General features: G+C 38.9%; 4 protein-coding genes across 4 annotated transcripts; all 4 read right to left on the bottom strand.

Annotated features, from left to right (window-relative positions):
* Positions 1 to 28,405: 28,405 nt before the first annotated feature.
* LOC126815343 (mannan endo-1,4-beta-mannosidase) lies at positions 28,406 to 29,547 on the bottom strand. The gene has a single exon (XM_050540936.2). The coding sequence runs from the start codon at positions 29,543 to 29,545 to the stop codon at positions 28,406 to 28,408; it is 1,140 nt and encodes a 379-aa protein (XP_050396893.1). The 5' UTR covers positions 29,546 to 29,547.
* Positions 29,548 to 29,847: 300 nt separating this feature from the next.
* On the bottom strand, positions 29,848 to 32,273 carry LOC126812665 (mannan endo-1,4-beta-mannosidase-like). The gene is made up of 2 exons (XM_050539093.2): positions 31,345 to 32,273; positions 29,848 to 29,859 (listed from the first exon to the last, which is right to left on the bottom strand). Exons 1-2 carry the CDS (start codon positions 32,257 to 32,259, stop codon positions 29,848 to 29,850), a joined length of 927 nt encoding a protein of 308 aa, XP_050395050.1. The 5' UTR covers positions 32,260 to 32,273.
* Positions 32,274 to 33,844: 1,571 nt separating this feature from the next.
* LOC126815508 (mannan endo-1,4-beta-mannosidase-like) lies at positions 33,845 to 34,954 on the bottom strand. Its single transcript, XM_050541194.1, has one exon. It carries the CDS (start codon positions 34,952 to 34,954, stop codon positions 33,845 to 33,847), a length of 1,110 nt encoding a protein of 369 aa, XP_050397151.1.
* A 1,639-nt stretch (positions 34,955 to 36,593) lies between these two features.
* LOC126815337 (mannan endo-1,4-beta-mannosidase) lies at positions 36,594 to 38,855 on the bottom strand. Its single transcript, XM_050540924.1, has 2 exons — positions 38,824 to 38,855; positions 36,594 to 37,802 (listed from the first exon to the last, which is right to left on the bottom strand). The coding sequence occupies exon 2, from the start codon at positions 37,791 to 37,793 to the stop codon at positions 36,654 to 36,656; it is 1,140 nt and encodes a 379-aa protein (XP_050396881.1). The 5' UTR covers positions 37,794 to 37,802; positions 38,824 to 38,855; the 3' UTR covers positions 36,594 to 36,653.
* Positions 38,856 to 72,089: the final 33,234 nt, after the last annotated feature.

The following is a 72,089-nucleotide window of genomic DNA, read 5'->3' as shown; positions in this document are numbered from 1 at the left end:
CGGGTCCTCCCACTGCTAAGGACCCATACGTTCAATAACATTAAACCATATGTTAGTCCCGAAATGACTTAATATGTGTCGAGAGGACGTTACCCCCCCCCCCTCCTGTTCATTCCACAAAACGTGCTAGTTGATTAAAGTGTTGGGCTTCTGTGGAAATGAAATGAAATGGGGTTTAACGTCCTACTGTTCTGGTAGGGTCGCCTGTCCAACCTCGTGGGTTTTCTCCGGGTCCCCCAGTTTCCTCCCACTGCTAAAGACCCCTAAGCGCAAGCGAATAATTGAATTAAAAAATTAAACCATATGTTAGTCCCGAAATCACCTAGTTTGTGTCGAGTGGACGTTAAACCCATTTCTCTCTCCCTCCCTCTCTCTCTCTCTCTCTCTCTCTCTCTCTCTCTCTCTCCCCCTCTCCTACAGGCGAAACCTTTGTCAACTATCCCTGAAGGTTCTCCTCCACTACTCCAACCCAGATTATTCTGGTTGTGAGGCCAGTGTCCTAATCACATAATCACTATGGCCCCCGAACAAAAATAGCAAACGCATCTGTATTAATTTAGTTGTAAGATTATTCCTTAGAAAAAGGCCGATTTTACGTATAATCCCTGCAAGGTACGTGACCGAAATAGAACGTCGCTAGGGGTTATATTCGCCTACATGATTAAGATAGTCTTCATGGAATTATTACCACAAGCATTTTATTTGATACCGCGGGTTTTTTCCGTCACGTGTATGAATAAAAGACAAAATAAAGTAAAAATCAAAACAAATTTGTTGGGAAAGTCAAAGATCTGGGTGAAATTATACTGAAATGAAATGAAATGAAATGAAATGGGTTTTAACGTCCTACTGTCCTACCCCGACTGTGTTAATGAAGACCGGCATACACCATATGAGGGAAATTTTGTCCGAACAGCGGCGCTATAGCCTACTCTCATATTGAATTCGAACTGCCAATGGATCTTTTACGTGCACGTCAATGTGTACACGAGACCTCCGTTTTTTATATTTATCCTGCACCACTGACAAGGGGGGGGGGGGGACCACCCCAGCAGAAATTATACTAATGTTTTATTTTTCTCTTTAAATTCTCTGACATTTTCGAGATTTTGAATACCCTTCAAATACAATACCGAGAAGGACTATTAGTGTAAAATATATCACTTACGTTCAGTGTCTACAATAAATATATTTAAAGATACATTATGGGAGATTCGATAACGAGTTGGCAGTTCTCACTATAATAATTAAAAACTTGATAACGTAAAGGAAATTTGCTGAAAATTTCATTCAAATTGATCCACTATGAACCGAGAAAAAAGCGAATAAAATTTCTGCCTAGCCTCGGTCATCATTACTAAAGTCAGTACGATAAACAACATAGTCTCGATTATCCATTTAATCGTTTAATCGAGAAGGAAACTAATGCAGTAAATCGGCTCACAATCCACTGAAGATCGCAGGCTAGCGATGCCATCTATAGTTGATTATGGTTTGGATAAGTTAATTAATGTCTAATTAATAATTTACATAACATTTCAGGCCTAAAGAAAGACCTGCAATAGACAGATTTAGCTCTTACATAATGTATGTTTAATGAATCAGGGCGTTTGTTAGAGATATCTGAAGCACTGGTGGATAAGGGGGGTCCGGGGAAAGTTGTCTCTATTGGGTCGCGAGAAAAATCTCCCTCACAGGAATTTGGCACTGTGAACGCCCTGTGCTTAATGTTACAAGTGTAATTGTTTAAACAAGTATAAAGAGAGAGAAATGGGGTATAACGTCCACTCGACACAAACTAGGTAATTTCAGGACTGACACATGGTTCAATTTTATTTCAATCATTCGCTTGTGCGTAGGGGTCTTTAGCAGTGGGAGGAAACCGGAGGACCCGAGAAAACCCACGAGGTTGGACAGGCGACCCTACTCCTTGTCACGTACAACCAGGGAATGGAAACCCCGCCAGTTGATTCAATGACAGACCGTACGATACAGCGCGCGCGTGCTAACCATTCGGCCATCCACCCCCCACCTCCACCCCACGACAAGTATAGAAGAAAAGAACGAACGATTTTCTCTTGACATCGTCGGTATATTTTTTTACAAAGCGGTGGGACAAATTATTCAGCAATAGTCGACGTGGTTTCCCCTTGTCAGTGGTGCAGAACGGATGGCCTGACAAGGACAGCTGTCTAGTCCTTCGGATGGGACGAAAAACCGAGGTCCCGTGTATACATTGGAATGCACGTAAAAGATCCCTTGGCAGTTGGACTTCGATATACGAGTAGGCGATAGTGCCGCTGCCCGGAAAAAATATCCCTCATACCACACTGTATGGCGTATGCCCGTCTTCATTAGCCCAGTATAGGAGCAGAACAGTAGGACGTTAAACCCCATTTCATTTCATTTCATTTTCATTTATTACATGTTCTTGAAGCAACGACCGCGACTGGTCTGCAATTCCCGGACTTATAGATATGTTATCTCCCTTTATTGCAGACACGTGAACAATAGCGTCCAATCAGAGGTTGTGACACACGCACACACTCAAATCAAACATGGCTGTCTCCATGGAAACCTTGACATTGAACGAACTTTGAACTTTGCAACTCGATTATCAGTCTGGTAGACATTTTAACTGAAAAGCGATGATCGACGAATCTGATAGGCCACCAGCTGGGTCGGGAACCAATCGAAATCAGTGCCGGAATATGCAGGGTATTACGTCAAGGGCTTAAAACGAGATCATGCCTTCTGCTGAAGATGACAAACCTGGGGAATGGTGATTAGTCCACGGGTTAGGGTTATCGTAGTGGTTAAACCGTTTATTGACAAAACCGCTAAAACCTTCAGTAGATTATTTTAATACCTCCTATTAGGCCCAAGAAGATCGGGATGCAGCAGGTACGCCGCACCGAGCCCATATGCAATTTAAAGTTAGAAACCCTATTTTTTGGCAGATATAGTTGGACAATATGTTTTATCAGGCTATCACCTCCTACATTACATCGTAAATTTTAATGACCGTGTACAGGTGTGGAGGGGTGGAGGGATAAGGACTCGTGTGTGTGTGGGGGGGGGGCATTTATCTTGTTTCACCACATACGAGCCCGTAATTAATAAAGTATGCTGTGAACCCCTTGCGACAAAATTGCGAAGATGGCGTCCATTATTTAGCTCTCGGTGTCTCTATGCCTATTCTGGCCATCATCAGGTTATTTTATACGATCAAAATGAAATGGAGGTTTAGCAACATATTTTTATGCACCATCAGAACTGATATAAGGGTTTCAAGTGAACACACGTCATAAATAATGGGAGACAGCGATGTGAGGGTGTTTCGAGTTACTTCCCTTTAAATCACATTGCAAACACGTTGTAAACACAGTACCCATGGTGATTGATTGCCACGTGCGCCGTTTGGCATACTGAAATAATCTGTTAGCTCGATCGGAATGGATAAATGTATTTCAAAGCTATTGAACATACGACAAAGGGAAGACAACACCTTTCTCTAAAGGAATTGTTTCCTCTTTTCTTTGGTTAGTGCTAAATGATAAGGCCAGCTCAACTTTTCGTCATAGGTCACGAGATGTGAACAGGGCTAGTGCTAAACCTAACCCTAACCCTGGACCTAGCCCCAATGCTTACAATAACTCTAACGTACAATCTCTCCAACAATCACGAGCCTGAACCTTATTTACATCTATGCGACCTTGACAAAATTTGAGCTGGCCTTAACAAATAAATTTTGCCCTTTTCAACCTAGTAAATTACCTGAGAAATGCACACATTATACGTTTACTAATACTTAAAACACGCGTACGAAAATATTGGAGCGATCCGCTACTGCTCCAAGAGAAAACGACGGAATGATATCCAAGCTATTTAACTCATATTTAACGAAACGGGATAAAGCTGGGGTGATGACGTTGAAAAGGTATCATCTGGCTGGACATGTTTGGGTGAACTGACAAGAATGCCATCCGAAATAATATGCGTTAACCACTTTGTCATGGGCACTGTAAATATGCGCAGATTCGGAAACAACTCTCCAATCACCCGGTCCATAACTTTGTATTGTTTTTGAATGTATTGGTATACACAGGGCCGAAACTAGCTATGAGCAACGAGGGGTGGGGGGCCGGTAAGTGTTCTCAGGGGTGTTGTAATATTGACGGACAATGTATATCTATTTTTTTAATGGTCGAAAAATTGTTCCAGGGGTGGGGGTGGGGGTCTAAACTTTTTGCAGGGGTATACATGGGCATTGTTAAGAGTTGGCACTTTTAGGAGTATTTGCGGGTTATTTGTTTTTTGCTTTGTTTTCCCTTTTTTCGTTTTCACAATGGTGTATGTGGAAATGGTGAAATAACAGGAAATATATAAAAAAATAGTACTCACTCTGGATATGACTTGATTTCCTTGAGGCGTGTCTGTAGGAGAGCACATTGCCGTAAATCTGAATTATCCACCACCCTCCTCCTCGCCACCCGCACTTGCGGCTCCTCCTCGGGCATACCTGGGAGGGCCGTAAAGTGGGACGGAATGGCGGCGTTGGAGGCGATAGAAGCACGGCGTCGAGCGGCATGACGGCTACCTGCTGCCCCGATCATGCCTGGAGACCTTGATCGGTGCCGGTTATTGCCTGAAAAGATGAATTTTTATACCAATAAAACGTGTTGTCAAAACAACAACTAAATCACATGACTAAAGAAAAACAGAGTTGATACATATAAATATACAAATAAATGTATACAGTTGACCATTGACGTTTCGTCCAGGAGTTCAGGATTGTTTGCACACGCCCTAGAGTATGTTATTCGTGAATTATCTCCCCTTAGTGCGATTCATAAAACATGTTTTTAATATAAGCTTTTGTTATTATTAATAACATGTAAAGTTGTCATTTGATCAATATGTAATATGTCAACGTATATCCCAAACCTCGTTAAATATTCATTTAATATGTGTATATGTGTGTTTTTTTCTTTACCCGATTCAGTTGTATACCGTCTTGGGAAATATGTATTTACGCTGTGTACGTTTGTGAGAGAAATGAGGTTTAACGTCCACTCGACACAAACTAGTTCATTTCGGGACTAACATATGGTTTTAATTTTATTTCAATAATTCACTTGCGCATAGGGGTCTTTAGCAGTGGGAGGAAACCGGAGGACCCGGAGAAAACCCACGAGGTTGGACAGGCGACCCTACTCCTTGCCACGTACAACCGGGGATTCGAAACCACGCCAGTCGACTCAATAAAACCACGCCAGTCGACTCAATGACAGACTTTATGATACAGCGCGCGCACGCTAACCATTCAGCCATCCAACCCCCCGTGTACGTTTGTAATTTTGTTGTTGCGTTGTTCTTGGTACATTGGATAGTGTACAATAATAATAATGTCCATTCCACAAAACGTGCTCGTTGATTAAAGTGTTGGGCTTCTGTTCTGCTCCGACTGGGATAATGAAAATCGGGGGTTGGATGGCTGAATGGTTAGCACGTGCGCGCTGTATCAAATGAAATGAATGAATGAAATGGAGTTTAACGTCCTACTGTTCTGCTCCTAACCTGGGCTAATGAAGACGGGCATACGCCATACAGTGTGCTATGAGGGAAATTTTGCCCGGACAGCGGCACTACGGCCTACTCTTATATCGAATTCCAACTGCCAAGGGATCTTTTACGTGCATGCCAATGTGTACACGGGGCCTCGGTTTTTCGTCCCATCCGAACGACTAGACAGCTTTCCTTGTCAGCCCCTCCGTCCTGCATCACTGTCAAGGGAGAACCACGCCGGAAAATCTGGATGAACTTTCTCGGCTAATGCAGGGATCGAACACCCGACCTCCAGGCTAGCGAGCTAGCGTCTTACCCACTTAGCCACGTGATCCCCGCGCGTTGTATAATAAAGTCTGTCATTGAGTGAACTGGCGTGGTTTCGATTCTCCGGTTGTACGTGACAAGGAGTAGGGTCACCTGTCCAACCTCGTGGGTTTTCACCAGGTCCTCCGATTTCCTCACACTGCTAAAGACCCCTACGCGCAAGCGAATTATTGAAATATAATTTAAAAAACATATGTTAGTCCCGAAATGACCTAGTTTGTGTGGAGTGGATGCTGAACCCCATTGCTCTCTCTCTCTCTCTCTCCCTCTTTCTCTCTCTATCCCCCTATCTCTCTCTTTCTCTGAACGGTAGCTTGATACAAGTTGTTGATGCAGCGATGTGATATTTTTGATAAATGGAAAGCGTGGGCGTCAATGTAATAATATCATGACCATGACTAATTATTGTTTACAGGTTGATAGACAAGCAAAACAACGAAAATCTTTGATATTTATGATACATGAATCGAACTATAGGTTAATAAACACATTTGTCATAATCAATATTGGTATGCAAGGTATGGGGTATGTCTATTCCATATTTGGAATTAAGGACTGTGATCAGTCTATGACGTAAACTAATTAGGGGTGTAAGCTCTATAAAAGATTGTGGGGGGGGGGGGTAGCATTCGGCAGAGCTCACACAGGCTGTCATATCAACCATATACTTATTTGAGAACGAGGAAGATTTGTGACTAAAACATGAATGTAGTTAATTCAATAAAAATATAAAAAGGAACCTGAACTGTAGATTTAATCACGGAAGAGAATACAACGTGAACATTAAAGATCCAGTAGAGCTATATTAAAGACAATTTTAAACAATTATAGAACGAGCTCTAAATGTTGCCTGCTAGGCGCAAATCACCGACTAATTCATTACACATGTATTTCATTTATTTAATACAGCTCGTATAGGCAACCACGGAACTCATCATTCTAGATTAGATGGCCACAGATCACTTATTATTTCCCCATTGACTTTAATGTTAATTCTCGTCTCTTAGACCGGCTCTAACTTTTCCCAAAATTTCGTTGGGTAGAACGCTTTCTGCCACAGATGGAGCAACACGTGGCAAACTCTTGCCCAAAAGCATGTATGAGGTTCACCATGAAAAACTTGAGATACACAAGCTGGAAGTAGAGACAAGTAAACATGCAATTTCCGGCCCTACATTTCAACGTAACCAACCTCACAACTCTTGTATCCACCCGCCTCAAAATCATGAATATTCACCAAAACCTGGCAGAAAATGTATTTTCAAACCCTTTTTTTCGATTCTACACAAAAAAATCAACAAAAATCGCCATGCAAAAGGGGGGTGGGGGAAGGGAGAGAGAGACTAAAAATAACTTTGGCCCTTGTTTCGGGTGACGGCGTAGAAATATTTGGTGATCTGTGTCCAGATAGACCATGGACAACCCCTAATCACAGTGTACGTCACTTTTATGGCGTAAGCTGTCTCCTGACCCCAGTTTCTAGCATACTGCTGCAGATAAATTAAACCTGATTCCAGTCTATGGAATTCGAATCATCCAATTATATTAATTTGATCGGTCATTGTCTTTATTTCATAAACTGAACAATGACCGGCATCTCAAACACACCATGCTAGTGAAAGCGACTATGTTCCTTAGCATCAACTTGCCATATAACGGAGGCTTGCTGTCCGTCAGTAGAACAGAATCAACCAATAGCAGTCCTTCGATCAGATCTGCACGGTACAGCTTTTACCATGGTATAAACAAGTGTACTTCTAAATGGATCGGAAATCAAAAACGAAACAATACGACCTACAAACAATTATACCGTGTATAGAGTTTGCCAGCAATTCCTTTAAATATTTGACCATCGGGCAGACCTGAAAGACCTGATAAACGACAATACAGCAAAATTAATATTATATTAATGTCAGTAATATCACCCGTCTCAGTATTCTAAATGTGAATAAAGACCCCCAAAATATCATCCGTCTCAGTATTCTAAATGTGAATAAAGACCCCCAAAATATATTCCGTCTTAGTATTCTAAATGTATAAAAGCCGCCAAAATATTATCCGTCTCAGTATTCTAATTGTGAATAAAGACCCCAAAAATATCATCCGTCTCACTATTCTAAATATGAATTAAAAAAACCCAAAATATCATCCGTCTCAGCATTCTAAATGTGAATAAAGGCCCCAAAAATATCACCCGTCTCAGTATTCTAAATGTGAATAAAGCCCCCCAAAATATCACCCGTCTCAGTATTCTAAATGTGAATATAGACCCCAAAAATATCACCCGTCTCAGTATTCTAAATGTGAATATAGACCCCAAAAATATCATCCGTCTCAGTATTCTAAATGTGAATAAAGACACCAGAAATCTCATCCGTCTCAATATTCAAACAGATATCACTAATTATAACTCCTCTGTAAATTGCGTTAATTTTTTTTAAATAAGTAACCTTATTTTGTATATTACTTCTCAGAATCCTAACTGATATACATATTACACCATGGATTACCACCAAAACATTGTTTAACATAACACTTTCCTTTTGAAAAACAGGTGGTTGGTGAAACAGACTCAAAATACCCACACAGAAATTCAAATTAAATTTGCGCGTGTTTATTAGTGAATTGTCTCCCCTTTACTGATTGAACAGTTCTTTGGAATTCACATCTGGGTCCTGTTTCTTCACGAAATTTTAACTAAGATAAAATCCAAATTTTAGTAATTTGATTGGATAATATTAGATTGATTTTAGTGCTTAAACAATCAAAATTGAAGTATTTACTAAAATTTTGATTTTATCTTTAGTTTAGATTTCGAGAAACAGGGGCCTGGTCTACACAGAAATATTTTGTTTGGTTGTAGTTCGTTAATAACAGATGGAATAAATCAGTGCAAGAAAGAAAAGGGATGTAAAAGTATTTATTGTTTAAGAGACAAATCTATCTCTATTTAAAATAATATATAGATACTTGATTTATGTAATATTAAACTACAAGTAAACGAGTATTGACTGTCGACAATATGTGGATAAACTATAAGAATACAATCTGATTAAAATAAAGCTCTATATTTCGTTTCGTTTTTTTATACTTTCGATGGGCCGGTTGTACTGGAAGGTCGGGTCAGGGGTCGTATGAGTGACTTTTGTCCCCATGACGTCAGATACTGACAAATCAATCAGCGTTGATGTATCAAGTGGTTTACCCACAGTTCCGTGCATCGCACGCCAAGAACTCGCCGTAACAGACCCTTTCATTTGATTGTAGTTTGATGTGTGGGTTGATCATCTATCTTTGTTAAGATTTTTACTCTTTGTAGATAAAGCCAATGTAGAATATCAACCGAACATTTGTACGTTAATCCACAAAGTAAGTCACACATGAACTAAACTAGGTAAGCAGACCAACTTTTGGTCGATCTCCCGAAACGACATGGACACCAATGCATCGCCAGATCATCTCCAACCATCAACACTTTATCTTCTATATAGATAAAGCCACTGTAGAAATTCAACCGAATGTTTGTACGTTAATCCGCATAGTAAATAACACTAAACTAGGTAAGCAGACCATCTTCTGGTCGATCTCCCGAAACGACATGGACACTAATGCATCACCAGATCATCCCCAACCAACAACACTTTACGTTCTGTAGATAAAGCTACTGTAGAAATTCAAACAACGAATGTTTGTATGTTAGTCCACACATGTAGAGTAAGTAAAACATGAAATAAATTAGGTAAGCAGACCAACTTCTGGTCGACCTCCCGAAACGACATGGAAACAGATGCATCACCAGATCATCTCCAACCAACAACACTTTATTTTCTTTATAGACAATAGCCCCCCCTCCCCCCCACACGCACCTTTTTAATCCTTGTAAGAGTTTCTGTTGTAAAGGTTTAGTTGTAAATGGCCCCCTAATCAAAGGTGTTAAGTTTTAATTGTATTTGATTGTTATCATTGTTGCATATTCTGTATATATTTGCCTACTTTTCACATACCTGTATCATTTGCTTGATAACAACGAGAGTATCCTCGTCGAAACGTAGCTTAGTATTAAACTCAGTAATTATGTATCCATAAAATTGTACCCTGTGTTAACAACGCTTTACTCTTGATTCCATCACATACCCTGAACATGCTCCACTTTTTCTATGTACATATAGAGAGGATTTTCACCCCATCTGAATCTGTCATACTTTATCAATCTCAACTACTTTAGTTCGATAGATAAAAACTTTTATTCGATTCATCAGTATTTTGTATATATGGTATTTGTAATAAAAATATTTCTTTTAATAAACCATATCAATTTAGTTATATTAATCAGAAAATACCCTTCACCTGCAATACAGTATAACGGTATTCTTTATATCAAATTGTATACTTATAAAGGTCATCGATTTTATTTATGAAAAGTTTAAAGCGTGGATAATCGTATTATGAGAACACATTGAAAATAATGTGTTTAAAGTCAGCAGTTTTAAAACACTTTGTTGATACTTGGGTCCTTCAGGAGATAAATTTGGATTAATATCTGATTTGTCTGCATCATCTTGGCTAATGAAGACTAGTATACGTCATGTTGTTTATTATGAAGGAATTTTTAGCGGGCTACTCTTTAAAGGACAATATTGGTGTCAGTCATTATCAAATATGTGATAGAACTGGTTTAACACGTTCCAAATATAATTTTAACACAGAGATCATTGCTACGATAGATGCGTAATCAAGGTTACAACAAACGGAAGTGACGAACGTCTATATAACTGACTAAAGTGACGAGTGATAACAGATACACGGGTGAATTTCTATGTTAAAATTATATTTTGAACATTTATAACGAGTTCTATCACTTATGTGATAATGACTGACAACAATATTGTCCTTTAATTTGGCTTTTCAACTGTCGGGGTATCTTTAACATACTGCATGTGGTATACCGCCAGGGTCCTCCGCGAATCTGAACCACGGTATATCTTGGACACTGGTTCAACAGTATGGTAATGAAATAATGCGTACCAGAATCTGCCAAAAGCGTTGGAAACTTGACTGAAACGATGTGATTTTATCAATTTGAGAGGGGGCGTAAAAACTCTAAACCCATGACGTGTCCTTGTTAGAAATGTAGAAATGAATTATTTTAATAGACCTAGTCTGACAAAGATGGGGTGCCCCCCCCCTCACATCCCGTGCCTCCTATTCCCATCCCCCTTAATAATATAAATAGGTGTGCCCCTCCCCCCCAAGGAACCCTACCCTGGTATTCCAATGATTTTAAGTTCTCATAAATTCAAAAATAAAATATTTAGGCTACGATGACAGAGACGATTACTTCAGCCATTTTAAGGTCTGTCATTGAGACAACTGCCGTAGTTTCGATTCCGTGGTTGTACGTGACAAGGAGTAGGGTCGCCTGTCCAAACTCGTGTGTTTTCGCCGTGTCCCCCGGTTTTCCCCCACTGCTAAAGAAGACCCCTATGCACAAGCGAATTATTGAAATAAAATTAAACCATATGTTAGTCCAGAAATGACCTAGTTTGTGTCGAGTGGACGTTAAAACCCCATTTCTCCCTCTCCCTCTCAGCCATTTTATATATACATACTAGTAGAGAAAAGTGCTAGTTTTCAACACTTCTGTTTTAACCGTGAATATTAATAGTTTTTATTGTCGAGTCGTAATAAGTTTATATAAGAGCTTTTATTATTAAACAAGTTTAGTACATGATATTTAGATTTGAATAAAGCATTGTTACGGTTTATTAATATCGGTATTGATTTTAGAGACAACACCTGCTCGGGTTGTTTATTGGCACATATAACTAGTTTTAAGCGGCCAGTAACTAGTACACTATAACATGAGGGAGAGAGAGAGAAAGAGAGAGAGAGAGACTAACATATGGTTCAATCATAAGGTCTGTCATTAAGTCAACTGGCGTGGTTTCGATTCCCCGGTTGTATGTGGCAAGGAGTAGGGTCGCCTGTCCAGCCAGCCTCTTTGGTTTTCTCCCGCCCTCCGGTTTCCTTCCTCTGCTAAAGATCCCTACGCGCAAGCGAATTATTGAAAAAAAAATGAACCATGTATTAATGCCGAAATGACCTAGTTTGTGTCGAGTGGACGTTAAACCCCATCTCTCTCTCTCTCCACGATATACGTTCAGTCATGGATTTCACAGCTCGAAAAATCCGAGCACCACGCCAGTTGACTATATGACAGACCTTATGATACAGCGCGCACGTGCTGCCCATTCGGCCATCTAACCTCCCGATATCGTGTAGAAGATATCTATTATGTATTTAAATATGACAGGGAACCTTTAATAATAAGAAACAGGTTTTGAAACACGCCCACAAGTCATGATTCATCAATTAAATGACATACTACTATATATTATTAAAATAATATAGCCACAGAAACAGCTATACCATTCATTAAAATAGACACCTATCATTGTCTGGGCAGGCCCGTAGCTAGCGGGAGGGGGGGGAGCCCATCTAATTTCACTCGGCTTTTTGGGCACCCATACTGATATGGACACGTTGGTCGTTGACTTCATATTGTGTCCGATGGAAAGGGCGCGGTTCGGCTCCTGGGGTGGGGGAAACTGTCCCCGTTGCCTCCCCGCTAGTTACGGGCCTGCTGGGATTCCATAGCAGTGCTAACCTATTTATTGGAATAAAATGAAATAGGAATTTACGTTCTACCTTTCTGCACCAATGAAGACAAATGAAATTAAATGAAATGGGGTTTCATATGCTACTGTTTTACTCCGGCTGGGCTAATGAAGACGGACAATATGCCATACAGTGTGCCGAGCCAGCAGCACTATGGAATACTCTTATATCGAATTCCAACTGCCAAGGGATCTTTTACGTGCACATGACCCCGGTTTTTCGTACCATCCCAACGACTAGACAGCTGTCTTTGCCAGGCCCTGCACCACTGACAAGGGAAAACACGTCGGAAAACCCCGATGAACTCTCTCGGATAATGCAGGGGTCAAACACGCGGTTAATGAAGACGTGAATACACTTTGCATAGTGCTATGGTTGAATCTTTGCCCAGACAACGTTTTGGCCTACTCTTCTTATTCCAGCTAATGTGTACATGGGACTCGGGTTTTATTTCGTCCCACAGAACAACTAGATACTGTTCCTTGCCAGGCCTTCCGTCAACCATAGAAACTAGAGACTCCTGAGTAACTCTCTCGGCCAGCAAATGGATCGTTCCCGGTACCTCCTGGCTGGTAATCTATCGCCTTACACACTGAGCCCCCCGCCCGCAAAAATTTTGCCCCCCCCCCCTTGTGGAAAAAATATCGATCTTAAAAGAAACCTAGATATACATTGTCCGTCAATTTTACAGCACCCCTGTAGAACACTTCCCACCTCCCTCGTTGCTTTAAACTAGTTACGGTCCTGCCACCACCACGTCATTTTTTGGAATAAATGGTATCGTTTTTCAGTTAAGAATGTCGTAAGTTAAAATGATAAACGAATTTCCCTATAACCCCACCATTTGCTTTTGTTATCCCATTAGTTTTGTAATCATGTGAGTATCAATGAAGTCTAGGTCACCAAGACATCCGGCTTTCTCTCTGAACTCCATGATTGATGTTTTATTGGAATCAGTTGGGACTAGTTAAGATCACCATCACTAAAAGAACGTGCTGTCCAGCGTGAAGCTACGCCCGACCGATTATATCCAAAACTTAATAAGTCAAAATGTCGGTCAGGAATTTGCTAGTGACGTATCTTATTTTTGCAGATAAACGAGGGAAATTAGCTCTCCTATACCGGAATTAAACTTATCCCGGACCGTCTGATTCTATATACAGCTAGAAATCCTCTTCATTTCCGGTCTGTAGTTAGGTCTATAGTGTTAAGCGGGATCATCACTAAATATAGATCCATCATCGTTACATGAACAGTTATATCACGTTAAGCCAGCATTGGATAGACCATGTAGGCAAAATGGTGCCTACATCGCGGGATATACCAGTGAGTGTGGGAGTGGTCCTCCCCAAGCAGCAAAATATCATCATGGATATGAAGCACAATCAACAGAAATAATTGCATCTTATGGCATCAATCAGAAAAGAGGAAATTGGCTCGTGGGGGCTTGGGTATTGCTAAGCTTTGAATGGAAAGTACATGTATTAATTTCGAATCCCCCGGTTGTACGTGACATGGAGTAGGGCTGCCTGTCCAACCTCGTGGGTTTTCTTCAGGTCCTCCGGTTTCCTCCCACTGCTAAAGACCCCTACGCGCAAGCGAATTATTGAAATAAAATTGAACCATGTTAGTCCCGAAATGACCTAGTCAGTGTCGAGTGGACGTTAAACCCCATCTCGACTAAAGATACACCATTCAGTATAGTGTGTTGTAAGGATGTTGAACACACAATATACTTATGTTTAATTAACAAACAAGACTTTGGCTATCAATGATTACCATGAATCAAACGCACTGTTATTTTGTAACTAAACTATTGTTCTTAGTGAAATAAAATGAAATGAAATAGGGTTTAACGTCCCCTTTTCTGCTCCGAGGGAATTTTTGCGAGGTGCGGGGCGCTTCGGCATACCTTTGTTTCCGTTTCTGGAAAATCCGATGAGCTTTCTCGGCCAGTACCGGGATCGACCACGGGACTTTCAAGATAGCCACCGCAACTACCCCTATTGTCCTTAAACGGCATACTTTTATCTCCAATTCTGGAAAATCGCGATGAACATTCTCGGCCAGCACCGGGATCCCGCTATTGTCCTTAATGCTACGAATCCTTTAATTGTTTGGGCACTGGGATGTTTGTATCTTGTGTATCATAGTTCGCTGCACAATATGTTGTTTTTCTGTAAAATTAAAATTGATCAATAAAATCGACCTATGTCAATTGGATTTAGACCAAGAAACAAACATAAGTAAACCTTCACTTAAAGGATAATGTTATGTACTTGGGACAGGACGAGATCGTCAAGATGCCGGGGGCGCTATTAAACAAGTTATTTTATTATATTTTGTCAGTAAATACTACTTTTGATATCATTACAGGCCGCGAACCAAACACTCGTATCATTACACCAATCAATAGAAAAAGTCACCTTGATCGATCCCCTTTCACCATAGAAGAGAAATATTTGTTTAAGTGTGTGTACACGAACAACTACCAGCATGTCAGAGAACCGACATTCATTCAACATGCCTTATTAAACATGTCGTAATAACAAGGTTATTTTTGCGGAACCAATGCGTTCGATATTTTAATGAGGGTTTTGTACATGTCACTGTGGAGGTATTGCATTCATGTACGATCTTTGAAAACACTCGATCAAACGACAGCGATTATGTCTACTTTTAAGACATGGGCTCTGTTATAACTGATACTGTTAAAGCTACTGATAGCCATTTGTATTTTTAGGCTAATATCTACGTTATCACGCCTTCGCAGACAATAAACTGTTATTTAACATGTCATTGAAAAAAAATCAAAATAACAACGATAGGTAATCTCCGGGCTTGGATTCCACCGGATTAAAAACAGACACTTCACAAGATTTCAGCGATGGCGCTGGCTGATTTTGACCATATTCTATGATATATCGTCTGTAATTGACAAATATTTTTGGAACCATTGTAGGATGAAATTACTTTCAGAGATCCACTTCTAGGGAATTTATACCAAGAGGTTAAACTAGCTGTTACCCACATATTTTGTGTCTTGATGTCTAATTTTTGTGTGTAGTAATTCGATATTTATGTAATGTATGTATGATAATTAGATATTTATGTAATTTATGTAATGTATGTATGTATGTATAATGTATATTTAATGTATGTATGATAATTAGATATTTTTATAATGTATGTATGGTAATTAGGTATTTTTATAATGTATGTATGGTAATAAGGTATTTTTATAATGTATGTATGGTAATTAGGTATTTTTATAATGTATGTATGATAACTAGATGATATTTATGTAATGTATGTATGGTAATTAGATATTTGTGTAATGTATGTATATGTATGATAATTAGATATTTTTGTAATGTATGTACGGTAATTAGAGATTTATGTAATGTATGAATGATAATTAGATATTTATGTAAACTATGTATGGCAATTAGGTATTTATATAATGTATGCATGGTAATTAGGTATTTTTGTCTATGTATGTATTGCAAACTGTTGCGATGAAATGAATGGCATCATTTATCATTCTAGCTAATGAACCAAATGGAAGGAGGAGGGGGTATTGACTGTTGTCACAAGATATTTATGATCCGATTTGTTTTTAGTTCTTAATGGATGTGATTAAATGTGAATAATGCCGATACACTAGAAGCTTTCTCGTGTCTGGGATTAAACACGACTTTCTTTCTGCTCATAAAAGGTGATTTAATATAACTCATTCCTAGGGCAATTTTTTTGTGAATGTAAAATAATTGATCTAGATGCAATGATGCTGATCTGAATTCAGACTGTTTTGAGCACCAATATGTTATCTTCGCTTGTTCTGCAGACAACAGGAGCGTCATTCTTAAAGTTAATTTTCTTGCCTGGTGATGATAATCAGGATTATCAGTGCCCAAAATTTGATATATTTTCGGCATTTTCATAAAGCTATGATGATTCAGCTATGTCAACTATACATACCGAAGATCATGCATATATAACTGGACACAATGGACATGAAAATAAAAAGTGCCCCTTAAATTTTATTCAAATATTATAAAACAAAGATAGATATACTGACTGTATACAGTCTAGCTATTTAAATACAAAAGAAACTAAACATGGCCTGGCAAACTCACATATAAATATCGAAAGTTATTTGTTCTATCTCTGTCAGTATTTATCAAATATTGATGATACTGGACAGATTTTATTGCTTTAATCCGTGTCCATCAACATTAGTATCAGTATGTAGTTGAATACCAAAACTGAAAATGGAACGAACTCACATGAGTTTAAAGGACAATATTGGTGCCAGTCATTATCACATATGTTCTATTGATTTAATCCGTGTCCATCAACATTAGTATCAGTATGTAGTTGAATACCAAAACTGGAAATGGAACGAACTCACATGAGTTAAAAGGACAATATTGGTGTCAGTCATTATCGCATCTGTGATAGAACATATGTGATAATGACTGACGCCAATATTGTCCTTTAATGTCCCATGTAGGTTTCGTCTCAAGAGGCGGACAATAGACTATCATAAGCAGTACCCAGATGCCAAAGACTGACAATCAATTCGGACTCTTCGCGTGTTTCGCCGAAAATAACTGATTGGAAATTAGAGTAAAAACAGGAACGATTGAATGTAAATCAGTTTATATACATTCATATTAAATTATAAGGTCATATGCGTTGCGATCCATTTGTGTCTGTTTCTAGGTGCCAAAGAATAGCGATTTAGCTTCTTTAAAGGGACAATAACACTCTTGCTGGCTTGACAGCTCCAGAGAATAAAAAATAGCCTTATTGTAAGTACTAGATGTGTTAGTGTCTTACCTGTTGTGTAAATTATCCATTAAATCCTATTTTACTTGTCCAGAGGGTTCAAAAATATTTTTAAATCCAAGTCACATTTGAAAAGCTTTACGTCAGGCTTTTCAAATCATTTAGTTCAATTTTTCCAATTTTTTTAAATTAGGTGTGTTGAGATGAAATTTGTATCATCAATTAATTGGAATATTGTAAAATAGTACAATTTGTTGACCAGAATAAAGATTGGGACATATTATTCAGTTACATCAAGAGTGGTATTGAGCCTTTAATAAAATGCGTGAATTGAAATGAAATTGAGTTTCAACGTCTTGCTTTACTTCACCAAGCCAAATTAATGAAGACGGTTATACGCCAAGCAATTATTTGACCAGGGTCCTGTTTCTCGCAATCTAACTAAAGATAAAATCCAATTTTAGTAGATACTTCAATTTTGATTGGATAAGCACTAAAATCAATCTAATAATATCCAATCAAATTACTAAAATTTGGATTTTATATTAGTTAAAATTTGTGAAACAGGCCCCAGACAGTCGCGTTTCAGACTCCACGTTATCGAAATGGTTCTTTACTAAGAAAGTCAAAACATAATTATTTCTATTTCTTTTGCCCAATAGGTTGTCAACTCACTATTATACGATCATGGGTTATCTTTCTCACACTTAAAAATCTTCACACCGGAAATAATATCACAATAACCTCCCAATTGCCCCCCTTGTATTCCTATTCCCCACCATGGAAAGCTATCTTCAAACGTTTGAATTTGAAGTTGAAAATGATATTTTTGCCAATTTCTCAACTGGCAATAGTGAATTATAGGATTAATAGGATTATTCTTTAACAAGGTAGGACTGTTTATAGATACCACCTATTTTAAGGCTTTATTTTAATAAATTTTAAAAATATAACTTAAAAATATGAAATTATCGCTTTAACGTGCTCGTCACCCAGTTGGACATTGTTTCTCGTCCCACCCGAACATCTAGATGAGAAGTGTTTTATAACTTGGTACTTTGGTCGGCCAACACCGGGATCGAACCCGAAAACGCCTTGTCGGTCAACAACGGGATCGAACCGGTAGTATCCTTTATCGTCCTTATTGGTATTGGTAAGAAAATGAAATGAAATGGAGTTTTAACGTCCTACAACGGCGTTTACGTCCCATCCGAACGACTAAACGCTGTTCCTTACCGTGTCCGCCGCCCTACACCCTTGTCAATGGCGAAATCACGCTAAAAAATTCAGAAGAACTTTCTCAGCTAAAATCGGAATCTAACCCCTGGCTCCCTACTGGTAAGAAAGAAACCGAATGAGTTATTATTACATATGGGGTGTGAAAAGACTGGATGGAACTGACCTGTAATCAGAAGTGATTTTGTCTATAAAAAATGACATTTTTGATACAAGTAGATTAAACAATTCTTTTTCCAAAGGCGTATTTGTCGGCTTCTTTGATACACGTAATGGCTATATTATACAGACAATTCCTTTAAATATAACTTGAATGTGTCTGCAGATTGGGATTTCGAATGTCAATTCGCCTTTTTAATAACAATGTCAAATCGACATCTGAATAATATTCAAGCAACAAGACAGCTTATAAATGACATATTGTATACAGGATAGATGTTGACTGTATGTGGGTTTTTTTAAACCTATAATATTTTAAAATGTTTATTAATCCTGGCAGGTTGTCAACATATTGTATATAGGAATGATGTTTACTGCGTGTGTGGATGTGTGTGTGTGTGTGTGTGTTTAAACCTATAATATTTTAAAACGTTTATTAATCCTGACAAGTTGTCAACATGTTTTGTTCTGTTGATTGATATGTAGTTATTAGTGTTGTTGGATGTTGCGTAATTGCTGTGAAATTGTCATTTTTATACAGGACAATTTATGCGTCTTACTTTTACTTGCTATTATATATTTTCCAAGACATTCATTTTCTTAAGACAGGGAAACTAACAGTTTAGGCAAGGGTGTGATTTTACTAAAAGGAGAGGCAAGCGTGTGATTTTACTAAAAGGAGAGAGAGAGAGAGAGAGAGAGAGAGAAGGGGAGAGGCACACACAAACAGAGGCACACACACACACACACACACACAAAACTTGGTCATTTCGTGACTAATAATCACTCGCTTGCGCTTATGGGCCCTTTAGCAGTGTGAAGTAACCGTGGGCCCGGGGGACAGAAACCCCACATGGTTGGACAGGTGACCTACTCCTTGTCACGTACAAGCGGGAAATCGAAGCCACGCGATTTGACTCAGTGGCGGACCTTATGATAAAACGCGCACGCGTTAAACCACCTAAACCGTCCAAATCTCCAAAAGTCAGCAGACGCACACGACGGAAAACCACATTCAATTTCACATAATTTAACTGTTTAGCGGGATTATTAATAAATGTCCACACTATCTGGGTTGTTTTTTTTTGTGTGTGTGTGTGTGTGTGTGTGGGGGGGGGGGGGTGTATAAATCTAATAGTTCATCACAGCGTGTGATTTGAATGGCAACCAGTAGGAAAAGCATACTTAACAAGTATGACCTAGTTACTACCAGCAACCTCGGGATTTGTGACGTATTTGCTGCCATCTTGGAACTGCAACGTCATAGCAAAAATCCGCTTAGCGATTCGACCTTGTCCAACAAATATCATACTCTTATTGGAGGAGTCCCAAAGACTTTCTTTCAGTTGTTCGCTCCAAAAGGAACAACGCGAGGATTACAAAGAGTATCTAATAATTTCCTGTTTAAATACAGATCTGTACTTTAATCCGATTGCTTTAAATATAAAATAATTTTGTACACTCATTACAATTTAGTGAAGGTTGAATAAGTTTTCTTGAAAATTCAATCTTTTGAATAAAAACACATTTAATTCCATTACGCGTCTAATTTCACTAAGACAACCCCGAAAAAATGCGCAAGATTTAAACCATAAATCATCCGATGTCTAACTAAGGTCTATCAATGTTGTTTACTACATTTCACAACAATGCTGATATCAAATGAAATTCATTTTTTAATTCAGTTTTTTTAGACGTAGAGTTTAATTAGAATGATGTAAATTGGTAGGAAGAGTTTGACAGTTCTCTTGTTCTGGCACGCAACTGGTGCATTGTTAAAGCCCAAGCACGCCATATTATTTTATGGACAAGTGTACTCGTATTGGTTATTTTTAATGGATGGTCTAAAAATGAAGTAATCCTGCGACGCTGGAAGCGAGGGAAACAGGCAAATTTGTGAAATTTTTGTCTCCTGGTTCCGAGTGAAATAAACGATTGGTGATTATCTGACGAAAACTTATCATCCAATCAGTCTGTAGTCCTTTCCTTTACGTATGCGTTAATATCGGCTCTCGAAGTCAACCCGTGTCTTCCAACAACGCATATTATTATACAAAATGTGGTTGAGAAGGGGTTAAAAGTTATTGAACCTAAAATACCAACAATCGGAATACAATAGCATTACTAAAGATGTAGACGCCATGTTGGCTGTCCAATTTAACTAATAAATTCATATAACAACTACCAACCACTCAGATTTCAGTATAGTTTTATCAAATATGCGAAGATATGTATAACTCATGCTGAACATGAAAGCCGAATTGACAGAAATGGAATGAAATGAAGTTTAACGTCCTACTGTTCTGCTCCGAACTGGGTTAATGAAGACAGGCGTACGCCATACAGTGTGCTGAGGGAAACTTTGCCCGGACAGCGGCACTACGGCCTACTCTTATATCGGATTCCAACTGTCAAGGGATCTTTTACGTGCACGCCAATGTGTACACGGGACCTCGGTTTTTCGTCCCATCGGACAAGACAGCTCTCTCACTGATAAGGGGAAACCACGCCGGAAAATCTGGATGAACCTTCTCGATCAATGCAGGGATCGAACAGCCGACCTCCAGGCGCTAGGGGGACAGAATCAAAGTGTCCTTCATGAGAAACCGGGTCCCGCTTAAATTTAAAGTTCACTCGACACAAACTATGTTATTTAGGAACTAACTTATGGTTCAATTTTAATGCTATTATTCTCTTGATCGTAGGGGTCTTTAGCAGTAGGGGGTAATCGGAGGACCCGTATAAAACCCACGAGGATGGACAGGTTATCCTACTCCATGTCACGTACAAGATGGTAATTTGAAACCGCGACATTTGACAGACCTCATGATCTAAAGCGCAGACCTACCCCATGTTATTATTCAGGCCGTGTTAATCTATAATAAATAAGACCACACACCTCTACATCCCATTTTTCATTCTGAACGCGCGTAATGGGGTACGTATGGGTTTGTAATTCTGTCGAGTAAGGTCTGATTGATCTATTTTTTACAAATAATACTCCCGAATAGATCGGAGTTTATTCGTGCAATCGAATTTGATATCTGAAAATACGGCGAATTGATGAGGGTTTTATCCAGTCGTGTTGTATAATCAGTGTGCCTGCAGCGACTAGATAACGGCTTCATCCGATCCTATCACACTCCTCCCTTTCACTGATGTTTATTATTAATTATCAACATATGTTGCCGTTCTAACGCTGATAACATCACAAATATCGTGTAATTAAGTATTAAGTCATATCCCGGTCACGCTATTCTCATTAAGGGTAGATAAGGGAAAAGGGGAAAATCATATGAAATGTAGCATATCATTGGATGATGTATGTATGTTCTCGCAAGTTCTGGTTTCCCTTACTATAAGCTCTAAACTGTGGCCATTAATACAACTACGTGTACAGAGAATCGTTATACAGTTCTAGACTCGTAGTGCGGGAACCAGCACTAAATATGTAATTGTACACTACTTATATATTCATAATTTATCAACGAATATTATCTACATAACAATAACTGTCCCTATAGTCTCGCTTGGCATATACCCTAGATAATAAACCTCATCTCTCAACCCTCCGTGTTTCGAAACACATCAGTAAATCTCGACGTTTTAGCTACCTTCTCGTAGCTACATATACCCATGCCCTACTAGTTACAGGGAGAGAGAGAGAGAGAGAGAGAGAGATAAGAGAGAGATGGGGTTTAACGTTCACTCGACAGAAACTAGGTCATTTCGGGACTAACATATTGTTCTATTTTATTTCAATAATTCGCTTGCGCGGAACCCGGAGGACCCGTAGAAAACCCACGAGGTTGGACAGGCGATCCTACTCCTTGTCGCGTACACCCGGGGAATCGAAACCCCGCCAGTTGACTCAATGCCAGACTTTATGATATAACGCACACGCGCTAACCATTCGGCCATCCAACCCCTCACATTTTTTGGACTTTGGACTTAGTGTTATTACTGTTATTATAAAAGGGCGGCGATTGAAAATAAAGAATATCGGACTCTATGCTGAGAAGAGAAATCCTCACTTATGTTGTCATCTACAAGGGATTCCCCAAACGTTTCAGCGATTTTTCTGTGCACATGTATGGAAAACGAAAAAGCCGGATTTACTCACAATACACTAATACCTGGCGATGATCTTTATTGTGAGATGTCGAGGTGAAAGTCAGATAGAAAACTATTTCTGTGGTGCTTATTGGAGATAAAACCCGAACTGGAAAGCCGATGCTAACGACTCCTTCTCTTGCTTATTTCATCCAATACTAATCTCTCTAGTCAGTGTTTATTTCGTCCAATACTAACCAATTGGCACTTTTCCAGTACGTTAACCAGACCTGATCCCGACCAAACAACAGAATGCCTGGTAAGGTTAGTGGATGTGTTAGTTGAACACTGTCTGTTGTTGTTTTAAAATGGATTATGGTGTCCATTTTGTCGTAGACACATTAATCTGAGCAGTAATCCCCCTGCTTTTAAAGATGGATATCTTTAGTTTCTTTAAGATTCTCAGAAAACTCGAAGTATTGTTGCCATTCATAGTCTTAATGTATCAACGTATTTTACAAATTAAACCTAGAAAACCATAATAACAGAAAATAGTTAAAGTCTTAACTCAATCTCAATTCAGAAAAAACCCCACAAATAATGATACACAAATAATGCAAGTTACTTGAAATGAAACGTCGTATCGTCGCTACTTTTTTGCATTAACAGGGTGCGACGATCTTATGATACATCGCGCACGCGCTAACCATTCGCCCCCTCCCCCAGAAAGAAAGACATTTTAAACCAATAAAAATAAACTTGTTATTCGAATTAAGCAGGGCAGCTTTTACAATTTCAAATTTAGAAAAACACTTAATTATTTATATGGATTCCATGGACCATCGCACCCTCTGCTCGCAATGTAACTGTTTACGCTTTCATTGACAGATAGCTCACACGACATAATCAGTAATGTTTGAACATTGAAATAATTATTATTTTAAGGTCTGAATATTAAGAGTTACAACTGATGCGGTTTATAAAGACAATCATAAAATAAAAGTAGTAGTGGTCACTCTCGTGTTTAATTCCGACATAGAGCGGCTTTGACTTTTCAGGAATCCCCGGTTCAGGAGTAGGGGTGGGTTTTTTCTGGGTCCTCCGGTTTCCTCCCACTGCTAAAGACCCCATTCGCGCAAGCGAATTATTGAAATAAAATTAAACGACGTGTTAGTCCCGAAATAACCTAGTTTGTGTCGAGTGGACGTTAAACACCATTTCTCTCTCTCTTGACTTTTCAGTCAAATACACCCTTATATTCCAATTAATATGGCTTCGGTAAATGTATTTTTATCCTTATCGGACGATAAAATTCCCTAGATGTGCTCCTTTAACATTTATTAGTCAATTCTAAAGATTATTATCTGCCCTTTAAACAATCTAATAAGATTCTTAACACTTATATTAAGCCGTTGGGTACCTTCACACAGCCATTGCGGACTTCACTGTAGACATTTATTGCCACTTTTCTAAGTGCTAGGGGGGTTGACGAGAAGATCAAATTTAAAATGACTAGGTTCTGTAAGTTAACAGATTTAACTCGTCTCGAGTTAAGTCATTGTTTGATGTTTGACACTATAACCCATTTTATACGATGTCACAAGATGGCAATCTGGGAAAGTTAGAAGGTTGACCACCGTGTTGTCATGTGGTCATATATAAGCCATTTATATTAACTGCGAGACTGGCTGTGGTTCCGGTAATGTACTTCCTATATGTCTGCCTGGTTCGACCCTAGATCGATTTCATTTAAACACAAGAATAGATTTAAATAATTAAACCATATTTCATATTCCAGTCGTATTATAATTTGGTTTATTATAGCTAATGAGCGTCATTTAGGAATATCGAAAAATGAAATTGAAAGTAAAATTAGATAATAAATGTCTCAATGGTGAATGCATTACTTTTTAAAAGAATTTCCTTCGCACACTACTGAATTAAAGCTCTGATTTATCGGTCTGCTTTAAAGGAGACTCTGGTACACCTTTGAATCACACTTAGGAATTGAAGCTTCAATTTATAGGTTTCGATAAACCATAATCGTGGGGGGGGGGGGGGGAGGGGGGGCTAAGTTGAGACCGGGTGTTCGATCCCTGCATCGGCCGTGAAAGTTCATCCAGATTTTCCGGCGTGGTTCCCCCCTTGTCAGTGATGCAGGACGGAGGGCCTGACAAGGACAGCTGTCTAGTCGTTCAGATGGGACGAAAAACCGTACACATTGGCGTGCACGCAAAAGATCCCTTGACAGTTGGATTTCGATATAAGAGTAGGTCGTAGTGCCTCTGTCCGGGGAAAATTTCCCTCATAGCTTACTGTATGGCGTATGCCCGTCTTCATTAGCCCAGTTTGGAGCAGAACAGTAGGACGTTAAACCCCATTTCATTTCATTTCAAACCATAATCGGGAATATAATATATATAAAAACAAGGTTTAAACAATGGTTATAAGTCAAACAAAAATCGTGTTTCTTTTATATGTTTTTTGGGAAGTGTTTAACTGCTGTGTTGCTTGTAATCTTCACTTTGGAAGATTACAAGTAAGAATCAAAGAAAATGACCGATAAAACCACTCCTTAAAAAAACTTGATAGGAAATCTAGATTGTTTAGCCTCAGGCTCTCTGCCATTACATGATGTTTTAAACGATGTAACTCATCATATATTGCAAAATCGTTGAATCGTAAGACCATTAGACTGGAGAAAAATCGATAGGCAGTTTGCATTGAATGCCTATAGAAATATTGGTCAAAAAGAAGGTGAGAGCGTCTTCGGTATATTATGTAGGCGTGATGTATTACGTTATTAAATGTTGAGAAAAATTCTTGTCCTTGGCAGTTTTCTCGTTACTCTGAGACTAACGAGTATACTTTTATGTAATTGTTTTAATTAAGTGTCGGATAGCTTTGATCATTCAGGGGTAGGGTCGCCTGTCCAACCTCGTGGGTTTTCTCCGGGTCCTCCCTATGCTAAAGACCCCTACGCTCAAGCGAATTATTTAAATATAATTAAACCATATATTAGTCCCGAAATGACATAGTTTGTGTCGAGTGGACGTTAAACCCCATTTCTCTCTCTGATCATTCTTGTCTAGAACACGTTTAGAATAGCTCTCTCTCTCTCTCTCTATCATCTAAATCACGTTTAGTTTAAGATCGCTGCATTTTCCGTGACTCTGGTTAGTCAAGTTATTACATAAAATAGAATTACATAGGATAGTTATCTCTCTCTCTCTCTCTCTCTCTCTCTCTCTCTCACACACACACACACACACACACACACACACTCATCTAAATCACGTTTAAGTTAAGATCGCTGCATTCTCCGTGACTCCGGTTAGTCAAGTTATTACATAAAAGTGGCCTTAAAGATTTAATCACTAGAAGACTATAAAATCACTGCAATCGCCATACATAATCTCTTAAACAATCACCCATAGCATCCTTCTTCTAAATACCATATCGGCTTTTTTCTAATAGTAAGTGTAGGAGATCCACACTACATACAACTGACAAGAGAAACCTGCGGATATTTTCACTTGCTTAGGTTGTGGTCGTGTACAAGGAATCAATGACACTGTCACGTGAAGAACAGTTCCATTTATGTCTTGTTCTGAGGTTTTCGAGGTAAAGTATACATGGTTTGGCGCCATTTGTGGCTAAAAAGAATCAGGGACGATTGTTATTTAGGTAAATAAAGCTACTTTTGATATTACTAGAAATCCAAATTAACCCACAATAGTAGCTATTGTCGTTATTGATGTTGATAACAAAGTGGTTAGTCGGTCGAACTATAGTACTAACATTAGTTGTTGTCCTAAGTGAATGGTCAGAGTGAGAACATGATTTCTATCAAATCTCAAAATATGATTTCTCGTCACTATTATCAAATCGGTCTGCATTTACAATAGGGTGGTAATATTTATGCCCCACATAACCAAGTTAGATTTGTTAAGTCAAAGACTGATTTTACATTAAATAAATTTGCTCTCTGTTTGAATGCATGTATAAAAAAAAGAATATAGATACGTGGCGCGTCTATCATTCTGATAACTCTGTGGCTTACATTCATCGGTGGTACACATTAAACATATTTTCTCCCAACATACGTAAAACACATTGCTCGTTTACTTTTCTCAAAAGGAGAGAGAGAGAGAGAGAGAGAGTTTAACCTCCACTCGACACAAACTAGGTCATTTCGGGACTAACATATGGTTCAATTTTATTTCAATAATTCGCTTGCGCGTAGGTGTCTTTAGTAGAAGGAGGAAACAGGAGGACCCGGAGAAAACCCACGAGGTTGAACAGGTGGCCCTACTCCTTGTCATGTGCAAGCGGGGAATCGAAACCACACCACTTGACTCAATGACAGACATTCTGATCCAAGGCGCACGCGTTAACCATTCGGCCACCCAACCCACTTTTCTCAGAAGGACCTAGGGATAACTTTGACCAGCTTAACTTCATTCCGACATGTATTATCAGGAGTCGAAGATCTAATTGTTGATGGTGATGTTAAGTCAACTTTGCTAGCTAGCTTTGTTTTAGATTAAGAAGAGCCAGACATTTTAAAATCTGTAAGTTTGCTTACTTTCCCGATTATCGCCACACTTTCTGTACTTGTAACCATAAGTCGAATGTTATGCTTGAACTATCCCAATGAATTATAAATTATATTTACAATCTTATCAAGTATATAATCAGACTTGGACTACTATATATAGACAAGCCAAGAGTATAAACTGGGATATATTGATTTCCCCGTTGATTTCACAACCGGTGCGCATTAAGATACAGATAAGAGCAAGAATTTCTTTCATTAATTATTGAAAAAGCTAAGATGGAATTATACGTCTAGGAGCTGTGTTTTTATGGGGAAGCTAGATCTTAGATTAAACTCACAGAAGATTTTCTCGTGATGATATTTATTTCAAAATAAAGTGAAATAACTGTACTTAACCATTTGTAACCAACATTAATTTATTGGTTGTATGTACCGGTGTCAACAGCTCCACCAATGGTACTATTTTACAGCGGCGAAGCATTTTTGCTTCCGCAGCCCGCTCGCTATGCAAAACACTTTTCGCGGCATGCAGCAAGTCATTACATAATTGTGTTTGAACCTTCACCATCTTGTTATGATGTCAAGGCTACTGGGTGGTCAATAGTCATCGCCAGTCACCAGAGAGAGAAATGGTGTCTTTAGCAGTGGGAGGAATCCGGAGGACACGGAGAAAACCCACGAGGCTGGACAGGCGACCCTAGTCCTTGTCCCGTACAACCGGGGAATCGACACTACGCCAGTTGACTCAACGACAGACCTTATGACACAGCGCACACGTGCTAACCATTCGGCCATCCAACTCCCCCGTCTGTCACCAGACCCATCTTTTAAATACAAACGTGCATCTCATATTTGCTGTGATAGGACCCCGTATTCTTTACAAGAATGAATAAATAAACAATACGAACAGATTTTGTTAAACAATCCGTATACATTGGAACCGACAAGCCCACGGTACTACCTCGAGATTAGTTACAAAAATATAACACAAACACTTTTGTTCTTAAAAAAAATCTATTATTTCATTTTTCATATCGTGAAAGCGACAAGCCCGCCTTTGCTTTGGTCATTTTTATTCTTCATGTATTTCATACCTCGCAGTTGATTTGCTGTCGAATCTGTGTTTGATCCATCGGCATGTAAATGCCAGGTCCATGCACCCGAATAACCATTATCATAGGCCCACTGGAACTGTTCAGTGATATCCATTCCTGCACCACTGACTTGGTTAAACTCTGCGATCACAAAAGGTTTTGAAAAACCATAATCGGAGGCTTTATGTTTGAAAGGTGAGAATTCGTCGTATTTGCCTTGCCAAGCGTAACTGTGAGACGAGAAAAAGTTCAAAACGCCCTGCTGTTTGCCACCAGCCTTGCGGAGACAATGGTCGCTGTAGAGATTGTGCGTATTGAGTCTATCAGTATTGTCTCTTGCATTCCACGAGCCGGCAGTCACAAGAGCTCCGGGATCTGTTCTCCTGATGGCATCAGCCTGCCAGTTAACAAACCTAAGTAGTTCCTGGGCGGAGTAAGTAGCGCCTGCCCACCCGGCTCCAGAATTCTGCAAGAAGGTGGTGTCGAAGCACGGTTCACTATTGTGGGTACCTGGTATTATCTCCCCTTCGAACTCGTTCATGATATCCCATCCACCCAAAGCTGGTTCATCTCGTACAGTTTTAACCCATGGAATTAAAGCTTTATCAATGTAGGATTGAAGTTTTGCTGTGTCCTTAATCAAACCATCTAAATGCTGATGTTGTTGTTTTAAAGCTCCATTCCACAGACATGGAAATATTAAAATGTTGTAGTGCTGCGCCCTAGCGAGATATTCCTTGAACTCCGCAACGAAGGTTCCTTTTTGGTCCAGACCAGTGACATATCCATTGTTGTCGAAATGTGGACTTATGACACCCTCAATATGGATCCAAACACGAATTGAATTTCCACCATTGTCACTAACCAATTTCAGATATTTTTCAAACTCCGTCTTACGATATTCGTAATTGTTGTCCCCAAAGTCGTATCCGTATGCGATCCAAGCCTGATTTCCTCCTGACAGGAAGACTCGTTTCCCATCTTTGACAAAATGAGTTCCTTGGATCTGCAGCCTACCAGCATTGGCAATGCTAGCAAGCACTATCAGATACAGAGCCAACACGCATAATCCCATTGTATCTGAAACAAAGTTATATTCGGTTAGTTTTCTTTTATCTAGTGAGGAATACTACCCCCATACAATAACTTAAAATTTCTCGAGGCTAGGTAATTATTACATCCCGAACAGCAGTCCATATGGTCAGACTCGAATACAACCCCGCAGTAATTATACCATTCATTGGTAATTACGTTAGTTTCGTTCTATGCACAAGTTAGACGGACCTTGATGCGTACTGGAGTAAGCAAATTGGTACTTCGAAAATACATTGTTTACAATTATGGAAATAAGCTTACCTTGCCTTAGTCTTTGTACTTCTACTGTAATTCCTATAACGGCGTCAAATTTATTCATTTTTAGTAGATAAGTAAGGAGGTCATAGATAGAGATATAGATAAGACACATATTAAAGTGCTCTCTAGTCCGCGGGGGCACTTGTCCGCCAATATCTATTATAATCATTTTTACGATTAATGATCACATGTAAATGCATACCCGTAACGAACCCTGGCGGTAATACTAACGCACGCAGGCTGACAATGAAATGTAACGACGCACCCACCCTGACAATGAAATGTAACGCACCCATACTGAAATGTAAAGCACCAACCCCGACCAACAATGAAATGTAATACACCAACTCGTCTAACATTCTAAATGTCGTTTTAATGGTTTGTTATATTACATAGGGGTTCTTTTGATACCCATGTAACAATATTTTGACTCTTGACTTCCCTGTCTGACCTTGACCTTTGACATAACATGACCTAAAACTTTTAGTAGGTCCTGCTGTTTTTTTTTTATTATATCCATATTTGTAGCATTTTTTTATAGCGGCGGGCTAGTGAACGTGAACCCCTCTCTAAAAATCATGTATGGTATATGATAGGCAGAAATAGTCAGACTTTAGGGGGTACCAGTTATTGCATATAATTTTTGGAGTGGGTACGCTCATGGAATCTTCACAGAAGATACACGCGGTATTTCCGTGAAACGTAACAGGGTCGGTAACTATAAAAGGGCATTTCTAGTTGCGTGAAACTATACGTTTCGGAAGGGCATATCTACAGCAGAATGTAAAACCTCTGGTGATCCAAATAAGGAATGTGGGGGGTTTGAAGATTTGGTTTAAGTGTTTCCCCAGCAAATACATGAGTACTTTCAGCACGTTTACTGAGAATTAAGTTGTACAGATTCACTATTGAGGCGTGTTCGACGAATCGTGGATTAAAAAGGAAGAGCATTTGCTATGAAGTATGCTATTAGGACAGTTTTGCCAAGGGTACACGCGACCTCGTGTTTTCACCCAGAAAGTGGTGCAGGACGGGGGGCTAGAAAGGAACAATATCTTCACGGAAGAGTGCTTTGAGCAGAAATTTGATGTCCTTCTTTTTCGGACTATAGGCTACAACGCTATAATGAATCCAATCATATACCATTGTTCGTACAAGACGATGGATAATGAATCCAGTTATTATATACCATTGTTCGTACAAGATGATGGATACTGTTAGTTCGGGGTTGATTCGGATCTAAATAGTAGTCAGGATAGTTACAAAAACAAAATACAACACAAAATCGTTTTGTACTTTACAATATTCATATTTTTTCAAAACTTTTTATAATGTGATAGCGACAAGCCCGCCTTTGCTTTGGTCATTTTTATCTTTCATATATTTCATACCTCGCAGTTGATTTGCCGTCGAATCTGTATTTGATCCGTCAGCATGTAAATGCCAGGTCCATGCTCCTGAATAACCATTATCATAGGCCCATTGAAACTGCTCGGTGATATCCATGCCCTCACCACTAACTTGATTAAACTCTGCGATCACGAACGGTTTCGTCAAACCATAATCCGAGAATTTATGTTTGAAAGGTGAAAATTCGTCGTAATGGCCTCCCCAAGCATAACTGTGAGACGAGTAAAATTTCAAAATACCCCGCTGTCTGCCACCAGCCTTGCGAAGGCAATTGTCGCTGTAAAGATTGTGAGTATTGAGTCGATCAGTATTGTCTCTGGCATTCCAGGAGCCGGCAGTCACCAGAGCTCCGGGATCTGTTCTCATGATAGCATCAGCCTGCCAGTTCACAAACCTGAGTAGTTCATGGGCGGAGTAAGTTGCACCAGCCCAACCGGCGCCAGAATTTAGCAAAAAGGTGGTGTCAAAGCACGGTTCGTTACTATGTGTGTTTGGTATGATTTCCCCTTCGAACTCGTTCATGATATCCCATCCACCCAAAGCCGGTTCATCCTTTACAGCTTGAACCCAGGGAATTAAAGCTTTGTCAATGTAGGACTGAAGTTTCGATGTGTCCTGAATCAAGTCTGCTAAATGTTTATGTTGTTGTTTTAAAGCTCCATTCCACAAACAAGGAAATATTAAAATGTTGTAGTGCTGCGCTCTAGCGAGATATTCCTTGAACTCCGCAATGAAGGTTCCTTTTCCGTCCAGACCAGTGACATACCCATTGCTGTCAAAATGTGGACTTATGACACCCTCAATATGGATCCAAACACGAATTGAATTTCCGCCATTTTCATTGACCAATTTCAGATATTTTTCAAATTCCGTCTTGTGGTATTCGTAATTATTATCTCCAAAGTCGTACCCGTATGCAATCCATGCCTGATTCCCACCTGACAAAAATACTCTTTTTCCATCCTTGACAAAATGAGTACCTTGTACTTGTAACCTTCCAGCATTGGCAATGTTAGCAAGTACCATCAGAACTACAGCCAATACGAACAATCCCATTTTATCTGGAAAAATAAATTTAGTTTTATCTACAGAAAATGCAAGAGTATAAATTCTTAATGCAAAACAAGGATGGACTGGGCACGGGTGGGGGATACAGTAGGCTCGGGGCCCCTAAAGAAGAAGTTTTATGTTCTCCTTTTTAAGTCTGGAATTTCCGTCACTTTTGATGAATCAGTGGCGCATCAAGATTAGTAAAACAGTACCATGCAATATGACAAAATGATTAAAGGGAATAAAAGTACATACCTTGCTTCCTCTTGATTCTTCCTTGGTAATTTCCAAAAAGGAGCCGAATTTATTCACTTTATAAAGGTGAGTTAATAGGTCATGGATAGTGGAATAGATAAGATAGCGATATAAAATGTAGAACTATCCATGATAAGCGGAAGACATAAGGTGTTATGTAAACCACAGTGCATTTAACCTTGATGTACCGCATCCCCCAAATTCAAATGAAATATGGGTTTAACTTCCTACGGACGTACGCCATACAGTGTGCCATGAGGGAAATTTTGCCCGGGCAGCGGCACTATGGCCTACTCTTATATCGAATTTCAACTGCCAAGGGATCTTTTACGTGCAAGCTAATCTATACACGTGTCCTTGTCTTTTTGTCCCATCCGAGCCACTAGACAGCTGTCCTTGTCAGGCCCCCAAATTCAAATTACCTAGCGTAATTTCTTAGTGAATACACAATTATTACAGCAGTAGATAAAATATCGATATAAAAATGTAGAACTATCTATGATAAGTAAAAGACATACGATTTAATTTTGATGCACTGTGTCCCCCAAATTCACCTAGTGTAATTTCTTATATATTGTCTCGGGAACCTGGCAAACCCCCCACCCCACCCTCAAAACTTCCTGGATCCACCCCTGTAGGGTGAGAGAGAGAGAGGGAGGGAGAAATGGGATTTAACGTCCACTCGACACAAACTAGATCATTTCGGAACTAACATGATTCAAATTTAGTTCAATAATTCGCTTGAGCGTAGTGGTCTTCAGCTGTAGAAGGAAACCGGGGGACCCGGAGAAAACCCACGAGGTTGGACAGGCGACCCTACTCCTCCTTGTCGCGTACAACCGGGGAATCGAAACCACGCCAGTTGACTCAATGACAGACCTTATGATACAACACGCACGTGCTAACCATTTGGCCATCCAATGCCCCGTTGTTTGATAACGCTATGATGCCCGCCCAACCATCACCTTCGAAAGTCTATGATATAATGGAGGCCACTTATATATTGTTGATTTTCAATAAGTTTCCACTGAAGTATCTCAACTTACCAATTATACTTTTTTTAAAAAATATGTGACAGGTTTTATCACTGTATCTCGTTATTATTCGTGTTAACTCAATGTGAACAGCCTACCAAAGCGTATCAGATCTTATCACGCCAAGACCTCATTACCCTGATTTATTTATGAACTCACGGAGGTATCATACGCAACATGATCACTTAAATGGCAGTCGTTCATTTCGAGATTAGTTACAAAAATATAGAACAAACCCTTTTGTACTTAACAAATATCTATTATTAAATGTTTCATACCGTGAAAGCGACAAGCCCGCCCTTGCTTTGGTCATTTTTATCTTTCATGTATTTGATACCCCTGAGTTGATTGGCTGTAGAATCTGTGTTGGATCCATCGGCATGTAAATGCCAGGTCCACGCTCCCGAATATCCTTTATCATAGGCCCATTGAAATTGCTCAGTGATATCCATGCCCTCACCACTAACTTGATTAAACTCCGCAATCACAAAGGGTTTTGTCAAACCATAATCGGAGAAATTGTGTCTGAAAGGTGCAAATTCGTCGTAATGGCCTCCCCATGCATAACTGTGAGACGAGTAAAAGTTCAAAATACCTCGCTGTCTACCACCAGCCTTGCGAAGGCAATTGTCGCTGTAAAGATTGTGAGTACTGAGTCGATCAGTATTGTCTCTGGCATTCCAGGAACCAGCCGTCACCAGAGCTCCGGGATCTGTTCTCATGATAGCATCAGACTGCCAGTTAACAAACCTGAGTAGTTCATGGGCTGAGTAAGTTGCACCAGCCCAACCGGCGCCAGAATTCAGCAGGAAGGTGGTGTCAAAACACGGTTCGTTACTATGTGTGTTTGGTATGATTTCCCCTTCGAACTCGTTCATGATATCCCATCCACCCAAAGCCGGTTCATCCTTTACAGCTTGAACCCATGGAATTAAAGCTTTGTCAATGTAGGATTGAAGTTTCGATGTGTCTAGAATCAATTCAGCTAAATGTTTATGTTCTTGTTTTTTAGCTCCATTCCACAAACAAGGAAATATTAAAATGTTGTAGTGCTGCGCTCTGTGTAAGTATTCCTTGAACTCCGCAATAAAGGTTCCTCTTTCGTCCAGACCAGTGACATACCCATTGCTGTCGAAATGTGGACTTACAACACCCTCAACGTGGATCCAAACACGAATTGAATTTCCGCCATTGGCGTTAACCAATTGTAGATACTTTTCAAAATCAACCTTACGATATTCATAGTTGTTGTCTCCAAAGTCGTGACCATAGGCGATCCATGCCTGATTTCCTCCTGACAGAAAGACTCTGTTTCCATCTTTGACGAAATGGGTGCCCTGGACTTGTAACCTTCCAGCATTGGCAATATTAGCAAGTACCATCAGACCTAGAGCCCACAAGAACAACCCCATTTTATCTGGAAAGAACGGGAATATCTTATAAGGATTGACGTTGGTAACAATTTTACCTCGGGTTAAAGGACAATCTGTTTGGACAGTGTAGGTATACAAGAACTAGTTAACAGAAATAAGTTGGATTTATGCTAGATCACTAACAGCGAGAGTACTTGTACTTTGTAGTTTAAAAACTTCCAACTATGCCAGCCACGTTTCCTGACAATTAAGCAAATATGACTGTTAAAGATGCATTATGTAAGATTAAGTTAAAGAGCTGACCTGTCTTGCTATAGTAGTTCACAAATGGATAATGTAAAATGAATATTCTGAAAATTGCACTCAAATTACTTTATTCTGAGCTGAGCTACGACTGTTTAAAGATGTAGCGTGGATTGTGTATTATCGTAGTAACGGTACATGGCAATGAGACTGTCTCGATCATCCAGTTTATCGTTAAATTTATAAATCTCATCGGTGTTTTAATCCAATTTAATCTCAGCCAACTGATGGTCTAGCGAGTTACTATAGGCCTGTCATGGGCAAAATGTCTACTTAATATTCAGATTTAGCTCGTACATAATGCATCTTTAAAATGAAAATGAATTAACGTAAATACCTGTAATACTCCTGGATTCTTCTTCAGTAATTCCAAACAATATGTCAAATTTATTCCCTTTATGTGTTTAATTAAGTAGGGCATAGATAAGATACTGATACAAAACGGGTGTTCCATGATAAGTACAGAAAGTTTAGAACTTTTATTGGAACCTTTACAACCCTTTAGTATGTATTATCTTTCGCGCGTTTTTTCAGGGTGTTCATTCTTGGTTAAGTATTCTCAGATTAAAATACGCTTCTGAAGATCGCAAGTATCTGCTTAATTGGCCGATTTTAGTGTGTGGAGATAGCAAAATAGTACAGCTTTCGAGTGTAAAATGGATATTCAAAGTCTTTGTTGGTCAATCGCAATCTAAACATATGAAAAGACCGCAAACAAATATTCATTCTAAGAAAAGACTATGGAATGACAATCAAGGTTTTGGTGTATAAAGAACGGTTAATTAAGGCTTATTATTCACAGAAACTGGAACCTCGTGGGTTTTCTCCGGGTCCTCAGGTTTCCTCTCACTGCTAAAGACCCCTACGCGCAAGCGAATTATTGAAATAAAATTTAACCATGTGTTAGTCCCGAAATGACCTAGTTTGTATCGAATGGACATTAAACCCCATTTCTCTCTCTCTCTCATAGAATAGAAACTGATCTCTGTATATTACTTTAAATGGCATTATGTAAGATTAGATAAAGAGCTGACAGTTCTGGCTAGTAAAAATAATGATAATGAAAAGGGAATATGTTGAAAATTTCAGTCAAATTACTTCATTCTGAGCCGAGTTATCGGCGTTAGAAGAACGGTGTAAAGATAAAAAACAAAGTCTCGATTATCCTTTTTTTAAAATTAAATCATTAAATGGCCGAACCGATCTAACGTACTTAATATCGGGGCCATCCCATGGCATCGAGAGTTGATAATGGTCTTGTAATGTTAATTAGTGTCTAATTTTTATAACATTTAATACTTAAAGAGTTAGCTCTTGCATAATGAGCTGTTTAATGAGCCGGGGAATATACACCAACAGATAACAAATAATTCCAATCTAGGAATACCTCATTTATTCTGGTCAATTACAATTTAAAGGATACCAATCCGCCTCTACTTTGGTCATTTTTGTACCTCATAAATCGGAGACCTCGTAACTGTGTAGCCGCGTTATCGGAGTTGCTACCTGTTCCCAGTAAATGCCAAGACCAGGCCCCAGCGTAGCCGTTATTATACGCATAATCAAACAGCGCCGTTATGTCCTTACCCCCACCACTGACTTGGTTAAATTCTCCAATAACAAACGGCTTATTCAAGCCGTATTCTGCGGCTTTGTGGTTGAATGGTGCATAATCAGCGTATTTGTCGTGCGATGAATACGCGTGTGTCGTAAAAAATGTAAGAACGCCCAAGGGTTTACCACCAGCCTTACGGAGACAGTCATCACTCCAGAGGTTGTGTAGTCCAAGCTTGTCCGAGCTAGTGCGCGCTGTCCACGAACCTACTGTTACTAGAGCGTCTGGATCAGTTCTTCGGATTGCATCTGTTTGCCAGTTGACAAATCTCTGAAGTTCCTGAACATAATATTTTGCCCCTGCCCAGCCAGATCCCGATCCGTGCATGAATACGGTGTCAAAACAACGTTCTGAGTTATGTTGGTTAGCTATAATTTCACCTTCAAACTCATTCATGATATCCCAACCTCCCATAGCGGGTTCATCCTTAACTGCCTTCACCCATGGTATTAAGGCCTTGTCAATGTAACTATGGAGTTTCCGTGTGTCCCGAATAAGTCCACCTAAGGCTTCACCATGTTCAAATAAGGCACCATTCCATAAACAAGCGAAGATGAGTATGTTGAATTTATGAGCTGCTTTAAGATATTCCTTAAACTCGGATATAAATGTGCCAGTTTTGTCCAAGCCTACAACATATCCCTGGTGGTCGAATACCGGGGTAGTTTGGCCCTCAATGTGTACCCAGACCCTCATGGAATTACCACCGTTATCGTGCACCATTTTTAAGTAATTCTCAAACTTAGATCTCTGCTGCGCATAGTGATTATCTCCGAAGTCATACCCGAAATTTATCCATGCCTGGTTTACTCCAGACAGGAAGACTCGCTGTCCATCTTTTACGAAGTGGGTTCCTTGCACTTGAAGTCTTCCTCCTAAAACAATGTTGATACAAACTAATAAGTATATAGATGCTACGTAAAGCAGCATCTTAACTGACTGAAAATACAAAAAAGATGCCCAAAATAAGTCACTTCCGCGCTAACACGTATATGATGTATGTTTTAATTAGTACATGTATTTAGCTAAGAACTCCCAATAGTAAATTCTATGTTGAAACAGGGCGTTATACAAGAACGGATCGTGAAAATAAAAATGCAGTACAAACGCCGTTGAAGACGAATATCACTTTTTCCACTGTTGCCCAGTATATATAAATTCATCGTAGATTTGGGACCTTTCCTTCCTTACATAAATTCAAAAATATTTTAACGAACCCCAAACGTAAATGTATACTCAATTTAAGAAAATATCTATACCAAAGTATGAAATTACGTAATAAATTATTAAACACCCAAAAATGAAACTAAACACCTATTGGGAACTTTTTTGTATAATAAAATACTTTTGTATTAACTTCGTGAATTGTATATACATTGAAATTACTTATATATATTCATATATATTTTACTTTTTATTCATTTTTTATTACAATTATGTGCCTTATATTCCTTGTTTCTTGTGCAATAATTCACGATATATATTCTTTGTACTTATTATGGCTATAGCAAGTGATTTGCTTTGCCTTGTAATAATAAAGTAAAGTAGAGGCGACTAGAGCAATTGGACATAACCCATATTTTGGACAGAGTAATCTTACGCTCAAAATCTTTGGACTCCGAACTAAAAGCAGTGGTGGCAGACTGATTTAGACCTCCCATGCCGTTAGGTGTTTCCCGTGATTTTTTTTTATGGCTGGCTATTTGGTTTGGTCCACATCTTAAATGGCCGGAAGGTGGTGTTTACCCTTTTCATTATAAGACAGGTGGTTTTTACCCTTTCTCTGTAAGACAGGTGGTCTTTACCCTTCCATTTAAAGACAGGTGTTTTTTACCCTTTCATTTAAAGACATCTATTGCCTCCCATATTTACCATGTTAATTAAAACATACAAAGAACGTTTACATCTATATTTAATCTACAGTTAAATTAATTTACAATAGATAAAACGAAACACCTACCCTTTGTTACACCAAGGCCTATCAGGAACACAACAACTGTTAAAATGCACATGATTAAAGATAAAAACCAAAGATTAACTCAGAGGAGTGCCAGCTACGATTTGATTTTATCACTAACAAGTAAAATTTGTCCTTCATAATGCCATTACTTAGTTCATCAGTTCAGTACTAAACGGAAGGCGTATAAGTTATCACCTCAGTAGAAGCGGGCGTTAAATAAAGCTATTTCACACACAGTTATCTGCAACGATGGAAAGCAAGTGAACTCCAGAAGCTCAAGCTACTGGGTAAAACAATGATCTCCTAGCTTAAGGCTGTTGTAACTTACATGGTATATCTCTATAGGGAAACTTGGGGGTTAGGTGGCCGAATAGGGTAACACGTTCATGAATTTGGGGTTCTGGCGGGATCATACTGAAAAATAATCTTTCTAGCTTTTAAAAATTATTAAGAGCATTGCAATGCAAGTTTTAACATATTATTACCACGATAGGTTTGCTTTAATACATCTTGCTAAAACTATCAGAATTGTAGCCAAATAACGATTTATCAATTTACAGTTCCTGGTAACTACAAAGGATACGTAGTTTGTTGAATATTGAAATTACAGAGTTGTCCTTTCACATGCCACTATCGATCAGGTCGTAAATATAGATATTACTGTGATAATGTGTTTGTGGATATTATACTTAAAACAGGCCTGTTAAGGATCGGGCCGCGTTCAGTAGAGTTCACCATCCTAGCTTGTGAGAGAGAAAAATTTGGTCATTTCGAGACTAACACATGATTCAATTTTATTTCAATAATTCGCTTGCGCGTAGGGGTCTTTAGCAGTTGGTGGACACCGAATGACCAGGATGAACAGACGTCCCTACTTCTTGTAGGCTATCCACCCCCACCGCCTCCTAGCTTGTAGTTTCTTTCTCAGTGGTTTCGAAATGTTGGTAACATTATAACGAGGCACAATATATCATTACGACCGTACAATTGTTACAGTACACATTTGTTAGCTTTCCATATACACGTGTGGTACCAGAAATTGCGCGGATGCTCACCTTGTAAATATCACCCATCTCTGCTATACTCTTTTAATCACAAGGTGGGCCCAGCGCATCCTACATTGGATTGGGTTAAAGGGATGTGGAATGGCATGGGGTTTATCGTCTCTGCGACATTTTATCTGCCTTACAAGTTATGATGGGTTATAGGTAATAGCAGGCATATGACAAGTAGTTGCATGTCACAATTCACAGTATTTACAAAATGTGGCTTTCATTTAAATAACTATTCTGTAAGGACAAGAGTATAAAATATTGTATGTGGTCCAGAGCAATATGCATACTCTGCGTGTACACGACACATTTCGCCTAGGGTCAAGCAATAGCAACCCCCATCCTTATGTTTGCACACGTACCATAGCGAAAGTTTCTCGTGATTTTTCGATGTGGTTCACTCTTGTCAATGGTGAAAAACGGAGGACCTGACAGGAAGAGTCTAGTCGTTCGGGTGGTACAAAAACAGTTCCAGTGTACACATGGGTGTACACGTAAAAGAGAACTCACAGATTGAATTCCAAATAAGATTACGCAAACTTTCTCTCATAGGACACTTCCTTAGCCCAGTACAGAAATATAACGCGTGAAAGTCCAACCGAGCGAGGTTTTCTGTTGATGACAAATTTAAACCCATATGGATGTGTTTGCAATGGATATCCCATAACAGTTGCAAATGGAAATAGAAGTAGTCCGTAGCGTCCCCAGTTGGTGCAGAAAAGTAAGACGCATCAATCCCAATGTAATCCTAATGCATTTCAATGTCCCAATATACATGTACAGAAATAGATTCTGCCAAACCTGATTATTTATGTATTACTTCAACCCAAACATTTAACAACCCAATAAAATTAACAACTCCAAAACCCGTCTTTAATCAATATGTTCCATGTTTCAAAGTATCCTCTTTTGAATTCGACTCGTTTTATTTGGGGCTTAACGAAGTTATTTTCCATTTGATTTCCAGTAGAGTTAAGGAAGTAGATCGGAATTTGTCGAAGCTACATATAGAAAAAAAACAAATTAATTGCGCGCTGCAAAGCGTAGGAACTGAGAAGTTCAAAGTTAAAAAAATAAATATAAATTCCAGACCACACTGCTTAGACAAGGTTATTTATCGACTAATGAGAAAGTGCATTTGAACAGTTTCGTTGTGAAAAATCGAGCCGGTCGTCTCAAACGGTCATCGTGTGCTTTTCTAAGAGACAACTGACCACGAAAATATAGAAAAAGAAACAGTATCGACAATCCAAAGGGTCAGGTCAAGGACAAAGAGTTTTTTTACAACACTAAAATGCACCTGAATACCCATTTTAGATTGAAACTTTGCTCATGAGCAATGTACATTTTTTTTAAAATAGCTTCACACCTATTTAGATTGCTTTGTTGTCCCTTGCTATTTGATTTGCAATTAAACGAATACATTGTGCTGTTAATATATGATATGCCAATAAAATTATAAAAAGCAAAACGAAATAAAAATATAATTACACCGATTACTCGTCAGGTCGATTTTACCAGCATTGTATTTTTTAACCCATATCGCAAACATGTGCAACTGATGTGGAATGTCTCTTTTACTTAATAAAAGGGGGTTCGCTAATCCGCCGCTACATAAAATACATTTAAATATGGGCTTAATCTATTTGTTAAAGTCGGCTCAATTTTTGTCAAGGTCGCCAAGATGTAAATAAGGTTAGGGCACGTGATTGTTGGCGAGATTGTAGGTTAGGGTAAGCATTGGGGCTAGGTCCAGGGTAGGGATTAGCGCTAGACCTGTTTACATCTCGTGACCTATGACGAAAAATTGAGCTGGCCTTATCATTTAGCACTAACCTTAAAATATGGTTATCGGAAAATACCAGCAGGTTGTGCTGAAAGTTATAAATGTTTTGTCAAGGTCAACATCAAAAGGCCAAGAGACGATAGAACCACGATAATAGCCCTAACTCGCTGAAGGGTGAGCTATTCGAAATGAAATGAAATGACGTTTTACGCCCAACTTCGACTGGAGTAATGCAGTCGGCCATACGTCTTACAGTAAGCTATGAGGGGAATTTTGCCCGGACAGTGGCACCTTGACTCCTCTTATATAGGTTTCTTTTACGTGTATGTCAATGTGTATACGTTGTCCTGTACTGCTGCCAAGGGGGGGGGGGCAGCGCTGAAAATTCCGATGAACTAGGTCATTTCGGTACTAACATGGTTCAATTTGCTTGCTAACCATTCGGCCGCCATCCACCCCCACTATTTAATGATGAAATAGACAATTAGTGTGTATTGATTTGTTATCGATGCAATGCAAGTAGCATTCGAGACTGGCGAAGCACCCCCCCCCCCCCCCCCATTTGAAAAATATTTTCGACCATAAAAACAAGATATACATTGTCCATCAATTTTACAGCACCCCTGACAACACTTTCCGTCCCCCTCGTTGTTCTGAGCTAGTTACGGCCTTGCTGGCCCGATAGTTTGTTTGGATTTCGGGAGCCTTATCGACGCCACCACTGTCAATTGGCAACATCAAACAAAGCAGTGTATCAATTCTATATATTATTATTGATCTAACCATCTTCCGTAACGCAAATTATTAGAGTGTTTTTTTCTATAATGATAAAAGGGCGATGGGAATTCTGCAAAGCGGCATGGTGTACTTTAATATTTTTAAATATTTTGACACGCCGCATGGATCAATACACGTCCTTATTTAGTTACAAACAAATACCGTCATAAAATGGCAGTGGGGGGGGGGGGGGGGGGCTTTAATTTTCCCTAGACACTATCCTGGTCACGTCAGGACTAACTTTGAGAGTCCCATGTAATGGAGTAAGGAAGTCTACGATACGTTTATCACGTACTAACTCGAAATCAAAACCATGAATTCTTATATTATTCGTTCGTTCCTAGAGTTGTACGTCACTTCCGCCAAGGTTGATGTCGTAGACAAGGTTAATCATCATGATCTACAGCACATGTTATACCACTAGACCACCAAACCAGGATCGTTGAGAACTCTACGTTCAAAGACCCTGGAGTATGTATTCATATCCAGGCCCGTACGCCCCCGCCCGTGAAAAAATTGTCGACCATAAAAACAATAGATATACATTGTCCGTCAATTTTACAGCACCCGCTCTGCCCCCATCGTACTCTGAGCTAGTTACGGCCCTGTTCATATCTACATGAAGAACAACAGTACACTACTCTGCATGGTTTTCAAAATCAGAGTGCAGAAAAGGAACATTTATTGAAACACACCGACATTACTATTCAAGGCAATTAATAACCAATTTATTAACTGATAGCCACGGTGGGCTAACCATATAATCAAGTTAAATATGTCCTGTAAAATCCCCGTTTGTATATATAAGTAGTGAGAAGTCTTGTGCAAACTCAAGTAAAAGATCATAACCAAACTACATACTTTAGTTTATAAGGAGAAATTCACCACGCCCCCTTTACTCTGATCCGTTTTACCCCTTAAGGACCGCAGCCCCCTAAGTTGATTGTCTGTGGAATCGGTGTTGGAACCATCACCTTTAATATGCCAGGACCAGGCTCCAGCATACCCGTTATTGTATGCGTAATTGAACTGGGTCGTAATATCCATACCTGCTCCTTTAACTTGATTAAACTCGGCAATTACAAAGGGTTTTTCCAGACCGTATTCAGAAGCCCTGTGTTTAAAGGGTGAAAACTGGTCGTATTTTCCTTGCCAGTCGTAAGTATGCGTTGAGAAGAAAGTTAATATCCCCTGTTGCTTTCCACCGGCCTTTCGCAAGCAGTGATCGCTATAAATATTATGGGTGTTGAGCTTGTCGGTGTTATCTTGGGCATTCCAAGACCCGGCAGTCACAAGGGCATGGGGGTCGGCCCTACGGATAGCATCAGCTTGCCAATTGACGAACCGCAAAAGATTCTGAGCGGAATACAGAGCTCCTGCCCAGCCAGCACCGTTAGCCTTAAAGGTAGAGGTATCGAAGCAGCCATCCGCGTTGTGCTGTCCACTGATTATCTCACCTTCAAATTCATTCATAATGTCCCATCCACCCAGTGCAGGATCATTCTTGACGGCATTAACAAAAGGAATCAGAGCTTTGTTGATATAGGAACTTAGTTTGTTCGTATCTCGAATAAGTCCATCCAGTCGGTAGTGAACATCTTGATGATTTTGGGCTCCGTTCCATAAGCACGGGAAGATGAGGATGTTATACTTGTGAGCAGCTTTTAAATATTCCTTAAATTCGGTGATAAATGAACCGGTTTTGTCAAGCCCAGTAACGTAGCCATTTCCATCAAAGTGGGGACTCGTAGCACCTTCTATATGTACCCAAACTCGGATGGAATTACCACCGTTGTCATGTACCAGTTTTAGATAATGTTCGAACTGAGATTTTCTTGAGTAGTACTGTTTGTCACCAAAGTCGTAACCGTAAGCAATCCAAGCTTGGTTGACACCGGAAAGAAAGACCCTTTTCCCATCCTTCATGAAATGCGTGCCAGAAACGTAAATGCGACCTGCATTAGTAGCTAGGACCAGAGCTGACAGGAGAAGCAGCAGCTGCACGATGATCATGATTCAAATATGTTCTAGAATAGTTCTGAAAAGATACTGGGGTATAAGAACAAATATTTGAGGGAAAAAAGAACCCATATTGTATAAAAGAGAAGAAAACGCAATCTGTCTCTTAATATGGGTATACCCAATTAGCCACCTAGGGTGGTGTTATTGTAGACAAGTGTTTCCTAAGAAACTTGCCAGAGAAGCCACAGAGTAGACGTAGTCCGGCATGGGTAGGAGACATATTCGATCTTGTTTCCTTAAATAAAGACACGTTGTACTAATAAAGGGCACTCCACGGGGTTTAAGCGCGGCTCGCTTTCATTCCTCTCACCTTTAACGGACAGCTTATTTGAAATCTTACTTCTCGGTAGCGGAGTCTTTAGCAGTGAGAAAAAAACGGAGGACCCGGAGAAAACCCACGTGGTTGGACAGGCAACCCTACTCCTTGTCACGTACAACTGGTGAATCAAATCCACGCCAGTTGACTCAATGCCAGATCATGATACAGCACGCAGGTGCTAACCATTCGGCCATCCAACCCCCCTAACACCGCGAGGTTGTTCTAGATTGGTGGAACTAGTCAAACGTTAGTAGCCCCAAAGACAAATTCGTTGTTGGAGAAACATTGCTTTCTTACATACCTGATGCCGAGTCAACCGAAATAAACTCAGAATTAAGTAACTTCGTTTTATATAAAGGTTCTACCAATTCTTATCTAAGGAAATCTGTTTTATCGGAATGACACATAAATAGTTGAGAGGTCAGCAATGGTTCTTAAAGATACTACCAGATTGCAATCGCTTAAACATTATGGAATATCATGTAAGGTAAAAATGTTAGTAGGTACACAATGGTAATAAATTATGACAAAATGTCAGTCTGATTAAAATACAGTTGTATATTTCGTTTCGTTTTTTTATACTTTCGATGACCTACACTACATGAAGATCTGACAAGTTGTAGCGATAGGTCACGTCAGAGGTCATACGCGCGGGTTTTGACCCTATGACGTCACACCTTGAATATTCAATCAGCGTTGACGTGTCTAGTGGTTTACCCGCAGTTCCGTGCGGCAAAAGGCCAAGAAGTCGATGTAACAGATGGTTTCATTGTCTAATCCCTCACGCCATCCAGAACACGTCAATGGTAACAACTCTTCCAGATCCTAGTGTAGTAAAGACAAAACAAAATTTTGAACTATAAAAACGAAACGAAATAGAATCTGTGTTTTAATCAGATTGGACAAATTGTCTACTTTCAACTAGTATTCAACTGTGTTTGAAAATTTGATATCATTTTCCTTCCATGTTGATGGTTTATTTTTTAGATTATTAAGCAACTGAATAATTTTTAATTATGTAAATACACGCTATTTCTGTTAATACCTCAACTAACCATGTTCTGTGAGGTCTCTTTTGGTAGCTCTGAAACACAAAAGATTTCGGGCCAACGCACTCATAAAGTATCCATACCTGCAAAGATTGGTTTGGCTGGATAAATATGTAGAAAAGCAATGAAGTAGGAATCGTATATTCTATACTGGAAACTTGCACGAAAAGAAAACTCATCGCGGAACCTTGCGGCACATCTGCAACGGAGCAATTTCCCGGTACCCGTTACGATATAAATATTTTGGCTTAAACCGCCTACCACTCTAGCTTATCTACTGGGATTGGAGTTTGACGCATTATAGCCATGATTTAATTTTGTTTTTGATTTGGCGTATGTGAGCGTATGTTTAAAAACACCTGTCAATAATTCAATAATGTAAAATCAAAGACCATTTGATATATGTTTATACGACGGATTCTGGTGTTTACAACCCACCTCATACAGGACAGACTGGTGACTAGGATTGCATTTCAGCGTCAGGGAACGTCGACTTTCAGATGAACAGAGTGATCGGAGGATCACATCTTAACAATTTGTGAGACTAATAAGATAAATTTCATAAATTTGCAAGGAGTCGTATCCGATTCGTTCCATCCATGTGTGATAAGGCCTTGGATGAGTCCCAATTACTCTGCTGTTTTATCTCTTAGTGGTAAATACCCTCTTCTGCGCACTTGTTTTTTCTTTGCTTTTAACAAATTGAAACACGCAAAAAATGCTTTACTTCCAAACCAGCTTTACTTGTTTTTAAACAATAATTCGTGTTTTCAAAGCGATTAGATAACCTATTTATAAATGCATTAGGCAACAAGTGTTCGTAAAATAAATCCGTAGCTGAAGGAACTAAAAACATACTGCCTTAAATTAAGGAAAAACGGTAACAGCTTTCTAAGACATGGCGTGATTAATGACGACAGGAAACTGGCCAAGAAAACCACTAGTTGTGCAAGTTTTTGTTGAATTGTCAAATTACTTTGTTAAATAGGGAAATAATTCAGTGATGAGCGGTAGTTAACGATGTTATATCTTTTAAATCTTCTGCAAGCCTTTAAGGAAATTAAGCATTGCTCATTTTGTAGCCACGACGGCTCATTCTCGAAGCGAGCCAAGAAGAGGGTGTCGAGAAAAAGCTACACCAATCGATTTTACAATGCCGGTTTATGTCTTTGGATGTCTACATCTGGTGTGTTTTGATTTGAGCCCTGTGCCACGGTTTTGTCTGAAAAACAGACAAATTGTAGATGTTTTCGGTTAAAATCTCTCGTTAACACTTCTGGATTTATGATAAATAATATCAATTATGGCTGCGTTTCCTGCATTGAAGCTCGCACTTATTGTATAAAGAGAGAACTAATAAAACTCGATACAATGCAGGACCGTAAATCCATTCGAGAGTGAGAGAGAGAAATGGGGTTTAACGTCCACTCGAAACAAACTAGGTCATTTCGGGACTAACATGTGGTTCAATTTTATTTCAATAATTCGCTTGCGATTAGGGGTCTCTAGCAGTGGGAGAAAACCGGAGAAAACCCACGAGGTTGGACAGGCGACCCTACTCCTTGCCACGTTACAACCGGGGAATCGACATTTCAATGATGTCACTGGAATATCTTTTACTGGACATGGAATTTGGGTTTGTCAGTTGGTTAGTGCAAAATAATAAGGCCAGCTCAGTTTTTCATCATTGGTTACTGGATGTAAACAGGGCTGGCGCTAATCCCAACCCTAACCCAATCCCTGGATCTAGCCCCAATACCCTAACCTGTAATCTCGCCAACAATCAGGTACCCTAACCTTATTTACAGGGATATCTACATTTCAGTGAGGTCACGAGATGTAAACAGGGCTAGCGCTAATCCTAACCCTAAGCCGGGACCTCGCCCCAATGCTTACCCTAAACTACAATCTCGCCAACAATTAGGTGCCCTAAACTTACATGTATTTATATCTCGGCGACCTTGACAAAAATTGACCAGGCCATAACAAATAGATTTAGCCTTTGTGAGTTAGTCCTTGTGTATGGTGTAAATTAATTAATTAGGATATAAATGCTATATCAGACATGTTGGCGTTCCATCAACTATATCGCTTCATGGCCATTTAACTTATTAAGAGGTGGTTTTTATATTCCTCATTAGTAGCCCCATTGCAAATTGGTCATAACCAGAAGTTGTCTGTATGAATACTTTAATTCCAAATAGTAAAATGGCGACAAAGAATTCCTAGGAGTGAATGGCTTTGTGTGACTATCGTATAACCCATCGATTTGTGAAAGAAATACACATTATAAAATCTATGACACCAATTCCCATTGCTGTTTTAGATGACTTTGGAATTTATAAAATTCAGGTGGTCTTGGGGAGGTAGTCTTTGAAAAACTTGTAGCCACTTCTTAATTTTTAATAAATGTGTTCAATTGTCGAGAAATGAAATGAAAAGGGGTTTAACGTCCTAGTGTTTTGCTCCGACTAGACTAATGAAGACTGGCATGTGCTATGCGAGACAGCTGCGGTACGGCCTATTCTTATATCGATTCCAACTGTCAAGGGATCTGTTACACTCATGTCAATATGTATAGGGAACTTTGCCGTCGCATCCGAACATCCCTCTGTCCTGCACCAGTGACAAGGGGGAACTTTCTCGGTCAACGCAGTGCACGAAGTCTTAAGCAGTGGGGACAATCCGGAAGACCCGGAGAAAACCAAGGAGGTTAGGCAGGCGACCCTTTATCTCTGTCACGTACAAGTGTTGGACAGAAACAACACAACTAATTAGTAAATAAAGTGAAGAGTTTGGTGTATTGTCCATGGTCATCGGGATATATATTTTAGGTATTACTAAGACATGGACTTAAAGATACATTATGGGAGATTAGATAAGGAGCTAGCAGTTCTCGCTATAATAGTTAAAAAATAGATAACGTAAATTTAAGCCTAGCTTCGATCACTATTAATAAAGTTGGTACGAAAACATAAGTCTCGATTATCCAGTTTAGGATTTAATCATCAATGGGTGTTGAGCAGCAGATCAGATTGAAACCCCGTGGAAATCCGACATCGAGAGTTGATTATGGTTTGGATAGGTTAATAAATGTCTAATTAATAGTTTATATAAATGAAATGAAATGAAATGAAATGGGGTTTAACGTCCTACTGTTCTGCTCCTATGCTAGGGTTAGGGCATTTCGGACCTAAAAAAGACTTGCAATAGGCATAATGTATGTTGAAAATATAAAGTAATTCTTGAATGACATTTCATAAACAAACGAACTTCGACAACAAGTACAAACAAGTTTTTCCAACCTCGTTGGTTTTCTCCGGGTCATCCGGTTTCCTCCCATTTCTAAACACCCCTACACGCAAACGAATTATTGAAATAAAATTGAACCATGTGTTAGTCCAGAAATGACCCTTTTTGTTGAGAGTGGACGTTAAACCCCATTTTCTCCCTCCCTCTCTCTCTCTCTCTCTCTCTCTCTCACACACAAAAAATTTTGAAAATTAATCTGGAGGCGTTTTGTTATTCAAGCATGAGATGAAAGATTGATACTGTTTTACTGTCAGACAAACATTTCCTTAAAACAAAGAAAGTTAGCCGAATGAAAATGGTTCTATTCTTGGGTTTCCTTATTAGATTACCAACCCCCTAGTACACCGAGTCGTATTTTTCAGTCACGATACATTCCATTTGACTTTGTCTGGTATCTGCTGAAAAACAGAACATGGTCGCCAAGATATCAAACTGTATCTGAAACAGTTTATAACGAGAGATATAGGTACAACTTATTATTGATAATTCCAATCACGCTTTCTTTTAATAATCACACCGGTTGTACGTGACAAGGAGTAGGGTCGCCTGTCCAACCTCGTGGGTTTTCTCCAGGTCCTCCGGTTTCCTCCCACTGCTAAAGACCCCTACGCGCAAGCGAATCATTGAAATATAATTGAACAATATGTTAGTCCTGAAGTCCTGAAATGACCTAGTTTGTGTCGTTAAACCACATTTCTCTCTCTGTAAGTTATGGAACCGCACCTAGTACCTCAATTTCAAAGAAAAAAATCCTAATATTTATATTTCAACAAATAAAATACATGCATGTATTAAATATCTAATCTAACGAATAAAATTTGCCATGTTAGTCCCAAAATGACTTTAATCATCAGACTCGAACTAAGATGGAAATATGATTTTTAACACGACTTGCCTCTAACTATAACCGTTTTAATAATTAAATGTGAGTCACACACAGAGAAGATGAATGTCATAGTTTACATTATGGATATTATAAATATTTGTCCGTGTCAAGAATAGTTTTCTTTTAACACTGCACTGCCAGACACGTCCCCAAGAGCTAACAAGCCGGAATAAAAGTTAAATACGGAGTTTAAAGGGATATTATGGAAGATGAGAGAACTGATCATTCTCGCATTATATAATACTAATGTCCAAAAGAAAATATACACTGTGCATTTTGTGCTGCATCAACCAAAGTCGTTTTTCCAGGGTATACGGTATTTGGGTAGAATGTCAATTTGTTTCACATTTTTATTTTGCTTAGAAATGTTGAGTTTGGACGCAAGAGACAAACTCAGTAATGCTTTATCAAATGTTTTTAATCTAAACAAAACTTAGAAATACTTTTATTGTGTATACTTTCTTTTGGACACCAGTATAGTTAAATATACGTCCACATGAAAATATGGGCGTATAATAATCGATAACTTTTAGAGAATATGTTGAAAATATAAGTCAAATTGCTCCACTCTGAACCGAGATATTAGCCATTGAATTTTAGGTCTAGTCTCGATCATCATTACTAAAGTCGGTACGATAAAACACATTATCCACTCTGATGTTAAATTATCTCAAAATGTATTCAAAGCCTGTAAATATCGAGAGTTGATTATGGTCTGGATCAGTTAATTAATGTCTAATTTATAATTTACAACTATTTATATATATGGAATATATTTATCTTTTTAAAAAGAACCATCGAGCTATCTAACCTGAGAACATGCTAATTATCGAACTTCGTCAAGGTAATGGCATAATGAACCTATATAGGCCTTGACAAAACGAATAGCGTATCTGTGCTTAACCGAAACAGAAAATGCACATGATCGAACTTCGACATAACATTCACCTTCTAATCGCATACATGGTATGGTATGACGGACAGACGGATGAACGTACATTTGTATGTCTTAAAAACAGTCGAACACGAGAAGTTTCAACCTTTCTCTAAAACCTCCTAGCCCACGCAGGACGTGAGCACTTTTAATACATCTTAAAACATCTTAGTCCCCAGGACATGAATACCAACTGGCCTTTAAAAGCTCTCGATTGTTCAAGTCCGTCACACCGCCATGTTTTTATCTTTTACTGTATCTTGTGTGGATACAAGACCGTTAATCATATTCTGATCATGTCTACAGGAAGTTAACACAATTATTGTAGGCGATACTTTGTACTTCTACCCTGTCTTCAACTTAATTTACTGCTAATGAGTCACCTTCTTTACTGTTGTTTTCTAAGATTATTTTACAATGCTGTGAGGTGAGGGTTCAGCTACCAGTACCTTTATTAGTTGCTTGTTTTTATTACTCCAATTCGGGCATTAGTTCTAATTCGTATTTATTTCCTCGTTAAGATACAATACTGACCTTTATCCCAATTTATATCACGCACAAGATACCCCCCCCCCCCACACACACACACACACACATACACCTGCATTTATTATACAGGTCACAATTCTATGGAATACAATTACTGCTTATTACTGAGCGACGTTTCGACTAGGCTTCTTTAGTCATTATCAAACCTAGTCGAAACGTCGCTAAGTAATAAGCAGTATTGTATTCCATAGAATTGAGACCTGTAGGCCTATACTCCAGTTCTATGCCATTAAAACAATCTGCATTGTTTATCTGATATCATCCGCGCCGACGAATAGAATAAAAGCCAATCCAATCTCCAAGTCTGTTGTGGTATCTTGAACGACATAGATAATAGAGAGGGTTTATTTTGGGGACATAATCTGACCTAATGACAGGGCCGTATGTAGACGAAAAGGGACTCAATGCTATTATACTTATGGGGCCCCTTTTAATCGTCCTCCCTCACGACGTATGGCGAAAGATAAAAGGGTGGTGTGCTTTATAAACTTGAGCAAATCCAAGGATGGTGGCAGCTGTTAAAGTGTGCAGGAAGGGCATATGACAGTGTCAAAAGTATTAAACACCTTGGCCGGAAGCTCCATAGATTTTCAGGCCCTAGGCTAATTTGACACTGGCTAATGACTGATGTAATTTTAACGAGCTAGTACATTAATTTTATCGGCTATATTAACATTAATAATTCATGTATCGAGTCGTATATACCCCAAGCTGCATGTTCAGGAACAAATGCTTCATATTATTACACATTATGTATTAGGAGAGGTTGTTGCGAGTAGCAAAGAGAGAGAGAGAGAGATGGGGTTTAACATCCACTCGACACAAACTAGGTCATTTCAGGACTAACACATGGTTCAATTTTATTTCAATGATTCGCTTGCGCGTAGGGGTCTTCAGCAGTGGGAGGAAACCGGAGAAAACCCACGAGGTTGGACAGGCGACCCTACTCCTTGTCACGTACAACCGGGGAATCGAAACCACGCCAGTTGACTCAATGACAGACCGTATGATACAGCGCGCACGTGTTTACCATTTACAATTGGAACACTTGACGCGAGTACTCATAGAAGTAATGTGTAGGTATATGGATTTAGGCCAGTTATTTTATAATCTCGCCCATTTAGTCATAGCTTAATATTGAAAGAGATCTTGTGCTTAAAGCCTTAATGCGTCAGAAGGCTGGTGATAATTTTCCTTAATTCAATTTAAGAAAAATGACACCCGGAATGTGTTCTTTAGATAATACAAAACTACTGGGATATATATATATATATATATATAATAAAATATAGGTAAATACCATCATGGCCTCGATTTTCATGGATATACAGGAACTAGCTGGCTTTCTAAAATTGAAAAACGATGATGTCCTGGGGGCCCGGCGTCTAATCTTTCGGATGGGGCGATAACCCGACGTTCTGTGTATACGTTGGTGTGCAAGTAAAAGAACTTTTGACAGTTTGAATTGGAAATAAGAGTAGGTCGTAACGCTACAGACACGGCAAAAGTTTCCCTCATAACACACTGTATGGCGTATGCCCGTCTTCATTAGCCCAACAGTCGGTGCAAACAAGTAAGACGTTAAAAACCGTCCTCATTAGCCCAGTTCGGAGCAGAACAGTACGACGTTAAACCACATTTCATTTCATTTTTCGCAACAGGGTAAAATTTCCCTCATAGCACACTGTGTCACTGTATGGCGTGTGCCTGTCTTCATTAGCCCAGTCGGAGCAGAACAGTACGACGTTAAACCCTATTTCATTTCATGACGTTAAAACCCCCGATTCATTTCTTATGGCTCAAAGTTTCTGATTTATATTAATCGAGGATGTAATTCACACAATAATGACTGCATTGAAACAAGCGCGTTAAAATCAATTCAATTTGGTGAATAAGCTTAACGTATTTTTAAATATTTACCAACATTAGGATCCGAAATAAGCAACAACCATAGCAACAGTTGACGTGCCGAAAAAAGAATCTCATTGCACTAATATGATTGACAGAATGCAACATAATCATTACAGTATTGCGTGATACGTGCTGATGACTTTTTTCATTACGATGGCTAACGTCACTTGAGGAGTCTACAATATTATTATTCTGTTTCCTGGTACGGCAGCCATTTATATTTTAATTCGGACTGGCCTTATTTTACTCAATAAATGAATTAGGAAACCAAAATGGTTAATGGTTTGTGTGTGTCATCAATTAGGAAATTAAAATGGTTACTGCTTTGTGTGTGGTATCGTTTAGTAAAATCGTTGCTTTTTTGTTCGTTGTATCAGTGAGAGAGAGAGAGAGAGCTGTGAAGCATTTTTGCTTCCGCAGCCCGCTCGCTATGCAAAACACTTTTCGCGGCATGCAACAGTCATTACAGAATTGTGTTTGAACCTTCTCCATCTTGTTATGATGTCAAGGCTTTTGGGTGGTCAATAGTCATCGTCAGTCACCAGAGAGAGAGAGAGAGATGGGGTTTAACGTCCACTCGACACAAACTAGGTCATTTCGGGACTAACATATGGTTTTTAATTTTATTTCAATAATTCGCTTGCGCGTAGGGGTCTTTAACAGTGGGAGGAAACCGGAAGACCCGGAAAAAACCCACGAGGTTGGACAGGCGACCCTACTTCTTATCACGTACAACCGGGGATTCGAAACCACGCCAGTTGACTCAATGACAGGCCTTATGATACAGCGCGCACGTTGTATCACGTAGGAAATCAAATGGTTACTGTTTAGTGTGCGGTATTAATTAAGAAACCAAACTGGTTGCTGTATTGTGTGCATTATAAATTAATTAATTAGGGCATAAAAGCCTTAGTACACCTGCTGGCGTTCCACCTACTTTATCTTCTCGTGGCCATTTAAATAACCAAAATGGTTGCTGTTTTGTGTATGGTGTAAATTAATTAATTAGGATATAAAAGCTATATCAGACATGTTGGCGTTCCACCAACTATATCGCTTCATGGCCATTTAACTTATTAAGAGGTGGTATTTTATATTCCTCATTAGTAGCCCCATTGCAATATTGGTCATAACCAGAAGTTGTCTGTATGAATACTGTTATTCCAAATAGTAAAATGGCGACAAAGAATTCCTATGAGGGAATGGCATTTTGTGACTATGGTATAACCCATCGATTTGTGAAAGAAATACACATTATAAAATCTATGACACCAATCCCATTGCTGTTGGAGATGAATTTGGAATTTGGAAGGAAGTCTTTGAAAAGCTTGTAGCCACTTCTTAGTTTTTAATAAATGAGATGAAATAAAATGGAGTTTAGCGTCCAACGTTTCTGCTCCGACTGGGCTAATGAAGACGGGCATATACAGTGTGGTGTGAGGGAAATTTTGCCCTGACAGCGGCGCTGTGGCCTACTCTTATATCGAATTCTAACTGCCAAGGGATCTTCTACGTGCACGCTAATGTGTACACGGGACCTCGGTTTTTCGTACCATCTGAATGACTAGTCAGTTGTCCTCTTGTTAGGCCCTCCGTCCTGCACCACTGACAAGGGTAAATCCCGCCGGAAAATCCCGATTAACTTTCTCGGCCAACACCGGGAGCGAATCCGCGACCTCCAGTGACTCGCAATTTATCGAGAAGAGAGAGAGAGAGAGATGGGGTTTATCGTCCACTCCACACAAACTAGGTCTTTTATTCAATTTTTTTTCGCTTGCGCGTAGGGGTCTTTAGCAGTGTGAGGAATCCGGAGGGCCCGGAGAAAACCCACGCGGCTGGACAGGCGACCCTACTCCTTGTCACGTACAGCCGGAGATTCGAAACCACGCAAGTTGACTCAATGACAGAGGGTTAGTAAATAATGTGCTAGATTAGAAAGTAAACGTCTATTTCAATTTTCTAATTTTGAAATACTTCAATGAAAACGAGTAAGCTAAAAATAGAAAGGAATTTTAATTATGAGTCTAGGTTATAAAAGAGAAGAGCTAATAATGATAGGGAATTTCCCAGGGGGGAACTACTTTGTTAGACTATTTATTGTTATTTTAATAATGGGTTCCCCAACGATGATGAATTAATCAATAAATATCGTTATTTTGTAATAGAAATGCATGATGATGAAGGTTTACCTCAACTAAGTAATAATTCGGGTGTAGTATGTATATAGGTCGGATTTAACAATCTACCTAATAATATCGTGTGTATGGTTTGAATTACATACCGGGTAGTCAGCAAGGCCCGCTGGAACACGTGATTGGCCTTGAGCTCCCAAATAAATTTGCCCATTCGTTAGAATAACTTTGCCCATCCTATGTAAACTCAATCTAATTAAAATACGGATCTATATTTCGTTTCGTTTTTTTATACTTTCGATGGCCTACACTACATGAATATCTGACCGGTTGTAGCGATAGGTTGTGTCAGAGGTCATCAGCATTGATGTTACTAGTGGATTACCCACAGTTCCGTGCAAAACACACCTAAAGCTCGCCGTAACAAACCGTTTCATTTGCTAATAGCGCACATCATTCAGAACACGTCAATGATAACAACTCTTCCAGATCCTAGTGTAGTAAAGACAAGTAAAACGAAATTTTGAACTGTAAAAAACGAAACGAAACGAAATAGGATCTGTGTTTTTATCAGATTGATGGAAACCTTATGGCGATCAGTACCAAATTTTCTCTGTCCGCTTATTATGCTTTGGTTGCTTTTTTTAAAAAAAAAAAGAAATAAGTCGTCAAACAGACAACTATAAAAACACAACTTCCAGACTTCCCATCGGCCTCAGCTTCAGTGCAGAGTTTTCTCAATGTCCACCATGCAATTTATTTCTTTATTGGGCAAAACTGACACGCTGGTCTCCTCCATAAATCCAGAACCCGTTCCATTAAAGGAATCGTTTAAGCAGGAAAACTTAAGCTGTGATACTCGGTACTTTATTGACAATTTAAACCAATTAATCGATCAATCGAACGGTCGTTATTATTAAAAGAAAGAAATCGACCAGTCTGTTCAAGAGATTGGAAGACGAAACGCCCAACAATGATCAGTTGCCTAGAAAAACCAACAAATCGCAATCACTTCTGAAATCAAAGTTACAGCACGTACACAATAACAAACAGTTCTTATTGATCGAGAACTGGTGAAGAAAAAACGCACTTTGTGTTCATGTATTGTACTCCCCTGATCCTAACAAATGCAATTAAAATAGCTCAGTTTAATTAGACATAGTTTAAACATAAAAAAAAGTTCATTTAATCAACTGCTCGCTAGTAATTGGATCTTTATTGAAATATGTTTGCGACATTCCTCAGCAACCAACAAGCTTTTTAAAATTTAAAAAAAGAATTTATTTCCCTAAAGAACGAGCGAGCAGATGAGTTGAGTAAATTACACTCGACTACGCTAGGTCGTGGGCGTTTTCTTTCATGATTTAACCTGGAGGTCTCGTGTTCGATCCCTGCGTGGGCCAAGGAAGTTCACGCGATTTTCCGGAGTGGTTCCTCCTTGTCACAGGTGCAGGACAGAGGGCGTATAGTCGTTCGGATTGGTCGTCAAACCATCTTCCCGCGTGCACGTAAACTATCTATTGGCAGTTGGACTTTGATATAAGAGTAGGTCGGAGCCCCACTATTTGGGCAAAATTTCCTTCAAAGCAGACTGTATGGCGTATGCCTGTCTTCATTAGCCCAGTCGGGGAGAGCAGTAGGACGTTAAACCCCCATTTCATTTACTTTACATGATCTACCTCATAGTATAAATCTGTAAGGCAGCATGGCATCACTTACAGGGGAAGCCACCCCGGAAAAATTTCCGAAGAGGTTTCTCGAACACCGGGATTTCTTACTCACTGACCCACAGCGGTCCCCTTTGTGTCTCTATTTATATTTTACTGCTTGTAAGTATCATCTGGGGAACGCCTGATCGTATACATAACGGAAGCGATGTGGCTTATTTCATAGCCATAGAAGATAAAAAAAAACATATCTCAAGTCTTAAAACGAAAGACAAAAAAAAATCTTAACATTTATTTCATTTTCATGTAAATTGTGTTTTTTGGTGGATTATAGTTCCACAAATAGAATTTTAGATTATGAAATAATGGTCGTGGTTATTAGGAACAACATCTATTAAATGTTAATCACCGGAAAAATGTGTTGATATTCTCAAGCACGTAATCTTCGCACATTAAATCGTAGTCATAAAACCGCCATTGATGGACATATTTGGTATTAAGGAAAATGTAAGGATTGTACAATTAAGGCGCGTGTTATCATAATCGATTCTGTTCATGGTGTATTAAGGGAAGTGTTAATAATTATAGCAGTTGGATCACACACTGACATTCTTGGAGAGAGTGAGATAGAAATGGGATTTAACGTCCACTCAACACAAACCAGGTCATTTCGGGACTAACATATGGTTCAATTTTATTTCAATAATTCGCTTGTGCATAGGGGTCTTTAGCAATGGGGGGAAACCGGAGGACCCAGAGAAAACCCACTAGGTTGGACAGGCGAACCTACTCCTTGTCACGTACAACCGTGGAATCGAAACCACGCCATCTGACTCAATGACAGATCTTATGATACAGCGCATACGTGCTAACAATTCAACCATGCACAAAACGTCCTGAAAATTTAACCGTTTAGTATTCATGATAGTATTGGCAGCATTCCCTAGTAGAAATAAGCGATGCATTGTAGTAGACGTTCCAACTTTTCTTGGGGATGTTGTCCACGATCTGGCTACCATTCATTTCAGCTTTTATCTGTACAAATCACAATACCCTACTTCGTTTTGCTTAGTATTTTTGCCTGATGAGCATACATAGCGTAATGTGCATTACCCTAATAACGACGCCTTTTAAAACCAGGGGTCTGCTCTTACCATCAGACTAGATCCGAGGCCGATTCATCCGTAAAATTTGGCATGGCGTGCACCAGCCTTAAGGCTAGCATATTTCCAATACAACTACATGTATATTGCAGTCAACGGATTTGCTTCATAAAACATCCATGATTTTTTGTTCAATCTAAACTCAAAATAATTTCATCTTTTGCTCATCTTGGCAACTAATCAATAAAGTTTAACATACCCTGCAAGTCGCATAAGCAGAACAAACAATGGCGACAATTTGTGTATCCTTAGTTCCTATGACAACCTACTCTGCTTGGCTGATGTATTGATATATTTTCTGCAAGAATGCTGACCTAATTGTTTCATATTGAAAAAACAAACACAACACAACAAAAATAAATATCAAACAAAAATTAGCGGTAGATTGATGCTCTAACAAAAACATACAAAAAAGGATAATCTCAACTTAAAAAAGAAAAGAAAAGTGAAACTCGAACATAATAAACGCACATCACTCAAGGTTGTGTGACTTTAATCCTTTTCTTGCCATGGCAGCAATTTTTATTATGAGTGACAATTTTATAGGAAAAGCCAGTGGCGCTGACAGGACCAATTATTGTCCAACATAAAACTTGTTTCTACTGTCGAATATGTTCATCAAGTTGACAATTATCTCCAGAAAGTAGAAATAATTTTTAAAAGACAAGCAACTTTCGGGATTATGGTTTTTTCTGTGGCTTGGAATGTTATGCTGATATGCGCTGGTTTTGTGTAATTTAAGAACTTGCATGAATTTTGTAGTATTTTAAGTACATGTTATCATGTCAGTTATTAGGAGATATACTTTAATGGTTAGATTAATACGACTATCCGCCATAACGGAAATGAAATGAAATGGAGTTTAACGTCCTACTGTTCTGCTCCTAACCTGGGCTAATGAAGACGGGCATACGCCATACAGTGTGCTATGAGGGAAATTTTGCCCGGACAGCGGCACTACGGCCTACTCTTATATCGAATTCCAACTGCCAAGGGATCTTTTACGTGCACGCCAATGTGTACACGGGACCTCGGTTTTTCGTCCCATCCGAACGACTAGACAGCTTTCCTTGTCAGCCCCTCCGTCCTGCATCACTGACAAGGGAGAACCACGCCGGAAAATCTGGGTGAACTTTCTCGGCCAATGCAGGGATCGAACACCCGACCTCCAGGCTAGCGAGCTAGCGTCTTACCCACTTAGCCACGTGATCCCACCGCCATAACGGGTTGTCAGCTACAGGAAACAAAATAGTCAAAGAGTTAGAAGAGGGACGGGGCAGGGAGTACGTCCACTCGACACAATAGAGGATGTTGAATATACCATGAGGGGATCACGTTGCTAAGTAGGTAAGATGCTGGCTCGCTAGCCTGGAGGTCGGGTGTTCGATCCCTGCATTGGCCAAAAAAGTTCATTCAGATTTTCCGGCGTGGTTTCCCCTTGTCAGTGATGCAGGACGGAGGGCCTGACAAGGACAGCTGTCTAGTCATTCGGATGAGACGAAAAACCGAGGTCCCGTGTATATATTGAAATGCACGTAAAAGATCCCCTGGCAGTTGGAATTCGATATAAGAGTAGGCGATAGTGCCGCTGCCCGGGCAAAATCTCCCTCATAGCACACTGTATGGCGTATGCCCGTCTTCATTAGAGCAGAACAGTAGGACGTTAAACCCAATTTCATTTCATTTCATGTAAACTACAATATTGTAAAAGTTGAATAGTTTAGGAATTTCAATTCGAAATGATTCAATTGCATGTAAGCCATTTAACGGTGTTTTTTTTTATTTAATCCGATTGAATCGAAGTCGACTGATTATCTACCTGTGACATTTTAATTAAATGCTAAATAATTAATTTGCGTACATTCTAGCGTGGATTAAGTCGTTGAAATTTTAATATTTTCTGCAAAATGCCAATGACACAATCGGCGGAGCTTCTGGTTTCTCGGGTGTTGCCGTTAATTCCAACTCTAACGAGAACTCAAAAAAAATATTAAAACTGTACTTTTAATAGACGGACACAGCTCACCAAATATTTCTACGCCGTCACCCAGGGCCAAAGTTATTTTTAGTCTCTTTCTCCCTTTCCCTTTTTCCCCCTTTTGCATGGCGATTTTTGTTGACTTTTTGGTGAAGAATCGAAAAAAAGTGTTTGAAAATACATGTTCTGCCAGGTTTTGGTGAATATTCATGATTTTGAGGCGGAAGGATACAAGAGTTGTGAGGTTGGTTACGTTGAAATGTAGGGCCGGAAATTGCATGTTTACTTGTCTCTACTTCCATCTTGTGTATCTCAAGTTTTTCATGGTGAACATCATACATGCTTTTGGGCAAGAGTTTGCCACATGTTGCTCCATCTGTGGCAGAAAGCGTTCTACCCAACGAAAATTTGGGAAAAAGTTAGAGCCGGTCTAAGAGACGAGAATTAACATTAAAGTCAATGGGGAAATAATTAGTGATCTGTGGCCATACGAGTATCCAAAACTGGCTAACGGTCGCAAGAACCAGATAGGTATTGCTACGTCACCAGACTAAAGTTATGGTAGAAATGAAATGGAGTTTAACGTCCTACTGTTTTGCTCTGAACTGAGCTCATTAAGACGGGCATACACCATACAGAGTGCTGTGCGGGAAATTTTGCCCGGACAGCAGCGCTACGGCCTACTCTTATATCGAATTTCAACTGTCAAGGGATATTTTACGTGTACACGGGACCTCGGTTTGTCTTGACCATCCGAACGACTAGACATCTGTCCTTGTCAGGCACGCCGGAAAATCTGGATGAACTTTCTCGGCCAATGCAGGGATCGAACACCCGACCTCCAGGCTAGCGAGCCAGCGTCTTATCAACTTAGCCACCGTGTCCCAAGTTACGATAGACTATAGAACATATATACAAGCTTAGGATTAAAATAACAGCCATATAATAATATTTGATAAGAAATGTTAAATTACACATAGGAAACAGATGTTTAAATACAATAGTTGCGTCATATAATATGTCGTTACATTAAGTACAAACTCAAACAGTAAAAAGACTTGAAAGATTAGTGAGATATCAATTCAGACATTGATCAATTCTTAATTTAAATAAATAATAATAAAATATATATAAATACCACAATAACTAGTGCGAAACGGCTTTCTTTTCTCATCATTTTATTAAACAGGAAAGTTCAGGGAATGAAAAGCAGAAACAACCTTAGACGAGATTCTACATTATCCGTGCCAGATTATGCGTGTTTAAACTATAGCAATTGGGGAATTTGCTTATTCGTGTATCATACTTCTATTCCAGAAGGATTTCTATATATATTGAAATAATGCACTTGTTGATCTACGGTGGCTCTATTCAAACAATTCAGTCATACGCAGTATCTAGTTTGAATAAAACCCCAGATAAGAAAGTAAAGAGTTTATTGACCTGCGATTGAGCAGATAATATGCACGTGGGATTATAATGGCTAATGCAAATGTTTGGTTAATATTTCCATTTAGGAATTTTATAAACCAATAGAATTATTTTAATGTGGTCGTATGTTGTCGTTAACTATGTCTGTCTAACATCGCCGAGGCTAGAAATCGATTTTTAACTTTCCGGGGAATTTAAGCTTACTTTTTCGAGAAATGGAATGTGGTTTAATATACCACTTTACTGACTCAACCGTGACCGGGGTGGCGTCCTTACTTCGCTGCTACGGCGACGGAAAATGGTTTTAGAGCGCGTTAAAATCGCCATAAGCGTGGTGGAAACACCAGCTATCGTGCTGTGGTCACCATGGTCGCCGATTTACGGCGTTTGTTTTGAGCATGTTCAAAACAAACGCCAAGGTTCTGCGATCTGACCAGGAAAGCTGTGAGAATGCCACTTTTTTCAAGTTTGTAATTTTTGGGGGACATTTTCTCGCGTTGTGTTAACGTTTGCCGGCGACCTTGTGCATTTTCTGGTCGCCGTACGGTCGCAGCAGCGCAGTAAGGTCGCCACCCCGGTCTGACGGGGGTATTATGAAGACCAGCAGGAACGATGCAGTAGTGTTCTATGAAGGACATTTGCCCGGACAGTGGGCTTAAAACCGATCCGGGCATCCTTCGCCTTCCAGGTCGACCCCATCAGTCATTGATTTTCGTAGTATATGTATCCAATCCAACGGCCCAATTTATACCTGACGGACCAAATGTATGGTCAATTCTCTTCTAGTGGTACTTTTGTAATCTGGCCTATTTTGATTTACGCATAATTATAAACACGGCAATCTAGAAACGGCTTACCATTTGGTTTGGACTTTTTTTGTGTGTGTTACCTGGTAATTTGTGTTTTTTGTTGTTGTTTTTTTAAGTAGTAATGCGGTTCTTTTGTCTTCATACATCGATATTTAGTTTAATTATTAAAAATATTTTCAGTATTATGTAAAATAATCGCGCATATCTTTATTATCGAGAGGGTTGGGTGGCCTAATGGTCAGCACGTACACGTTGTATCATAAGGTCTGTCATTGAGTCAACTGGCATGGTTCCAGTTCCCCGGTTGTACGTGACAAGGAGTAGGGTCGCCTGTCCAACCTCGTTGTTTATCTCCGGGTCCTCCGACTTCTAAAGACCCTACGCGCAAGCGAATTATTTAAAATAAAATTTAACGATATGTTAGTCCCGAAATGACCTAGTTTGTGTCGAGTGGACGTTAAACTTCATTTCTCTCCCTCTTTTATTTGTGTTCAAATCGTCGGATTATGTTACCACACTTTGCCCCGATAAAGGCAATTTTACAAACAATTAAATTCCTTTTTGCGAAATCCATGAAACAATTTACTCCGCCAATCCATTAGAAGCCAAAGAATGGACGACCATAACAATATTTTCTTATCCATTTGTCTTGAAATTGGAAAACTCGGATTGCTAATAATATTGTAGAATTTGTCGTTTTCTTGTTATTCCCTGAAGAAATATAATCTATTTTTAGATGTTCATGGGGACAATACTGTCTGGAATGACGACTGTTACTATTGCAGGCATAGAAATCGCATATACCAGCGTTGTCTAATTTAGAAGCAGGATAAAAAGATACATAATTAAAAGTATTTATTTTTCTAGAAATAGTCTGGATTGCAGAATATATTTCGGGCAATATTGATCTTTCATCAATCGCTTTTTTTTCAAAACCTATTTATATATTTTTTACCTGTCAAACAAATGTTGCTTCATTTGTTACCTCAAATTACTTCAGTCTTTATAACTGATGGGAGGGGTGTGGATGGCCGAATGGTTAGCGTGTGCGCGTTGTATCATAAGGTCTGTCATTGAATCAACTGGCGTGGTTTCGATTCCCTGGTTGTACGTGACAATGAGTATGGTCGCCTGTCCAACCTCGTGGGGTTTCTCAGGGTCCTCCGGTTTCCTCCCACTGCTAAAGACCCCTACGCGCAACTTTATTATTGAAATAAAATTGAACCATAAGTTAGTCCCGAAATGACCTAGTTTGTGTCGAGTGGACGTGAAACCCCATTTCTCTCTCTCTCTCTCCCTCTCTCTCTGTTTTTGTTTTCCATTCATTTGCTTACTTATAGCAAGCTACAGGAAGCTAGGACGTTAAACCTGATATCATTTCTGGTAACAACGCATGCCCCTCTATTCTTAGATCAACGGAAGTGGGGATGATGACAACGATAACTCATGACATAACGAGGTTATAATTGAATAATCAACTTATTCATAATAGCCATGATGGTAACGATAACTCGTGGTCCATATCCTAAAAACACACAACACATTTTTTTTTATTTAGTTACATATCCAACGATGTTGTAATTCCACAAATAACTCAAAACAGAAAAAATATCCCGTAGATTTCATCGGAAGATAGATCAATATCATGGGAATTATTTGCTTTGATATTTTTTCCTCGTTAATAAATAAATGACAATGAGTAAGATAAAAGCGTGGTTATTAGGTATCGTGTTCACTTTATTAATATATAGGATTCGTGTTCTGACAATTTTCATTACGAGTTCGAATTCCCCTGTCATTATGTGTTATAGACTAACATGAATGGTGGCATTTTGTGTCATATCCCGCGGCTACGATAAGATCATTCATAATATGGGTTGTTTTAATGCACCATCTTTAACAAAACAGTTCCATCACATTCACATTACCGACTTAAATTTAAATCAGGGAGCCATGGTGACTAAGACGCTGCCTCGCTATCCCAGAGAATCGCGTGTTCGATCCCTGCATTTGAAGAGAAAGTTCATCAGGATTTCCCCTTGTCAGTGGTGCAGAACGGAGGGCTTGACAAGGACAGCTGTCTAGTCCTTCGGATGAGACGAAAAACCGAGGTCCCGTGTATACATTGGCATGCACGTAAAAGATCTCTTGACAGTTGGAATTTGATATAAGACTAGACCGTAGTGAAGCTGCCCGGGCACAACTTCCCTTATAGCACACTGCATGGCGTATACCCGTCTTCATTAGCTGAGCCAGAGCAGAACATTAGGACATTAAACTCCATTTCATTTCATTTCAAATTTAAATCTGATATTTATTCGTATACCACCATGGCCGTGTCTGCTATTATCAGTACAAATCTATCAAACTCATTCCAATGTATCATTTTAATAATTCATCGCGGGGCATGTATTCATAGATTGAGAAGATAAGAACACACTGTTGGAAGACACAGTCCCGCAGGCATGATCGCACTACTGGGACATTAGTCAATCTGACAGGTTCCCAGATACTATAATCTATATTGCCTTTGTGATTTTGTAAATGATATCTTAAAGGAAATGAAATGAAATGGGGTTGAACGTCCTACTGTTCTGCTTCTAGCCTGGGCTAATGAAGACGGGCATACGCCATACAGTGTGCTATGAGGGAAATTTTGCCCGGGCAGCGGCACTATCGCCTACTCTCATATCGAATTCCAACTGCCACAGGAATCTTTTACGTGCATTCCAATGTATACACGGGACCTCGGTTTTTCGTCTCATCCGAAGGACTAGACAGCTGCAACACTGACAAGGGGAAATCACGTCGGAAAATCGGGATGAACTTTCTCGGCCAATGCAGAAATCGAACACCCGACCTCCAGTCTAGCGAGCAAGCGTCTTAACCACCTAGCCACCGTGACTCCCTTACCTGGAAGGGTACAGCAAAACAGGTCGCTTACAAATATTTAATAAATATGTAAGTGTACTATAATCTTTTAGTAGCATTTAGCGATTGGAAACATAACAAAACCAAACCAAACACAGTTTTATGGGACAACAATTACTTATCGAAACGTTGTGCTTGTGGATAATAAACACGTGATTGTTGTCTCATAAAACTGTATGTAAAAGGATTTTCATAAAATATCCACGAGAGAGAGAGAGAGAGAGAGGGATGAATCAATGCCAGTTGACTCAATGACACACGCGCTAACCATTCGCCCCCCCCCCCCCCACACACACACACACCCACCAAGTTTCATAAAGACTGTGGAAGTAATAGAAAGCAATGTAAACCATTGAATGATTTCATAAAGCGTCGTATTTTTGTGGTAGTGGAAACAGTACAATTGTAATAGTGTGATATTCTGCTAGGTTCCCACTATGACCATTCGTCCTACGATTGAAATCGTGGTTTTAATCGTGCCGCAACCGTAGTGATCCTATCATGTCGTATCGAAACGTATCTGAACGTACCAGACCGTGGACTAAATAGGGACAAACCTATCGAACCATCGCTCGCCAGTGGGAACCTGTCATAAGATAATTAATGTGTCTTAAATTGGGGGTAATTTTTTTTTAATCTTTAATGGCTTGTTCATCTATCGCCATGTAAGTTTTAATTACAACATTTACTTTTATCCTATTATCTTTTTCCTTAAACATTACATTATGCAAGAGCTAAATCTGCCTATTGCAGGTCTTTCTTTAGGCCAGAAATGTTTTCTAAATTATCAATTAAACATTAATTAACTTATCCCGACCATAATCAACTCTCGATGGCATCGGATTTCTCCGATATTAAATAGATGAGAACAGTTCAGCCATATTTTGATTTAAGCTAAAAAAAATGGTGGTTGAAATTATTGCACACGTCTTGTCAAATTTTCAGCAAATTGCCTTTACATTATCTAATGTTTAACTATTATAGTGAGAACTGCCAACTCGTTACCGAATCTCCCATAATGTATCTTTAATGAAATCAATCATTAGTATAGTATATCTATTATGTAGAACAATACCTTTGATTATTTGTACGTCGTCATTGAATGCATCAACTATTGCATAAATATAATAGAACTAACAGCCCTAAAATTGCCACATCAATAATTGAACTGGTGAAGCATGAGTAAGGACATTTATTATTTAAATCCAAGTATTGTTACTTTCACCGAAGTAGGGGCGGTGGCAATTATTGGAGGATAAAGAGAGACATAGCCTGTTAATTGCTGTGAACTGCAGGGCATTGGTACTTTTAAGACAAAAGATATACTCAAGTATAACTAAAGCGGATTAGACAAATATTCTAGACGATAAATACGAAGTACTCTAGATTTATACAAGCAAAAATACGTCAGAATAATGCAAATCTGGAATACTCAAGATTAATACACATATCCTAGATTGATATAAGATACATTATGTAAGATTTAGATAAGAGCTAGCCATTCTTGCTATAATAGTTCAAAAAATAGATAATGTAAAATGAATATATATTCAAATTCCTTTATTCTGAGCCAAGTTATTACTGTTTGTAGTTTTGACAAGATGGTTGCACTGATTTTGTATTATCATAACCACGGGGTTGGTTATTCGAGACTTAGTCTGGCTTCTCCAGTTTAAAATGGCATCTAGAAGTAAGGTTAACTATTCATAACAAAACAGAAGACAACACAAGGTATAAATGGATATAACTATTTTTCTGTTATTTAATAACGACGTTGCGTAACACGTACAGGTCACGTTTTCAAATTAATAAAGTTTCATTATCTTGAAAACGTGACCAATATGTGTTACGAAACGTCGTTATTAAATAACAGAGTAATTATAACTATATATATCTTATGTTTTGATTTGTTATGAAGGTTAATAAATGTCTAATTAATAATTTATATAACATTTAAGGCCTAAAGAAAGACCTGCAATAGGCAGATTTAGCTCTTTCATAATGCATGTTCAATCCAGAATACGCAAGATTAAAACTTAAGAGTATTTATATTAAAGATACATTATGGAAGATTAGATAAAGATTATACCCTTAAAGCGAGAATTTCATATTTTCTAAGAAAGTCAAAACATAATTATTTCTATGTCTTTTGCTCAATAGGTTGTCAACTCACTATTATACGATCATAGGCATTATTTCCCACACTTAAAATTCATTGACACCGGAAATAATAACACAATTACCTCCCTTGTTTTCCTATTCCCCCAATGGAATACCTATCTTCAAACGTTTGAATTTGAAGTTGAAAATGATATTTTTGCCATTTTTTCAACTGGCAATAGTGAATTATAGGATTAATAGGATTATTCTTTAACAAGGTAGGACTGTTTATAGATACCATCTATTTTAACGCTTTATTTTAATACATTTTAAAAATGTGAAATTGCAACTTTAAATAATAGAAATCTGGAACGCCCTAGATTAATATAAACGGCCCCGAATGATATAAACTTGGAATACTTTAGATTATAAAAATATCCTAGATTACTATAAATATTCCAAAATATCCAAATCTGGAATACCCCAGATTAATACAAAAACCCAAGAATAATATAAATCTGGAATACTCTATATTAATACAAATATGGAATATTTTTGAATAATATAAATAAGGATACCCTTGATCGACGTGATATAATAATGATCGACGTGATAAAATAATAGCCTTGATCGACGTGATATAATAATAACCTTGATCGACGTGATATAATTATAGCCTTGATCGACGTAATATAATAATATTAATATGAACATTTGTATAGCGCCAATTCCACACTTAAGGTATGCACTATTCGCTTTCTACACACAATTTTAAATTAAATATAACGTTTGTATTGCGCCAATTCCATACTTAAAGCATGCTATATATGTGCTTTCTACACACAATTTTAAATTAAATATAACGTTTTAAGTCTGGATAGACAAGGTTACTTTAGATTAATGTAAACAAGAATACCCTAGACCAATACTAAAACATGACAAATAAGACAAATATAGCCAAGTTTCTATTCTATCTTTGTACTGGATGAAGACAATATTCCAGATTAGTATAGTACTGATGCAGACAGACACTCTAAAACTAAAACTAAGCAGGCCTACTGCTACCATCTCAGAGCCAGTCCTAATATTTTCGGCTTTATGTGACGCCCTTTAATTTACACCAGGTAACGATTGAATATTTCCATTGGAAAAAGTCAACAAATTATTTATTTCCTCCAAAGCACTCATTTTGGCTGGTTGGGATAATTGTTGGAAAGCGATCTACATGTACGAACCAGTGTTTGGGAATTTTATCTCTTTATTAGCATATTTGGGACATTATTCGGCAGCTAATGGGATTATTCCTATAATGTGTAAAGAACCTGTTTTCTTCATCATTTAAATCAATGAACATGGACAGATTATTGTTGAATTGTCAAATCCAACAATACTTGTCTAATTAACATGGCACATTCTATACCTGGCTTGTAAACAACATTATCGACCTGGAGTAAGCAGTTTATGTTATTTTGGTTCTGGGATGAAGACATGGATAGTTCTCTTCATTTCTGACAAAGCATGGCCATGGCGAACATTTTACATGAGACAGAGAGAGAGACAGAGAGAGAGGGGGGGGGGAGATAGTTGGGGGTTTAACGACCTAGGTCATTTCGGGCCTAACATATGGTTCAATTTTATTTCGATCGCGTTGAGGTCTTTAGCAGTGGGAGGAAACGGGAGGACCCGGAGAAAACGCACGAGGTTGGACAGGCGACCATACTCCCATTTTTATAAACTATAATAAAGATCGTGTTCTCCAAAGGTAATAAATTATACTTGAAATGCGATGACAGTATACGCTTGCCTATTTACTTCATCTCCCTATTTGTGAATGAAACTGTAAATGATAATTTATTGGCTCCTGGTCTTGCGTGTTTCAAGTAGAATGAGCAGGAATTGTTTTCCAATGGTTGAGGTGCGGAACGTATATGAAGAAAGTGTGCACTTCTATGGACAGCTGGATCTCCTGTTTTAACTTGTTTTTATTCTGACAAAGGGAGAAGATGACCCGCCCTCTCTTCTCAAGACAGCGATTTTATAAGTGTGTTTTAAGGTGACTTTTTGATATACAATGTTTTTTTTATTTTGTGTTTTTACCTATTTTCATCCCTATTAGTGCAAATAATTTAATTAAATCAACCTGCACATAATATCATATCTGATGTATTGGACGTTAAATCTGTAATAAACAACAGCAACAACTCTATGGACTTCATTATTTCAGCATGCTAGAAGGAATGATAAAGGACATAACTCCTGGATGCAGTCATGCCCGTTAAATACATAATTATTATTATCCTGCTCTGCCTTTAATTGAAAGTCGATATCTAAGCTATTTTCGGCAAACACTAAAAGTATGGGGGGAAATAAACGACATTTCATTGGATTAGTTCGTTGTCAAGCAAAAACGGAAATATGCCTCATTACGTATGCGGATGATTATCCAGTCCTATATATCATTCCGAGGTTAGCCCTTCCGCGCAAACTTTGGTGTTCTGGGCTATACTCCTGAGTATTTGGTTTGTAGGTAATTTGCACAATGTTCATCACATGACACGACGTTAAGACAACTGGGACACAATTGTACCCATAAAAGGCCACCTTTTACACACAAACAGTATCGACTGCTTAAGCTTGTTCGTTGGAATGGAGATATGAGGTCGTGGTTGAAATTGTGTCTGACAAATAGTGCCTTCTGGCTAACCACGGGGTTCTTGTCTGGTTCACCCTTTTCACCCCGCTGCTAAACGCACTGCAATTAAATTATTGAAATACATTTTACCATATTCTCATCATTTGCGCTGAGGTCAAGGTAAAGTGACACAAATTGTGACACAATGGGTGTGTGTGGGGGGGGGGGCTCAAAAAGACATTCACAACAGCTTGAGATGACACTGGAGAGAGAGAGAGAAATGGGGTTTAACGTCCACTCGACATAAACTAGGTCACTTCGGGACTAACATATGGTTTCATTTTATTTCCATAATTCGCTTGCGCGTAGGGGTCTTTAGCAGTGGGAGGAAACCTAAGGACCCGGAGAAAACCCACGAGGTTGACAATCAACAAGACTATGTTAGTATAGGTCAAAGGGTATTTACTGCATCTTTATTTACCTTTGTCGGTTTACCACTTCGCCGGAAGTGCTGCTTGCATCAGTAAGTTCATGAATGAAATATTTTTAATATTATCAAATCCCATAAATAACACATCCTTTGTATTCTGATATGAATTAATCTTATTCCGTAGTTGTTTAAATTAAATATTTAAAAATTTGTATTTAAAATTAACACTTTGCTCGTTGATGTACGCAAACGGTAAAGGACGTTTGAAATTCGGGAAAGAAGATACGTTATAGAGGACAATGTTTACATTTATACAACGGTAAAGTTTTTATTACTAAACGGAATACGACATACTTGTGTGTATGGTGATGTACATGAAACCTGTACATATCGATATAATGTTCCCGTAAACGTTGCCAGTTAAACTATTCTTCGCATCGCTCGTCTAAAGATATGGAGGGTCATTTTCAAGAATGAAAAAAAAAATGTCGGACCCCAGCCACGTGGTAGCAAGGACGCGGAAATCTGACACTACATTTCAAGTCTAAGAATTGACTACTGTACTACATAGATCAGAGTATGAATAGAGAGATAATAGCTGTCCTCAAATTTTATCGTTGTATCTGTAGGTGTAACTGCGATTGGGTAAGAAAGTGATGAAATTGAAACTTTCGTTTACATGGCAACACGCGGGTGTACGATTTAAAGCAGTGCATTTCCGCAGTTTTGTATTGTTCCTGAATATCCCCTACTTTTTTTTAAGAGTATATGATATTGAGAAGAACATTTGGAAACAATTAAACGAAAAATGTTATCATATATGATATTGTGAAGACAAATTTGGAAACAATTAAACGCAAAATGAATTTTTACATTTCGCCTTAACATTTTTGGTTTCAATTTGCATAGCGTAGCTTCGTTTAGCAATTATTTCTACCGCTGGAGTGATTTTCCTCTGGATAGTGTAATAAGATTGGCTTAACGGGATGGCTATTAATCATTCAACGATTTCGTTGTGAGGCCGCCTGTTCATGACTTGGTACCTTGTTCCTATACATCTAAAGAACCTAACAACTGAATGACATATAAAACCAATTAACATGTAGTCTTTTCAATCAGTTTCTAATTCTAAACTATTAAAACCCTGGTGTGTTGCCCTTTTATTCAGTTCTAACCCAGTACTGGAGTAAGACTGGTTGTTCAAGTATCAATGGTTTTCATATTAAAAACAGGTATATTCAGTATGCAATCCACTACGATCAGTTTCTAAGTCTAAACTATTAAAACACTGGTCTGTTGTCCTTTTATTCTCTTCTAACCTAGTATTGGAGAGAGAGACTGGTTGTTCAAGTATTGATGGTCTTTATATTAAAAACAGGTATATTCAGTAATCCGG

The sequence above is a fragment of the Patella vulgata genome, chromosome 1, assembly GCF_932274485.2.
Source record: "Patella vulgata chromosome 1, xgPatVulg1.2, whole genome shotgun sequence".
Taxonomy (NCBI): Eukaryota; Metazoa; Mollusca; class Gastropoda; family Patellidae; genus Patella; species Patella vulgata.
The sequence above is the reverse complement of the archived record's forward strand: the minus strand, read 5'-3'. Positions and strand labels throughout refer to the sequence as shown.

Excerpts from the sequence above, each read along its gene's own strand:
- LOC126815343 (XM_050540936.2), bottom strand. The coding sequence starts at position 29,545 with ATGGGATTATGCGTGTTGGCTCTGTATCTGATAGTGCTTGCTAGCATT.
- LOC126812665 (XM_050539093.2), bottom strand. The coding sequence starts at position 32,259 with ATGGTACTTGCTAACATTGCCAATGCTGGAAGGTTACAAGTACAAGGT.
- LOC126815508 (XM_050541194.1), bottom strand. The coding sequence starts at position 34,954 with ATGGTACTTGCTAATATTGCCAATGCTGGAAGGTTACAAGTCCAGGGC.
- LOC126815337 (XM_050540924.1), bottom strand. The coding sequence starts at position 37,793 with ATGCTGCTTTACGTAGCATCTATATACTTATTAGTTTGTATCAACATT.